This window comes from Camelus bactrianus, chromosome 11 (genome assembly GCF_048773025.1).
Source record: "Camelus bactrianus isolate YW-2024 breed Bactrian camel chromosome 11, ASM4877302v1, whole genome shotgun sequence".
NCBI lineage: Eukaryota > Metazoa > Chordata > Mammalia > Artiodactyla > Camelidae > Camelus > Camelus bactrianus.
In genome coordinates this window covers 19440943-19512527 of record NC_133549.1, presented here as the reverse complement: position 1 = coordinate 19512527, position 71585 = coordinate 19440943, and the positions used below count along the sequence as shown (strand labels likewise).

Genomic DNA, 71585 nt, shown 5'->3' with positions numbered 1-71585 from the left:
CAGATGGTGGTCCCATTTAGTGAGGAGGGAGCCGGGAAGAGGGCAGGGCAGGGGTGAGGCTCACTGACTTGCAGGTATCAATGCGAGCTCCAAACAGGCAGCTGGCTAGACAGATGTGGAGCTCGGAGGAGAAGTCTGGCTAAAGATGCACCTTTGTGATCCATCCAAGATGAGGTGGGAATCACAGCCAAGACTGTGGGTGAGATTGCTGAGGGGAAAAGGTAAGAGGGAATGACCATTCTGCTATTGGCGACGTAGGATAGATTTGGGAGAGCTGCCGGAGATGAGCTGAAAATGCCCTCAGAGACCAGCACGGCATGGCTTTGTTCCCTCTGGTAGGGTGTCCGGATTGAGCCATGCCTGGAAAACATCCTGTTTTCATTTGCTCATTCATTCAGCAAATATTTACTGATGTTTATAGCAAGAACTGATTTGGGCGATGAGGTACAAAAATGACTAAGTCACTGCCCCAAAGTGCCTGCCGCCCATCTGGGGAGACAGAGACATGAGAAAACCTCTGCACGTCAGCACAGCAGGTGACATGACTGAGACACGCAGGAACTCACAGGTCACATAGAGGGCCAGGCGGGTGTCAGGATGGCACGGCAGCTGCTGTTAAAAGTGATGACTAGGAGTTGGCCAACTGGCCAGGTGTGCATTAAAGACACACCAAGCCTACGAGTCTGCTAAGAAGGTGGCATGGTTTGTTCAGAGCCCTGTGAGCTGTTGGTGTCACTGAAGGCAGTGCATGGCAAGAGATGAGGATGGAGGAACAGAGCAGGTTGGGAAAGATTATGGATCATGCTGAGGAGCTGGGTGCAGGGAGCCCTGTTAAGGGGTCTGGCAGCGGTCCAGGCAGGAACTAGTGCCATTCTGGTTCAAGAAGTAGATTTTCTAGAACATGAGACAAGTGGGACGTAAGAAAGAGAAGAGATTATGGATGCTCTTAGATTTCTCCCTTGGAGGACAGGTGCATAGTTATGGAACCGAGCAGGACCCTGTGGGGCCTTCCCAGAACGGACCCTTCCTAGTGTCCTCTGTCCATCTCTTGTCTGTAGAAAAACTTTAGTCTCCTAGGCTTCCCCGAGTTCCAAAGAGTACATTTAATCAGAGTATTGAGAAAATGCAGAAAGAAAACAGTTAAGTGAGATAAAATAATAATAGTTAGCCATTAAACAAAGTCAAGGACATTTAGTTCCTCCGCAAGGGCTACAGATAATATTCCGAACCATGTCCTCTGAGCTGTTTTGCAGAGACAGAAACCCCTACCAGATGGAAGGAGTTAACTGTGTGCTGCCCACCAGCACGTGGGCCCCAGACCAGCTGGAACCAGAAAGTTGGTGATGTTGACCCCCGATGACCTCACCACCAGCCAAGCAGAACGATTTCCATGAGCTTATCATGCACCCCACCACTGCCCTCTGACATAAAGTCTTCAGGGAGTTCAGGTCTCTTCAGCACTAGCTGCCTGGACTCCTTGCTGGGTGCCTGCAGTGCACGCTGCACTTCCCTTCACCAAGGTAGACTGGCTTTACTGCAGGCGGGCAAGCGGACCCAGGTTTGGTTCAGTAACATTTTTCCATCAACCATGGGCAGCGTTACAAAGGAGAATGAGGAGGCCAACTCTGGGTAAATTACCTGCCTGCGGGATACCACCCAGTGGGTATTTGCAGGCTAATAGCACACGGGGAGTGAAAAGGAAAAAAAAAAAAAAAGAGTTCGGGCTGCCTCCCAGTTTTCTGGCGTGGGTGAGCAGATGGACAACGGGGCCAGCAACTGGGAAGGGGGGCATCAATGCATGTGGGGAAGCACAAATCAAGTTTGGGACACAGGCATGTGCAGACCTACAAGACCCTTGTCTGGAAGTGCCTGCCCGAGGGCCAGAGGGCAGGGTCTGGACCTTGAGGAGTAGACATTTTTGAAGCTCAAGCAACTGATCCTTGTTGCAGCCGAGGGGAGAGGTCAGCTCCCACCAGCAGGAGGGCTGAAGCATAAGCGGCCCTAAATCTGGGGGTGGGGGAGACTTTTGTTGGACTTCAGATGATATGAAGACAAGATGGAAATACAAGGAATTACATCATGACACTAAAGGACATTCAAAATAGTATCAGTCAATGTCAATCTAAAATTACATGTAAGCTAAAAATCATAAAAGGCTGTAATTATAAAAAACAATTAAATTTCACATATGCAACATTTACGTGTATATATTTTATATATTCTATGTTTTACTATTTCTGTATCCATATATTTATGTTTTAATATCCAGGGCCACCCAGATATAACAGAATGAAAAGTCAGAAACACACCAGAAATGCTGGCACCTGACTCACCCAGCAAGGCCTCCAGGATGTCTGATGGAAGAGAAGGAACACAGAGATGGACACCATCCTCTTAAAACTTCTTTCCCACAAATAGAGATTTTCCTCTAAAACCCCCAGAAAAAAAAGTATAAAATTATATCTATCTGCATTCTGTGTGTCTTTCCAAGAGGACAACCACAGTCTTTTCAATTGAACAAAAGTGATTTCCCTGAATTGCTTCAAAACCCACATTAACTCTGGAGCAGTAATAAAAAGTCTAGGCTTTGACCCTCAAAATGCACTTTAAGCGTGAACGTGGATGCCTCCTTTGGAGGGTGGGGGCCTCTTCCACACAAGGAGAAGGGCCCCCACGTGGACTGAGATGCCTTTTCCTCGAGGGCCACTCTTTGAGGTGGTGGGTTCTGGGGCTGGGGGCCTGAGTGTGGGCCGAGGCTCCTTCGCAGATGAGCTGGGGGCTCCTCACAAGCCGGCTAACCATTCTTCTAGCAATTTCTTTATCTAAAAAGATAAATAATGTGTCTAAGCGTCACACCTGCCCCCCGGTGTCCCACCGTGGTTCTGAATCTGTCAGACAAGAGGCCGGTGGACCAGAGCAGGAGCTCGGCAAACCCGAGGTCTCTTTCCCCCGGAAGCCCTAGGAGAAAGGGACCATGAAAAACCCAATCAAGGAAAGAGCATAACTGAATAGAAAACATAGGCTGCTCTTTACAAGAAAGTAAACTGGGCCCTTTCCCATTTGTCTGCCGCAAAGCGAGCGCCCGTGAGCGGTGACAGTCACCTCCCCCAGGCCTGAGTGTTCCACTTCCCTCTGGTCTCAGGTGACCCTGTAAATTTCCTGCCAAGGCTTCATATGAGGTCAGCCCGACAAAGGCCGGGCGCTCTCCCACGGGGGCACCCACCACCCTTCCCGCCAACTCGGTTCCAGTTGTTAATTATATTATATGGAGCCCAACAGATGTCTCTTCTTACAGCCAAAGTGCATTTTCTCTTCATTCATATATTTTATGCTTTTGATTTACAGTTTACATATATTTCTTGGCCAACTGTTCCCTGGGCTGGAGGAGCTCGGGGGAGCGTGTGGTCCAGAGCAGGGAGGCTCCACGGGATGGAGACCTCGTCCTGCTCCCGGGACACGGGTGAGCGGCAGAGTCATTTTTTCTCTGCCACTAATTTGTATTCCTTTGTATCCGTGTCCAGGCTTCCAACACAAGGGCACAAAGGGATGCTTTGCCCTGCCCTGCGGCTGCCATCCAGCCCTGGGGTGGCACCGGCTGCTGTGTGCCAGCTGGCCCTGCGCATGGCAATGGTCCCCTCTCGTTTGACCATGATTTACCTCCGAGAGGTGTGCCAGGCTCTCAAAGGGTGAGAGCTGCGATAACTCAGTTCTTTCTCTCATCTATGTAACGAGGAACAAACTAAATGGTGGTGATGTAATTACAATCTGTGTCGGTGAGCAGGATGGCTTAGAGCATTGGACAAACCCTGGTTTCCACCACCCCTGGACGCCCCTGTCGCCCCAGCCGCACACCCTCCCAGTCACTTCCCTCCTTCCAGGTGGATTAACATTGGCGGCTGCTGCGGGGTGGGGTGGGGGGAGCACTCAGCCTGCGGGTTGCGCGGGCCCAGGCGGCGGGGCAGGGCTCTGTCTGACCTCCCATTTCGCTCTCTGCAGATAAGTTCCTGCAGTTTTTTCTTTATTCCCTTTCTCCACTGTTTAATCAGCGTCTCTTCCACCCACTTTATCTGGCTTCCACTCTTCCAAGACTGGTTTTGGCTAAAGTCACTGATAGCCTCTAGGTCTCCAAGTGTGCGCGTACTTTTCTAGCCTGATGGTGCTGACTTTTCAGCGGAGTCTAATTCAGGGGAGCTGTCTCTCTGCCCTGCTTCTGGAACACCATGTCCCTCCTCACCAGGCAGCCCCTCCTGCTTCCCTCCCCTCCTGCAGGTCCAACCCCAGCCCTTCTCTCTCCCCAGCTCACAGCAATCCAAGGCATCTCAGGTCCGTGGCTTTAGAAGTCCCAGATGGCCCAACCCCAGGCTACTTTTCTGAATTTCAGACTCATGGAATTAAACGCTACTCAATATTTCCCTTCAATCTCAGAACTCATCATCCTTTACCAAAATCCATTTCTACCTCTTGTTATCTCTTCCTCTGTGTGACCCACCAGACACATCAGAAATCAGGACCTTCCGCCTCCTCTACTGACTTCATTCAAGCAATGAGTCCTGGGCGTTGAGTCTCCACAGGTGTCTGAATGCACTCCCTTCACTCCGCACACGGCCAGCCCTCTGGCCGCCACCTTCACCTTCACCAGCAGGGCTGGAAGTCTCCTAGATGGTCTCCGTGTTTCATCCCTCCCTCTTTTCAACGGACACCACTAGACATCCCAGCTTAGCTGTGAAAAATACAACATGTAACGTGTCGTGCTGCTACCTTAAATGGTACCCCTTTTTCCTCATGCAAAGCCCCCAATCCCTAGTCTAATCTGCAAAGTCCTGCAGTGTGACCCCTGTCTGTGCATCTGGCTGGCTTCCCATCAGTCTCCATCCTAGGCTATTTAGTCAATAAACAGTGAGTGCACTTTTCATGCCATGCACATTTCTTCCTGCAGATCCCGGTCATACAGGAGCTCTGTGGGTCACATTTTCTGCTTAGCATCTTCTCACCAGCAGTTTTCTCAGCCTGGAACACACACTCATGCACCCACCCACACATACACACAAACACACATCTCCATGCACACCCACACCTGGTATCTTTTGGAAGGAAAAAAATCCTGAGTATCAAAGTAGTTTTTTAAATGTTGATACCTGTTGACATGCTATTTCTCTCTCCTAAGAAATTTATCCTAGTGGTGGAGGATGGGAGGAATAAATTAGGAGTGTGGGATTTGCAGATACTAACTACTACGTATAAAACAGATAAGAAACAAGGACCTACTGCATAGCGCAAGGAACTATATTCAATATTTGTAACAACTTTAAGGGAAAAGAATCTGAAAAAGAATATGAGTATGTATAACTGAATCACTTTGCTGTGAATTCACCTGAAACACAACACTGTAAACCAACCATACTTCAAAAAATTTTTAAATAGTGACTTGAAGATCCAGAATAACCTTCAAAAAAAAAAAAAAGAAATTTATCCTAGACAAACTGTTAAAATGTAATCAATATAGAGTTATTTATAATTTTTAAAGTTATTTAATGAAATGAAAGTAATAGCGAAATAAATAAGGATTAAAATATAACAGAATATTTGCGACCATTAACATTGCGACTCTGCACACCAGCACTGCAAGTTCACAGTGTGAGCCCCCGGCTCCACTCTTTCCAAAGACATAACAATGACAGATAAAGTACAAGAGGGAAAAATGTAAAAAGACACAGGCACATAGGAATCCAGGGCTACAGCTCCGTGGGCCCCGTGAAACAGGAAGCCAGGTGGTGGGCACCCGTGTGGGCAGAGCAGGGGCTGCTGGAGGTCACCGCTCACTGTGCTCCGTGGGCCACAGAAGCCCCTGCTGGAAGCCGGGCCAGGAAGCAGGCCCCTGCTCCTGAAGGGCTGCAGCAAAGCTGCTGCTGGCAGTGCCGTCCACGGCAGCGCCCCCTGTGAAGCTGGGACCCGAGGGAGGAAGGACCACCCGGACACAGCCTCGTGCCCAGAACTGAGCCAGGCTCTGCACCCGGGTCCAGGGGAGCCGATTGGTGACAACGGACAAGCTCCTGGACTGGGCGGAAGGCAGGGAGAGGTCAGAGATCTATCTCCTTTCTTTCTCAAGACCCGTGGACACGAGATTCCAAGGAACATTTGCAGAGACGTAGCGCCAAGGGCAGTGAGCGTCACAGTTATTCATGTGAAGGTGTGTTTGCTCCAGGCGAAATTACAGAGTTAAAGGAAAAGACCTGAAAATGAGCATGTTTAGAGCCCTCAGTATGTAAAGAAAAAAATAGCACCTAGTTTTAGAAAACAAGAAAGTAGGAAACAAAAAGGAAAACTTCAAATGAGACTAAGTAGCCATGAAAAAAAGGAGCCGGATGGAAATCTTGGAAATGGGACGAGCAGAGAGCAGGCTTCCCAGCAGCCACCCAGGAAGCCCGAACGCAACAGAAGCCGATCCTCAAAGCCTGAGAAAGAACGTTTGTCAGCCCAGCATTCTGCACCCAGCTACGTCTTTTTCAAGAGCGAAGGAAAGACTATTTCTTCACATAAACAAAGGCTAAAAATTTGCTATTCAAAATTCTCAGTGAAAAAGCTACTAGAAGTCTGGCCTCAGCAAGAACACAAGCAGGCCCAGAGGGAGGAGGTGGGTGCAAGAAACAGCGGTAAGATACATTGGCAAGTTTAATTAATTATTGACAATGAGAAATAATAATTGTGTGCATTTTGTACAGGGAACTCAGCCTTAGATCGGCTTAATGAGGAGGTCGTGGGGGGCAGGAAGCTAGTCATCTGGTCCTTAAAATGTGCATTGTCTTGTTCGGGAGTGAGACGGACACGTGGAATAAGTTTAACACATATGTTTATACAATTTTTAAACAAAATTGAAACAGAAATACAACCTATAACTTTCAAACCAGCAGAAAAAATACAAAAGATACAGGGGAAGAAAAGAAATCCTTCAGAGAAAATAAAAAGAGAAAATAAACTCATAAGTGGTGATAAAGAGGGCCCAAGAAGTAAGGTAGCCATAATTCTAAATATGATCACTATCACAAACAAAATAATAGACTAACCTCACATATCACAATCAGAAAATCAGCCAGATTTAATATATATATACTTCTTATAAGATATGCAACTAAAACAAAATGAATCAAAAATGTTTTCAATAAAGAGATGGGAAAACATATCCCAGGGAAACATTAAGTGAAAGAAAATTGTTTTTTGTGATATTAATATAGAAAATACAAAAATTGAAAGTAAAAAGAGAGACCTTATGTTATAATGATGAGAATAACCAATACAGAAGACATTTCAATCAATTTAACTAGAAAACCATAGTGAAATACATTTTGAAAAATAAAAGATCTACTAAACAAACCATAGTTTAAAGAGGAAATCATAATGCACCAACGAAAATATATGAAATATTTGGAATGAGGGACCATGACACTGGTACGTTTAAATACTCCTGGGATGTATCTAAAGTGGTACTTGGAGGTAAATTTATAGCCTTAAACACATTTATTAAAAGAAAGAAGTATTAAAATAAATAAAAAGAAAGTAGAAGAAAGGAATAGTAATGTCAAGAGGAAAAGTGACTAAAAAAAGTAAACATAGAGATCTAAAGGTGGGTCTTTAGAAAGACTAACTAAATAGAAAAAACAAACAACAAAAACAAAACCCAATAAGAATGGACAAGAGAATAAAGAAAGAAAGAGTGTAAAAACTAAAGCTGTTAGGAATGGAAAAGAGGTTTAACTATAGACACAACGTATTCTGAACAACTTAATGTCAATAAATTTAAAAGGTTAGATGAAATGTACAACTTTCTAGAAAATATTTACTAATTCATTAATTAAATCTATTTTATTAATAAAATACAGAAAATGTGAATAAGCCTATAATCACTAAATAAATTGAATAGTTGGTAAAAAAAAAAAAAATTGAATGCCCAGAAAGACATTACCCGAGATGGTTTTAGAGGCATGGGTAGCCTTAAGATGAATTTTCCCAAACCTTCAAGAACAGATAATCCCAGCCTTACACTGCCATAAAGACTGGAAAACAACTGAACACCAACCCAACTCAGATTTTTTCCGAGAAAGTCTATACCACACTAACAAATTAACAGGAAAAATAGGAGTTAGCATAATTTGCAGTTGATTCAGAAAAGCACAGAAGAAAGCCGCTGCTCATGTTGAGCAAACAACTATCAACTAAAAGAAAAACAGTCTCAGCCTAATGAAAGAGCTCATCTGCAAACACGCAGCGAGCACCGTCCTCAGCGGCCGTTTGCTCGCGGTCAGTCACAGCGGAAGGGGACCCCAGATCCCGGACTCTGTGCTGGGGGCCGTAATCCATGCAGCATGAAGAAAACAGTTTTTACATGTAAGCCACAGTCAAAGGGCTGTTACTTGCAAGCAGCATTACGTACACGAAATGACAATTCGTAAGAGAAAATGGACAATGATCATAAAAAATAATTCATAGTCTAAGGAATGTGAATCAAAACAAACACCATCTGACAGATCAGATTGGCAGATATTTTACCAATAAAAATCGGTGCTGAGAAGCAAACTATAAGATGTCATTCTAGGACTCTCTTGGTAATAAGCACTTAGATTGGTGTGGCTTTTCTTTTCTTTTTACAGGTTAGTGGGCATGTAGATAGACTTCCTGAGACAAAGAGACAAAAACTTGGGTGCTGCTGTCCTGGCACATTCATAGAAACTTAGCAAACTCTTGTTAAATGAATAAAAGAAACATGTACAAACTATTCATACGATCAGGATACATTTGCTATTTTTGTTGAAAATATTTTCCCAACGTGTCATTGATCTTTTCCAGTGTGGATGATAGTTAATCCTTTTAAGGTCAGGCAACTGGAGAGTGGAGGAGGTGGGTTCCAGCCCAGGTGTGTCCTGGGCAAAGTCCATGCCCTCATTTATGACACTTCATTGGATATAAGAATGTGGGATTGATGGGGCTAGACAGGTAGGCAGGGACCAGGCAGAGCAGGAAGGGTTTTAATGCCCTCAACTAAGGTGCTTGGGCTTTATTCAATAATCCTTCCAGGTGAGGAGGGGTGGAGCAGTATGATAGGCTTATGCCTGGTAGGGGAGGGTGCTGGAACGGTTTTTAATTTAATCATTGTATAAAGAGGAATAACATGATCCCATGTCTGTTTTTAGGAGGAGGGAGGAATGACTAGGTAGAGCACAGAAGGTTTTTAGGGCAGGGAAACTTTCTGTATGATACTATCATGGTGGACGCACACCATTGTGCATTTGTTTAAACCCATATTATGTACAACACCATGAGGGAAGCCTGAGGTGAACCAGGGACTTCAGTTAATCACAACGTGTCAATATTGGTTCATCCATTCTAACAAATGTTTCACAAGAATACAAAATGTTACTCATGGGCAAATTGACAGGTGGGGGCCAGGCTGAGACAGTGTAGGGGAATTCTCTGTAATTTCCAATCATTTTTCTGTAAAACTAAAAATGTTCTTTAAAAATAAAATCTGCTTCTACAAATAAAAAAGGTCATTCTGGTGATAAAAGGGAGGCTGACAGGGGTGTAGTGGGGGAGGCAGTGGAGGCAGCTTCATCTCGTACACTGGGGTCACTTGGAGCTAACCTAGACCTCTTCCCAGGAGCAAGTCCACCCTGCTACTCTGGTGCCCTGGGGATGGGGCAGGGGTAGAAGCCAGCAGGTTCCTCCCAGCGCTTTGCCTGGAAGTGAGAGTGGGCTGGTGAGCTGTTTATTCTGACAGTCAAGGAAGGCCCTTGAGAGCAGCCAGCACACTGGATGGGACTCCTTGCCAAGACTTGCATCTCAGTTAAACCTCCTCACTGTGAGGGTTACCTAGGGAGGCCGGAGCATCTGTGCTCTGAGTGCAGATAGCAGAAGCACCGCTTTGTGCATGACCTACATTCTGGAGGGATGGAACCAAGATGATTTTGATAAGAACCTAATGTAGCTTTGTCAAGAGGGAGCAATCCACACAATACATTTGGAGCTGCTCCCTCAAAGTTTAAAGAAATGAACAGGACTCAAAGTCAACCTGAGAAATGCCTCCTTGCCAGATATAAAGACCTATTTTAGTGGGACTCTTCAGTCTTCTGAAAATTAGGAAGAACATAAATTCTGAATTTCAGAGCAATTCAATTTCTTTTTGAGTCTCCTTCTTGGCAAGCCCTGAGTCACAAGGCTTGGAACAGGCCATCTCATAGGACCCACTGGCCCTGGGTTTCTGCCTCCCCACCTCTGAGCCTCCCCAAAGAAAACCTTGGAAGACTTTCCATTACAGTTATTTATACTTTTTTTTTTAAGTGCAAGTGGGTGGGTATTTGTACATTACATGTCATTCATTATTCCAAATGTAATTTTAATCAGTTCGACATGAAAGCATCTTAATATTCTCAATAATGGCACTGGTAACTTTAAATATTAAAATCCACATTAGGAATTCCCCTGCCTATGTGAAAACAGCAGTATTTGCATTATGGATTGTGAGTTTGACCCAGTCTATACTTTCTGAGCTCAATTTTTGATTATCCTCTTGCTGGTTCCCAAGCCCACAGCAAATGCCAGAGAGATTAGTGGTAAACAAGACCCTAACACATCAAAATTAAATGTTCCTAATTATCAACTTTAAACAAATCCTCATTATGCAGCAGGGGTAATTCCGCACCACGTGTTGGTGACACTCAGAGAAGGCTTTTAGGACACACAGCATTACCATAATTTTTTCGACTGGGGTTCTCATAGGACATCAGATGAAGTCCCTACCCTCAATTTTAATTGCATAGGCTGCATTCTTAATTAAAAACTGTACAAATGGATTTTATGCCATGCCAAAAGAAATCCAAGTTCATTAGTTATAAAATCTTTTAAAAATTGATGCAAATATGTGAATTCCTTAAAAGTTTGAACTCAAAGTCCTCATTTTATGTTGAGTTGCTTTTAATCTAGAGAATAATGAAGTCAACATAAATTAAGGATTTTTTCCTTTTTTTTTTTTTTTTGGTTAGTTTCTGTCTTGATGGTTTTACATTTTTCCTTGTAGAATGAGATTCATTTCAAATTCAAATTCTTTAGAGATTTGTCGAGGGGAGCCCTTATCGACCTTTTCTCCCTGCGTTTCACAAATGAAAGCTCATAAACCCTTTAATAATTTTGCTTATTAAGGCACAATTACATCATCTTCAGTGACGATAAAAATCAAACCTGCCAACCTATAGAATTAAGAAGAGCTCTCCCTAAATGCACATCATTTACTTATTGCTGTAAACGCATAATTTTCTAATTTAAATAATTTTACTCCAAAATGTTATCAAAGCCACCCTCTGCAATTTTTTAAAGCTTTAAACAGCTGAGCTCAGTCAAAGGAACTGAATTTTCTTTATTTTAATTGTGTTTTGCCAGGCAGGTTACCTTGTGCACAGTGAGAATTCAGTAAAGATATATATTTGTTGAAGGTGTGGGTGCAAGGTCTCCCTAAACAGGAAGAAGTTTATCTCTTATAGACAGAAGAAACTCGGGCAGTTGGGTGTGCAGAAGTTAGTTATGACTAAATCACAGCCCAGTGTTTCTCTGGGGAAAGAATGCTCTGCAACACTTGTTACAGTAAAAAAAAAAAGTGCGCCTGTACCTTCCATAGGGCTGTGCTGCCCCATATGCTAGCCCCTGGTCCTATGTGGCGATTTAAGTTTAAATTTAAATTAGTTACAAGTAAATTTAAAATCTGATTCTACAGTCACAGCAGCCACATTTCTAACAGTCGACAGCTGGACCGTCAGTGCAGGAGGTCTGTGGGGCAGTGTGGATAGAAGACATTTTTGTTCAGATATGTATGTCTCACTCCTACCTGCCTCTGGGTCTTGGCACAGGTCATTCAGACCTCACTCCTCACAAAACATCAAAACTTAGAAGTCATTCGGCTCTTTAAAAGTGTGCCTTCCCCAAGAAGCAAGCTCTGGCCCTGCCCTTTCCTGGTTCCCACAGTCCTTCCCCGGAGCCTCTTCCCGCTCCTGCCAGGATACAGGCTCCTCCTCCACTTCCCCAGCCACCCTGGGGTACTTAACGGAGGAGGGGTTTTCATTGAACATCTCCTCTGTGAGGGTTATGAGCCCCTGACACTTATTCGAGCTGACCTCCTCCCAGTATCCAAGCGTGGGTTGTGTCCAGCACCGCAGAATACTGTGGGGGTGACCCGTGTGTGACACAGTGTGATGGAGCTGCCTGGCAGCCCCCCTCGCAGGCCGCTCCAGCCGGCCCTGCTCTTTCCTCTCCAGAGGGTCCTGAGGAGTTTGTGAAGTGCACGGGCCACTTGAGGGTGACTCCTAATGCCCTGCCCAAGGATGGGTTTCATCGCTAGATCAGGGAGATTTCACAGGGAAAATGAAAGCCCTGGTCAGAGCCTGAAAATCAGAGTGAAATTCTTGGCCTCGTGGGTAACAAGTGCAACCTCACGTGTCCTCCTTTCCTGTACTTCTAGAAGCTCGAAAAGCTGGCACATGTATCAGTCAGGCATTGCCGCAGAACAGACCACCCCAATGCTCTTCATAAAACAACAATATTTATGCCTCGTGAATCTCTGGCCGGATGAGTGGGTTCAGCTGCTCTGGGGGGCCTGCTACTCCTGGCTGGGCTCACTCTCGTATCTGCGGGCAGCTGGCAGGTAGGCTCGGATGGCCTTGGCTGGGATGACCAGCTCCGCTGCTCGGGTCTCTCACCTCCAGGAGGCTAGCCAGGGCGAGCTCTCACAGTGCTGACAGTGGGCTAAGAGTGAGCAGAGGCGTGCGGGGCCTCCAGGCATGCTGCCACCCCCGCCATATCCTACGGCCAACACGAGTCCTAAGGTAGCCCAGGGTCCCAGCTGGGAGGAGAGACCTCACCCCTTGACGGGATGAGTGACAGTCACATTGCAGAGGACGTGGGTCCAGGGAGAAGTGAAAGGCTGTGGTTAGTTTTTTCCAATATGGCAGCCGTATTGAGATATAATTCACATACCATTCAATTCACCTGCTTTCAAGGGTACAATTCAATGGGTTTTGATGTATTTATAGAGTTGGGCAATCATCACCACAATCAAATTTAGAATATTCTCTTAACCCCAGACAGAAATCCCACACGCATCCAAATCACTGCCCAGTTCTCCCGCCGCCCCCCACCCCTGTCCTGGGCAACACTGATCAGCTGGGAGGTTAGGCTAATGGGTGCTGAGGCCAGAGCCTGAGCTCTGCTGTCAGTGTCCTCAATGCGATGGTGTCCTCTAGCAGGACCGCAGGGGACGAGAGTCCCGTGCATGAGGGGTTTCCTAGCCAGAGGTGCTTGGCTTCAGCCAGGGGTGTTCTGGCTTGAAATTTCATGTAAAAGCTGTAATAACTTCTAGGTTAAGAAAAGTTCAACCATGTTTTTCTCCTGTTCCTTTTTTTCCCCCTTTGCTCTTCTCTGTCTGCAAATGGAACTAGTGGTGTTGAAATGTTGCAAGTGAAAAAAAAAAAAAAAGAAAGAAAAAGAAAGAAAGAAAGAAAAAAGATATTCTCATGGTATTTCTGATCCAAGCAGAAGCAGAAAGTGCCAAGGGATCTCATGGGAGGACCTCTTCTCCATGATTTTCAGTTGAATTTTTACAGGCCCGTGAGGTTAGGATAGTTAAACAAACTTTGGATAAATGCCGCTGGCTTCTTATTCATTTATGAACTAACCCTTCAATTCTTTGGAGGTTCAACCATCAGCACTTTCTGCGGAGCCTGAAAACAAAATGTTTCAATATGATTGGAGTACACAGTGTTCAGAAAATGTAATAAAATGGAAAAGAAAGGCCTGGAATTTCATTTAATAGAATTATTCAAAAACGCTTCATAAATTCTGTTTACACAGAAATTCATTTGGGTCAAGTTCTGTCCATCAGCAAATTAGCTAGGCTGGCCCCTGACAGCTCAGCAGCCTCTCAGAATTCCGGACTTCCTGCCCTCTTGGCTCAGTCTGCCCGTGGATTCCAAATGTCTCACCATAAGCAGCAGCCAGGAGAGAACTGTAAATTTGATCCTCCAGGCGAAGGAACCAGTTGAAGGTCTGCACGATCGTGGATCCGACAAAGCTGCTGGAACGAAACGTGTCCTTATGAGTAACGCCCAGATCATCTTCCCAAATGTACCCCTCGCACCCCGCTTTCTCTCTGCTTCAAGGGGAGGACGGCTGGGGCCAGACATTACATCAGGGATTGAGGGGGGGGAGCCCAGGGGAGAGTGGGGGCTGCCTAGGCCCCAAGCCCAGCACGGCGGGTTTGTAAGTGCTCCTTTTCCAGAACGATTCAGGGGACGGAGCAGACAGGCCAGGAGAGGGAAGAACAGGGAGATGAAGGCTCAGTTCCCTTCAGCTTTGTTTGTTCAAAAAGAGACAAGTGCCAGCCGCGCAGCCACGTGAGCTGAAGCGGGACGCCTGCCTCCCCTGCCAACCAGCCTTTTCTCTGTAAAGCTTTTGTGTCTGCAAAGGGGCCACAAAGCCTGAAAGGAAAAGAAATGAGGACTAGAATGTCATTCTTCTCAGATCCTTCTCCTGCCGCTGACTTGGACCGCCTGCCTTGGCGGCTCTTTGCCGTCCCCGCTCCACCCTGCTTTGTGCCCTGAATGAAGTGTACCCGCTGGTGACGGGCTTGTCGCAGGAACCCGGGTAATAGCCTACACGAGATCCGCTTGTACGGAGTCCTTTGCGCCTTGAAAAGCGACATCTTGTCTGGGCCGTCCCCCATTTCAAAGACTTGCTGGAGACTCTTTGGCAGAGTCTTGGAACCGCGAGAGTCCTTGAGGACGCGCGGACTGTCACTGACAAGCCACGTGGCGGAAAAGAAAATCCACGCGATGCCAAAAGCTCTTGATTTGTCCTAGAATCCTAAGCTTTACCCAGAAACTGTAGGCCCCTTCTAAATACACCTTGGCTCCTCCCCCAGGAAGAGGAACAATAGAAGAAGGTGACTAGCTAAGGTCCAAGTTTCTTTTTCATGCCTTCTCCCAAAGTTCTTTATCAAAAACAAATCAACAAATGCCTCAGCGCGGGTTCTGCCCTCATCTGTTCCCGCACCTTCTCTCCTAAACCGCCAGCCCCTTTCCTCCCGGCAGCCACCCCCCAGGCCTTTGATCTTTCTCATTCACACTCCAGGGCTGATATTTGAGTACCTGTGATTTCCAGGCATTGTGCAAGGCACCGAGAGGACTTAGGTGAGCAAGACACGGTCCGGTCCCCAGGCACCTCCGAGGCCGGCGAGAGAACGTGTGAGGCTGTGTGATCAGTTCTCACCGGAGGCACAGACTCAAGTTTCCTGGCACCGAGGGAAGGAAAGCCCTGGTTCTGATGGGGAAGTCAGGGATGATTTCAGAGGGGCGGGGTGATATTTTAACGGATATTAAATGTGAGGTCAGAGTTTTGGAGGCAGAGGAAGGAGAGGGGGCTGCTGCAGGGACAGGAACGCAGCACAGCAAGTGCTCAGGACAGAGCCCTGCAAGGTGGGAGCTCGGGGCCTGCCGCGCAGGGGAGTGGGGAACAAAGCCCAAACCCCACGTGGCCGCCGGTGACGGCCCTTGTGGGCCCCACGCGGAGTCTGGGCTGTGCGCACCTTGGATGGTCCTAGTGGATGCTTGGGAGGAGGCCTGAGAAGTGGGAGGACCAGGACCAAGATCACCTGCCAGGAAGCCATGCAATCCTCTAAGCAAGGGAAGGACAGATTCGTCTGAAGGAGGCTTCAGAGGTGGAGGGACAGGACTCAGTGACCAGTGGACAGCAGAGAAGGGCTCACAGGAAAGACGGAAAGCTGGTGTCCGAGAGATCTAAGTGACACCAGGAAGTTAGCAGTGATGGCATCAGGGCAGAGGCAAAGCCACAGGAAAATCTCCGGGGCCGGCGTGGGAAAGCGGCTTCACTGTGGGTGCCGACAGTCAAGGTGCCTGCGTGATCCCCCCAAGTGGAGCTGTCTGGGAAGCCTCCGGAAATACAGGAATGGCTCTGAGGAGGCGATCTGGAGAGAGAAATGTGGGATCCGTGAGCATGTCATGCACAGGTGAAAGTCTTGGAAAGACTGAAGTGACCCAGAAACATTCTGTATAGGAGGGGACAGGGCATGAAGGACCATGACCATGCGGCAAAACACAGGTCTCGTCCCTCACCTCACTCACCTGCAGCTGCACAGGGGCAAAGCATTTACACACATCAGGAAGCAAGACGGACATCAAACCAATTCATGCGGTGAGCTCTGTGGGCCGCCGGCAAAACGTGCACTTACTGGTCACCTCGGCAGCTCACAGGAAAGAAGGTGGAGGGTAGAGGATGAGAGAGAAACAGGAGAAGACAGGGGGAGCTTCTCCGAGGAAGTAAGGCTGGAGTTGGTCTCTGAAGGCAGCAGGGATTCCACAGCAGAAGAAAGAGAGAGTGCCGCCCAAGAGGGAGCAGGACCAGAGCCGCGAGCTGTGGAAGAGCCCGGGTCCCTTGAGCTGGACCTCAGCTGGGAGTAGAGGGCCAGGCTGGAGTTCGTGGTGAGGAGAGGCTGAGGATATGCCCAGAGGACAGTTTATGGGGAGGGGGGCATTTATGCCAGGAAAAGGAATTTGGACTTCATCTGGTAATCAAGGAGGAAATACCGAAGACTTAAGTAAAAGGGCAACGTGATCAGATTTGCTGTTTTAAAATATTGTGTTGGCAGAAGATGGAGGAAGGTGTGGAGAACTGAGATGTAAGGAAAGCGGGTCTATCAGATGAGGAAGAGCAATGGTTTGAACGGTGGCCAGAGAGGAGAGACCACAGACGCTAAGGAGGGAAAAGAGAATCAGTAAGGATGAGCCACGGTCCAGCTGCGGAGGAATCCTGTAACTAACAGACACCTCTCAGTCCCGGGAGGTTGACCTGGATGGGGAACCAGAGCAGAAGAGCTACCTAGCGAAGATGATGGCGTGAGGTCTGGGGAAAGGAGAGGGGCTGAAGGGAATTCCCCTCGAGCTCTGCTGTGGGCTGTGACACCCTCACCACCTCATCTACCAGACTGGACACTGCCGTCCATGTTGTCATCATTGGTGTGTCTACGCTGAGTCCTTAAATAATAGTTTTGCCATTAAAATCTTGAAACACAAAACTGCTACATTAAAAAAATACATATTCAGATTTTTATCTATAAACTTTAACCCATCCCAACTTCTCTCAAATTTTCAATAAGCTTATTACAACTAGGCACAGTTAAATTCACTTAACAAGAACAGTAATGATACTACGTGGGTGTTTGGTAGGACCACTTCACCAACCCTGAGGGAACCCAAATTCTTCTCCATCTACTCATGGGAGTTCAAATTCGAATTTCTATCATAGTGTATTTTCTGTCCCACTGTGTCAAAATAATGTAACAGGAAGAAAGCAAAAAATTTAAACGAATAGTGAGTACTACGTAGTCCAGAATTTTTCTGAGTAGAATAATGTCTTCCAGAGATGGAAACACAGATTATCTGCAAATAATTATTCAACAACTCTGGTGTAACGGCATTACTCATCTATTTTCTGGGATAATAGCATCATTGAAAACTACCATGTGTTTGATAAGCAAATCGATCACCGTGTTTAGTATATTCACAGAGCAAGCTTATGACAACTCTCTGATCTTCCCAAAGGCCAAGCCAGACATTTGTTCTCCTAAAGTAGCTAACAAAGCAGGTACCACGCCAAAATAAAAGATAATTGAAAAGAATTTATAATAGAGAACTTGAATTTTTCAGCATAGAAACCTATTAAAAATACACCCTTTATTAGTGCCTGTTTGCCTGGTGACCCCAATTCTACTAAAGTTCTCTCATTTTTAGAAAGACCCTGAGAAGAGAAAGCATAGTAATAGAACGATAAAGAAGGAGATGAGTTGGAGAAACAGAAAAGATGAGTTAGAAATGCTCTGAATGCACAGCTTCAAGTCTCCTGACCAGGTCATTACCATTCTTCCACATCAGAGCTTGAGAAAAGGCTTCAGAAGTCACTTCACCAGTTTCTTCTGCCTGGGAGCTCTGTGTCCATTGAGGATGTAGAAAGCCTCACCAGATCTTTGCTCCCTCCCCAACAATGAGAAAAGCATGGCATAATCTACAAATCCTACATTTCCTTGAGCTGATGTCACCAGGCAACTAGGTAAACTGAATTCTGAATAGTGACAAGTATCTCCTAGGAGACATAAGACATACTCATGGTTGCACTCTCTTCTGGCAGTGCACAGGGAAAAGAGGCAGACACCATGAAAGCAAGTAAGAATTAAAAAGCTGAAATGTTAACAGACTCTTAGAGACCAAGTGTGGGCTACGAGGAGAATTTTAAATCCCCAGACACAAAGGGAGACCGCAATCCCTCACAAGCTTTTTTGCAGGGACTACCACTAGGTACTTACAAGAAAGACTGGAGAAATTGAAAAGACCTACATGAGTCCCCTTCTCTGGCACATTTGCACTAGCCTTTCTTTCCAGAATATTAAGGAAAAATCTTAAACCATTAAGGAAGGAACAGGAAGCCCATACTCCAGTCCTGGGACACAGGCAAAGACCCTATTGCCTCCACAGAAGAGGTAGAGACAAAATATCTCTCTCTCTGCCCCAAACAGGAACCTTGAAGTCTACTTCTGGTAGGAAGCTCTCCCTCACCAAAGATACTTTTATAGCTCCACAGCAAAGTATAACGGCCCACGGTGAGGGATGGGGCATAGAAACACTAAGGAAACCCTACCCTTAAAATACAGAAATACAGAGTCTGTCTGAGACTGAGGCTAGGCCAGAAGAGTTGAGAATCACCCCCTCATTTCACCCTAAGCCTTGTACCAGGTATAAGCAAAAGCAGTCTACACTGTGGTGTGTAAATCAAGGAGAGACATCCCCAGTTAACAGACGTGTGTGTAGGGACAGTTGAAAGTTAAAGATACAACAGGAAAACTGAAAAGCCCTCAGGCAACAGCCAAGATTCAGACAAGAAAAAAGATTGCCGCAGCCAGTGGAGGACTTAACAAGACTGTGGAGCATTAAATATAACCAGAGCAGCAACAAACCCATATACAACTTAGCTGGTGACTAGATTGACTCAACACCCCAAGATAATGACTTGATAGAGGAAGAATCATGCCTGTTTTGAGCCTAAAGGTGTTTTACCTCAGGATCCACTGTTCTTCTACACTTACTGTCCTTCCTTCAACTAAAAATTACAACACACATACACATACACACACAAGATGGGAAGAACCGTTCAAAAGGTAGTACAGTCAACAGAAACAGACCCAGAGGTGAACTGAAGGTTGGAAATAACAGGGAGGAGCTTCAAAATAACTGTAATCAATATGTTAGGGATCTAGTGGGAAAATAAACAAATTTGCATGAACAAATGGGAGAAGTTCAGCTGTGTGATGGAGACTACAAAACAGAGTCGAATGGAAATGCTAGAAGTAGAAAACATGATATTGGAGGTAAAGAATTTCTCCAATTGACAAATTAACAGACTGGACAGAGAAGTAGGAATGAATAGTGAATTTGAAGCTAGATAAATAGGAATTATCCGAACTGAAAAACAAAGAAAAAAAGTGGTGGCAGGGGAGAGAAAGAGAACGGAACTCTCAAAACACATGGGATGATACCAGATGATCTAACACACTTGCAAATACAGTCGCAGGAGGTGAAAAAGGGAATGGGGCAGAAAAAATATTTCAAGAGATAATGACCAAGCATCTTCCAAATTTAAAGAAAGACAAGTCACAGACCAAGAAGCTTACGGAACTTTGAGAAAGACAAATTAAACACACACACACACACACACACACACACTTTCACACATCATGGTCAAACCACTAAAAAATCTAGATAAAATCTTGAAGGTTGCTGAAAAAAAAAAGGCACTTGTATTTACAGAGAAACAAAGGTGAGAAATATTAGAGACTTCATGTCTGAAACTTTGAATGCCAATAAATAATAAAGTGACATTTGTAAAGCACTGAGAGGAAAATAATTGCTAACCAAGAATTTTATAGCCAAAAGGAAAGCCAAACACAATTTTTATACAACAAAAACTTAAGAAATTCATAATCAGAACTACATCACACATAAAAAAAAAAGTTAAAGGGAGTTCTTCAGACAGAAGTGGTGTGACACCAGATGGAAAGGTAGTTCTGCCCACACATGCAGAGTTCCAGACGGCAAGAAATGGTGACTATAAAATCATTTTTGAAGATTTTTCATTTTGTTAATGGATATTTGACTGTCCAAAGCAAAGACAGTAAAAATATACTGTGGGTTATAACATACATAGAAAAAAATGTATAACAATATTAGCGCAAGGGATGGGAGAGGGGAAATGAAAGCTGAAGGTTATGAGATTATTAGTACACTCTACCTGAAGTGGTGTAACAGTGTTTGAAGGTGATAGGGTAAAGATGTGTATTACAAACCCTAGAGCAGCCTGTAAAAAAATACACAAGTGGTATAACAAATAAGCTAATTGTGAAGATAAAATGGAATAATTAAAGATATTCAATTAATCGAAAAGAAGACAGGAAATGATAAAAAGGAAAACAAAAAATAAGTGGGGCAAATAGAAAACTAATAGCCAAGTGGTATGTTTAAACTCAACAAGATCAGTAATTACATTAAATGTAAATGGTTTATGCACTCCAATTAAAAGGTAGAGATTGTCACATTGAACAAAAGAGTGATACCTAACTATATGCTATCTACAAGAAACCCTCTCTAAACATAAAGGTTAAAAGTAATAGAATGGAAAAAGAAATATCAAGAAACACTAATCAAAAAATAAAATAAAATAAGCATAGTGTGGCTATATTAATATTGGAAAAGTAAACTTTGGTAAAGAATGTTACACAGGACAAAGATGAGCATTAAGTAATAATAGAAGGCAACTTCATCAAGAAGATATAATTTTACTAACTGTACACTTAATAACAGAGCTTCAAAATAGGTAAACAAAAACTGATACAACTGAAAGGAGAAGTGAAAAAAAACCCACAATTATAGTTGGAGATTTCAATTCTATTATTAGAGCTCAACTCTATTACTATTATTATGAGAAATTATCCATCCATATTGCCCTATCAAGAGCTTACAGACCTGTGGGGTGGAAGGACCCCTTCCGGTTTTGTGTCTGATTCTTTGGGCATGTGTGTGCGGAATTCTAATGAATGTCAGAGCAGTGAGGCACAGAGTTTCATGTGGACAAGCGTCAGGACTCGTGCAGTCACACTGTGAGTGCCTCTGGTTCCTCCTGTGCTTTTCTGGGTAATAAGAACTTTGGAAGCCATTGACTCCAATTCAGCCACCGTGTACATTTTCGCATGTGTTAATCCACCGTTATCCGATTTTCCTCATGAAGCGTTGTATTTGTAGATTTCGCTCTTACATCAGAACTTCAGTAACGACTTATTGAATGGGGTGCTGTGAATGAACCAGACGTTAATCACTTCGGAATGACTAATAGTAACGCATAACAGTAACTCAGGCCAAATCGGAGCAGCACGCAGCCCTCACAGGTTAAGTTTCATTTTTGCCTTTATCTGAAACAGGTTGATTTGACTATAATTACACCAAGGCAGTTGGATGAGAGAGTAGGAAATTGGCAAGAAATCCTTCATTGTCTCATAATTAAAACATTAATAATAACAAGAGGAAGAAGCAGCACCACTAGACAGCGCCTCTCTGTCCCGGGAGCTCTGCTGATGACTCTGCACTGATTCCTGCAACCACCCCAACAGCCCTCAAAACAGCCACGTTTTCAGGATGAAGATCATGACGCTCGGGGAGGTTACACACAGCTGGCCTGGGTCACTCAGCTAGCAAAGGGTAGGGTGGGGGTTCAACCCTAAGTTTGCCTGAATGAACAAGCCTCACTTGAGCACAGTGGTTAAGAGCAATGTCTTTGAATGCAAATATTTACTGAATATTCACTTTGCTTAAGAAGCCAATTTGACTGTGAAATCACGTGGGCTAACAGTGGCCTTACGGGTGGTCTGGTGGCAAGACAACGGCCTCTGCCTCATAAAGCCAGCTCCCAGGACCACGGTCAGAGGGCACAGGTAGCTGGAAGGAGCCTGCAGATGGTCATTTCAAAGGGAAAACAGATTAAAATCTATTCTCTTGCCTTCCCCCAAACAGCACTTGTTCTTAGGGATAGGAAAAAAATAGCCTTTAAGCCGACTTCATCACGTTTTAAATAATTTTGCATAATGTGAATAAGCTTTCTAATTTATCATCTCAAGTTAATATCGGGGTTTTTAAAGGGAGATGCAAAGATTGAATTCAGTCGTTGCCTGTCTGTATCACACACATCATTTTTAGATGTAAGAAAAATTGAGGTGGGGAGATGTGATTTTCTACTATCATTTATTTAGGGGATAAATGGGGCAAAAACTCAGACCTCAAAAGGTCTGAGAGATTTTTATAGGTACTTTCTGAAGGATAGTAGTTTGCGGGCAATGGGCGCTCTAGGGTCCGAGCACACCGAATGTGCCCAGGAGGGGAGGGAGCTGTGCCGTCCACTCTAGACGTCCCAGCAAGGACCAGCCAGTCACCCTGGTCGTTCCAGAAGGGAGCTTGGCCGTGGCCCCGCGGGACACGCTGAATCCCTGGTGCACACCACGCGCTCCACATCTGCTGCTGGCTTCACACACAGCCTTGCCCGAGTCTGCTGTCCCAGGCGCACACCCGCCCCTGCACACTCAGAGACCTGGCCTCGGTACCAGGAATGATGTGAGCTTGTGAACATTCTGCACTGTCTCTGATATATGATGTGAGGGGAAGCAGACCGGACAGGGGGAAAGGCTGCCAGATTATAGAGCATTCCACTTCCAATTTCCTGACTCCCCCGTCTGGCAAAGGAGCCGGTCCCGGCTTCCGATGGGTGGAGGGGCGGGACCACGGATGTGAGATGGGGTGGCAGCACGTCCCCACCTCAACGGCTTATTTAGAACACCAACCTGAAAAACCCACTTAAAAACCTCAAAACTCTATTACATGTCTCTGTATTTTTCTTTCCTAATTAATACCTACGTCCATTTTGACAAAATGTGCGTTCCTGCTGCGGTGACACAAGCTAACACAATTAACAGGATTAAATTCCAGGTACAATAAATAATCGTTCGAGGATTTATGCCATCTGTGACCTAGGCACTTGACTAGAATGACGCTTTATTTATTTCCTTTCATCCTTCTGGTATTTTGATGAAGAATATATCATGGGAACAATGAACGTGGTGTCCAGAGGCCACGGAACCCTTGCCGGCTCAGGCAGCCACGAAAATGCCTGTATTTTGAGAAAGTCCATCAGCCGCCTAAAGAAAACCAGATTCTACTCAGTGCAGCCCAAGCCAGCTCAGGCAGAGTGAGTGAGCAAAAAAAAAAAAAAAAAAAAAAAAAACCTCTTTTCTCTTGTTTAGCATCCTTTTTTTTTTTTTTTTTTTTTGTCCTGGATCAAATTGGCAAGTGCTCAGAAAACGTGCTCACAGGAGAATTTTAATTTATTGATGCTCCTTGCCCTACTACGCGGCCCCGGCTCCTCCGTGAGTGTAATGGATGGAGCAGATGTTGGACACGGCCGCACCTCTTCATAACTCCACTCCTCAGAAACGGTTTTACAAGTGCTCACCCGCGTCGGTTCCCATTCCTCACAGGAAGCTGAGGTCATCGTGAAACATGAGGCAGGGGCAGGAGCCTGAACTCATGTGCTCTGCAGCTGGGCCTCCGTCTTCTGAGCACGTTAGCGATTTATGAAACAGCCATCATTTCCAGCTTATGGACAAAGAAATAAAAGTGTTGACACCATTATTGTAACATCTGTGAAGGCAAAAATATGAGCCGATGGCTAAGTGCACAAATGGGCCCGGAGTTATAAAGATTCTTTTATGCTTAATTGTATTCATTATCAGCCGTAATTATTTCTAACACGAGCAGTTTCTTCCAAGTGAATGTCAACCTAAAAGGTTATGACCTTACAATGGAAGCATTTTGACCTCTTGATTTGTTGGGTCTGCAAAGTTACGCTAATTGGTAAAGCAAGAATGATTTCTGAGGGCCCCGCCTGCCTGGGTTTCGGCTTGTCCACATCGCCTCTGACTGGTAACGACCCAGGAGGGCACTCCTGGGCGGGGCCTAAAGGGTTTCCAGGCCTACCCTGTGGGCCGGATCTGTGTCAGCAGCGGAGGGACCACAGAGGTTCCATCTCTCCACCACCACCCCGCGCATTCTCAGAGAGAAACTCTGTGATTTGGGTGCCGATGGTGAGTGATGCCCTGGGGGAGGGGCCCCAGAGCACTGTGGGTTGTCACTTACGGCTGAGAAGCTGGCCTCCTGGTGAGGGCGGTGAAGGCAGGTCCTCCCTGTGCCAGCAGATAAAAGCCCAGTGATCCAAGACCCTCTGGTCACCACGGGTGGAGGTGACCCTGGAACCCTGAGGCTTCATCCAACAGGCACCTGCTTCTACCTGGCAGCTTCCTCCAAAGGGCTGTTGCCATGAAGACAGCGAGTGGCGTGAGGGGCTGACCGAGCCACCATGCTGTGGGGGAAGAACATATCTTCAAGGATGTGTGTGTGTGAGTGCGTGTGTGTGTGCGCGCGCACGGCCACACACGTGTGCTGTTGGAGGACTTGGAGAAGAGGCAGGGAGACCACCACTGTCTCTCTAAATAACCTCTGACTTCGCTCAGACAGCCTGTGTTCAGGCCCACTGGGGGGAACTTGCCCTGGCGAAGCTGCCCTGGCCACACTGAGCCCGCAGTCTCCGCCCCCGGACTGGCTTCCTCTGCCTCGCCTGTCGCCTCACGACAGCACCCTACTCCTTGATGTTGAAAATCGGTTGTCAAAATACTAGACACCGACCCTCTTTCATCTCTTAATTTCTCTCCCGTCATTTAAAACCGGCCGCCCCTTTGCATCAGCTGCGATAAACCCTAGCTTGCGTCCACCCAAGAAAGCCTGTCGTTGGCTAAGATGCCAGCTTCCCAAGATCGCGGGCCTTCCTCCCATGCTGGCCTGTTCAGCCCACCTGTTACAGCGCCTGGCGCAGTGGGTCTGGTCTTAGCTTGGACGGCCCAGAAGAGGTGTAAGGCAGGGCCTGAGTGCCGTGTCTCACTAAAAGGTGACATTCCAGGCCCAGGGGCGAGAGAAGGAAGAGGACCTTGAACTAGAGTGGGAAACGAGTACAGGGTGCTGTGTTGTCTCCCTGGTCCTGCTTCGCAGGGGCCTCCCAGCTACCCAACCACGGCTTGGCAGGAGCATGCTTGCCGGCAGGTGAGGAGTCCCCTGACCGACGGTGCGGAAAAGCCACAACCAGAGTAGTGACAGCTGCAGGGAGCAACACGGAGGGACTTGTTCGCCTGCCTCGTCTCCCACTGGTCCAAGTGCTCCCAGAATGGTTCAAGCCCCTCCTCCCGCATCTGAGCTGCATCACAGGAGGCAGCCCTCTGTCCCATGACATAAAGTCCATCTGCCCAGCGGCCTTGAGACCGACGGCTCAGGACCGTGCCTAACACTAACGACTGTCTTACCAGGGCTACGCTGCCCCTCCCCCAGCACCACGGGGGTAGAGACCTCACCGCATCTGCCTGGCTGACCCAGACGCTGTCCCAGAAGACAACTCCACATCCTCCAAAGGCAGGAGGTCGCCTGCAAGACAGCCAACCCTCTGTCTGATACCTGGTGCCGCCTCCAACAGACAATTGTAATCCTCTGACAGTGACTCACTCCCAGGGAGGACCGTGGACCTGCGTCGAGGAGGTCTGCCTGCCGGGATCTCTCCTGCCCACCCCAGCAAACTCAGGTCAGGCAATTAGCATGCGCTTTTATGCCGACCGCTTTCTGAATTTCTGCCGCACGAGGAGTAGGAGGGGGAAGTTCTGACACCTTCCGCGAGGGTGTGGTTGCCATGGAAACCACTCCCGTGGACTTCCCCCACTTATTCCCAGTCGGTGAACAGAAGATGTTCCAAACCAAGTCCTGAAACAGCCCTAAAAGCCAGGCAGACGGCGGGCGGACACAGGAGGCCTGGGAAGCCCCAGGAGGTGAGAGTGGGCAAGGGAGTCGGGCAGGACGGGGGCTTAACCCTCACTCTGCCTCCTGACTGACGAAGGCGCCTGTGCCCCGCATGCCTGTCCTCGTACCGTGTCCATCAGGGTGCTGCCCGCGCAGCCTCGGCGCAGCAGTGTGACTGGGGTCTGTGTGATGCTCGGGAGGTGGCCGGCCTCTCATGGCCTCCTGCCCCTGAGCCAACCAGCTGCACGCTCTTGGGTGAGCCATGCCCGCCTGCTGGGCATCGGGGTCTGCCTCTCTCTGTAAGTGAAGGCTTCAGGCCGGCTACTACTTCAGGTCTCCTTCTGTGCTAGGCTGTATGAAGCAGCCGCTAAGTGGAACAGCGGACGTTCCATAACGGCTGGTTGGTTCGGGGTCTTCTCCTACAGCACGCAAACTGAGGTCTCCGAAGAGGTCGGGCTGGGGCTGCCCCACCTGTGAGAGCTCCCTGCGGGAGTGCTGGGTCTCTCCTCGGACCTCGGGGGGAGCCTGGTGGTGTGGTTGTCTTTAGCTGGTTTCATCAGACATCATGAGCAGTAAATTTCCCACTTAAGTCGTTTCCAACAATATTGTGAAGGATAGGAACGGTGAGCAGAGAAGAGGACATTTCAGTCCTTGAAACCAGCTCAGGAGGGAGTCTGACTCTCCGCTCCCTCAGATGAGGAGACGGAGGTTCAGAGAAGTCAAACAGCAGTGAGCCACCAAGACAGGACATCCCACCCCTAGGCTTTGGTTCTGCTCAGTGTCACCTCTGCTCAGCGTCCTCTCAGTTTGAGAGGAGAAGACACCTACTCAGGTCTCAGGCACCCAACTTCACTGCTAGGAGAAGCCCATGGATCTGAACCTGAACCCTGGCCCTTTCTGACTTGTGGGAAGCACTTTGCTAACAATGGATCGCTGTCCCTTCTGGAGGAAGTGTGAAAGTGTGTTAAATGTTTAGAAGGTGGTCCTACTGGATCAAACTTAAAGAGAACGTCTTCAAATCTGCCCTCCAGCCTGGGGAGAGAGGGCAGGGCAGATGGCTGTCTAGTGAAGGAACAAAGATGGAAGAGGATGCAGAACGTGACACCCTCTCCAAGGAGGTGATGGAGCCGCTCTTGGCCCGTCTGCACATCCTCCAGGAGGAGCAGGAGACTCAGGCGGGTGGATGCTGACTAAGAGACAATTCACACCGTGTGGGGAGTTCCGGGTCCTCCTTCCAAAGCTACATGGGCGTGTGGCTCCTGAGCAGCCTTTCTTTCCATCAAGTGCACCTGAAATTTCACAAGAGCCAAGCATGATGGTTTGTGCATGAAAAGTTCTCTCTCCTTGAACAGTTTTTAAAAGTCTAAATTGAAATTTCACTGTGAGCGTGGGGGAGGCCAGGGGAACGGGAGACTAGAGAGCAGCAAGGCGGCAGCATCGAGAGGAAAAAAGGTCCTAAAATGTGCAGATGCCCGATACTTATTTGAGCACTTTTCCCTCAAATGTAGGGTGAGATTATACTATGTCGTGCTGAGTCAGCAGCAAACAACTAGCTATTTGGTTTCTGTTTCTGATTTTTTTTTTTTTTTGAGTTTTAAGTAGTTCATTCATATCTGGGAGCAAAGCACCCACGTTTTACATCTGCTTTATAAATACATTCTGCTCCACACCAGTTTAGAATTCAGAGCCTTCCACCCGGTACTGAATGAAAATACCGAAGTCTGCCAGGAGCCCTCAGTTGAGATGAGTTAGAGGTTTTGGTTTGTTGTTTGTTTGTTTGTTTTTTAAATACGATATGAAATTATTGTAAGCAAAATTCCCAGGAAGACAGATCAGGGCAAAGACAATCGGATGCTTAACGAACCTGATTCCCCAGCCTGCTGTTTCAACGTCCTGGTGGCTTTGCTCGCTCTCATCCCCAGGCAGCCAGGGCAGTGGGCGGGGTCAGCTGGGAGGCGGAGCCTGGCCTGGACCCTCAGGGGCAGGGACAGAGCTCAGGTCTGGGGGGCGGTGGGCGACCTGGGATCTGGAGCTGGGTGCCACCATCCCCAGCACCCCCACCCCACCCGGAGTCACCTCTGGGCTGGCACAGGGACAGACGCCAAGACACCCCGAGCTGCTCTCGGAGAAACAGCTTCCAATTCCTTGGCAGGCTGCTAATAAATGTTCACGGCAGGAAGGAGGCCCTATCTGGAACTGGACGCGTGTTTATAAGAAATGTTCATGAAGTCATCAGGGTCAAAGTTGATCTTCCTGTTATTAAACTTGGCTGAGAATGTTCCTATGGACTTTGGCAGCAAGTCAACATTCTTCTTTTAAATGGGGTCTTAGGAAAAAAGGTAAGGGGCCACCTTCAGTAAGCCCCGAGCCATCAAGGATGCTGCCAAGGCAGGAAGAGACCCTGACCCCCGCGCCTGGGGAAGTGGCCTTTCTGGGGACACTTTCAGAGTCTCAGCTTTGACAGACCAGTGGGGCATCTGGTCCCTTTTGTCACCCAGCGGCCACACCACGTGTGCTGATCACATGTCACTGACCTCTGACCTGATGTCTTCGGAACAGCCTCGGCCTCCTCTTCCCGGTTTGCAGGCGTGGCTGTGGCAGGTGGGACCTTGTCTCTGTCCCAGGGCCGCGGCTGCGCTGCTGGCCAGCAGGGTTCTGACTCCACCAGGCGCGGGACGAAGGGGTCCTCTTGCGAACACACGTTCACTGAGTGTCCCGTGTTTCTTCCTTTCCTGGGAAGGTTTCCGGTGTGGCCGTCGGTTCACACCAGTGAGTCGGGAGGCCGGGCCGGAGGGCTCTTGCAGAAAGCACACACAGTCGCAAGGCTTCATTCTCTGGGTTAAGTAGGTTTTTACTGGCCCGAGCGAAGCCGACCCCCAGCTGTGAGACCCCAGAGGCATCTATCATCTCCCTGCAATGGCTGTTTCCACGTCAGGGTCTCCGTGGGAAGCGCCCCGGTGGTTTGTTTTTCCACTGAAGCTGCTGCCGGCCTTCTGTTGCGATGGGCCCAGCTTTTACCGCCACCGGGACCTGCTTATTTCCTTCACCATATTGAAAAGGCATTTCCTAAATTCGTAACGTTTCAGACACATTATGGTCTTAGGATTGGATTGTAACGTCTGCATGGAAGAGGGTCTGGCCTGCCCCTCAACTCTGGCCCCATTTCCTTAAGGAATTGGTGAAGGCAAATACTACAGTTTTATATTTTTACAGCTGCCTGTATTTTCTCATTTGCTTCTCATAACTCTGGGAAGGAAGGCAAGGGTTATTATTCCCATTTCTCAGACAAGGAAATGGAGGTTAAGGAGGCGTACATCACACACACACCATGAAATTTAGCGCCAAGGGCTGGAACCCAGAGGTTCTGACGCCCGCACTGCCGCCTCCTCTCTCCAGCGCCCTCTCCATCCTGTGGCCCTGCACCACCACGATAAACGGACCCTGAGCCTCTGTCAATCCTGGGACCCTAACCTTGCTTCTCCCCCACCCCCATCATCCACCCTCCAGGCAGGAGACGAGACAGAAAACAGCGTAGACGAAGGACAAGCCCTCGAGAACAGGAATCCCACACACCATGTTACGTCTTTCATTTTCCTTTCAGAATTGTCGCTCCTTTAGCTCTTCCCTGAGTCTTCACTCAGGCATGTTGAATCTGGGTCCTGATACTCAAGGGTGTGGAGGAGGTGGTGCACACACGACCGCGACCCGCCCCAGCAGGAAGCACAGTGCTAGGGGGCTGGGGCAGGAGTGAGGCATGAAGGATGCTGGGACACGGCAGCAGCACCCCTGAAAGCCCGCGGGAGGGGAGCAGGACTTCACGGAGCTTCAAGTCCAGATTGCTTTTGACTTAAAGCAAAGGGAGACTCAAGGAAGTTGGACATCTGGGGACCTGGGTGACCCTGGTCACACCTGGTGGTTTGAACATCGTCCCCTGGGCTCCCCCGCTGGTCAGTGGGGAGCCATCTAGGCTATTGGGATGGGCTGGCTGCACATGCAGATCTGTGTCTGGGGTCTCTCTCTCTGGGAGAGGGAAAAGGAGAAAGGAGGTGAGCAAGCAGGAGGGACACCTAAAAGGAAGGGAAAACCAAGGGAGACAACAGCACATGACTACAGGCCAGGCAGCAGGGCCGGACTCGAGAGTCTCGGAGGGTGAGTCCCTGGACCCGGGGATTCACGAGGACGGGATTTAGGGAGCAGGGATGTGAGGGTTCCTGGTGTTGGGGGGAGCTTGTGCTGGGTGCGTTCTTGACAGCCGGCAGAGGAGAGCTGCAGGAGGAGCAGGGTTTCCTGGGGCCCAAGGGGGCAGAGGGGCAGGGGCGCTGGTGAGTGGGAGGCACATCGGGGTCTCTGAGGCTGACATGTCCTCAGAACATCTGAGGCAGGCGGTGGCCGGCGTTCGGATCTGGAGGGCGGGCCCCACAGGAGATCTGGGCACTTCCGCCCCACTCAGCGTGAGGCAGCTCATGAGCCAACTGAGGGCAGGGCAGAGAGGGCAGGGGGCGGAGGGTCACGGGGCGATGCGGCCGGAGGCAGGGGAGCCCAGGGAGACGCCTTCCTTTCCCTTCCCACTGAAGTGCGGGAACCACGCTTTGCCGTGCAGGACCTGAAGGTGCTCGCCATCAGCAGGCACCTCGTCCTCTAGCTGAGGCACCCCGGCTGCCGCAGGCACAGCTCAGGCTCACAGAGGCACCTTGAGGAGACTGAGTCGGTCGGTCCATACCTCCTCTCACCTCCTTCTGTCTCAGGCAGCTCAGTTCACTGTGCAAATTAAAAACACAAAAGCAAGCAAAAAAGCTTCTTTGAGGGAGCTCTGGCCTTTGAAAACTCCCGGCTCTTCTGGCCAGGCTGGCAGAGATGATTTGATCACAGGTCAGCATCCGTGTCCCGGGGGAAATCCGCATGCCGCTGGCTGCATCCTTGTTCTGCAGGATGCCTCCTCTTCCTCGGCACTGGTCACCCTGGGAAAGGGCTCCTGCCCAGTGAAGACATGTCAGAAGAGCTCTCCTCTGCTGGCCCATCCAGGCCGCTCTGCTGCCAGTCACAGCGGCTCTGCCAGGGAAACGTCAATGGGTGATACCGCTCGTGGACAGAAACATCCTCTCCTGAATTAGGGCAAGAGGCACCACGAGTGCAGGGAAGCTCCCCGCTGTGCCTCCAGGGGCTTCTGAGGCCACCATCAGAGCTGACCTGCCTCTCAGAGGCAGGCCACTGGGACGGTGCCAGCGCGTGGTGACAGGATGCACCTGTGGCAAAGTGGAAGGCATGTGCGCGCCTCGCTGGGGATGCTGTGGGAGAGGAGGCTGGGAGTTGGAGGAGACAGTGACTGTGTAAGTGTGGGTGTCCCCATGTGGTCAAAGCAGCCCTCTTTGTGCCGGAGCCCAAGATTCCCTTCTCAGAAGAAGGCTCAGCTCCCCCCGACTCCTGCTGCTTCGCCACCCCTTCCAGCATCATCCCCACTGACCTAGAGACCAGCCCACCCTCACCTCGTCCTCCTTCCTGCACTGGGGCAGCACTCTTCCTCAGAGCTGGCTCCACACTCAGGCCTACGCAAACCCTATTTGGGAGAATTCTTTTTTCCTCAAGGATTAGCTAAGAAATAAACAGGAGAGACCAATACTTCACTTAATTCATAATGATGCTTAGGGAAGAAACAAATCAGCACAAAATAAAAGTGAGGGCGGCTAAAATGCAGATGGTAAAATCGTCAAAAGAACTGCAATTTCTTGGCAGGCCTAAATCAGTAAAAATGATCTAGAAAATAATGGATTTAAAAACTATGATGACTGCAATAAAAAGTATACACTGGCAAAAGCTAAAATTAATTTTTAAAATATGTGGACCAAAAATAAAACCCGATCCGTGAATCAAAGCTTGACTGCAGAATTTACCTGGGAGAGAATTGATCTTGATGAAAATAATTTTTCTAAAATAATTCCCTGACCACAATTCTATACAGCAGCTTAACACGTCAAGTGTTTCTGTTTTTATTTTAGATGGATTTAACAAGATTTGCTCCAGAAAATACTTTCTCCACAAAAACTAGGTACTGGTATATAATTCTGTTTCAAACATTTGCATTCGTAAAATGTTACCAAAGTGTTTCCAGGATGGAAAATATGGGGACGAAACAGCGGAATCAAAGTGCTACAAACCAACTTCTGGTTCCAGACAAAATGGAATAGACAAATTTCTTCCTCACCCCAGCACTCCGCTAAGTACAGCTAAAAACACACATACAGGTGGTACAACACAGGTGGTAAAGGTACAAATGACTCAATTAAAATGGGCAAAAGACAGACCCTTCCCCCAAGAGAATATATGGATGGCAAGCAAGCACATTAGAATACGTACAACACCATCGCAAGTTGGGGAAACGCAAAGTAGAACAACAATGAGAGGTTCCTGCACATCTATTAGAATAACTAAAAGTAAAACTTGTGACAAGTTACACTTTGGGGGGAAATGCAAAAGGTACAAATTCTCTGGAAAACAGTTTGGCAGTTTCTTAAAAATCTAAGCAGGCCATTATCCCATGACCCAGCAATCACACTCCTGACCATATATCCCAGGGAAATGAGAACTTCCATCCACCCAAAAATCTGGACTTGAGTGTCCATGGCAGCTTCATTTATAACAGCCAAATCCCGGAAATCAGCCACGTGCCCTCCATTGGATGAAAGGCTCAGTACACCGCCATGCGTCATATCGTGGGACACCACTCAGCAAAAAAGGGTGTGAACTGCCGTGTGCAGAATGCCTTGGATGGACCTCAGGGGCATTCTGATGAATGAAAGAAGCCAGTCTCAAAAGACTGTACGCAGTAGGATTCCATTTTCTTAACGCTCTTCTGCTAAGCTTATTACAGAGATGGAGAAGCGATTAGGGCCGCAGACGCTCAGGGATGGGGGAAGGAAGGAAATGCTTCTGACCATAAAGCAATAGCACAAAGGCCGTCTTCCCGGTGGTGGGGTAGCTCTGCACCTTGACGGCGGTGATTACACCAATACACACACGTGATAAAAATTCACAGAACTAAATGCGCACACGTGAGTGCGTGCAAACCGGGCAAAATCTGAATAAGGCCTGTGAATGGTCCCGCTAATCTTCTGGTTTCGGTGTTGTATAATTACATAAGCTGTTACCGTTGGCTAAAAGCTGGCTGAAGCCTTCATGGCACCTCTCCGTATCACCTTTGCAACATCCTGAGAACTGGTAATTCTTTCAAAATAAACAGTCAAATGCAACGCTACGTACCCATATGCCCAGGCTTTAAGGAAGCCGTGCCTTACTCCTAGCTCAAAACTTCTCTGACCTGACCCATCTTGACCCACACCCAAATCCAAACTTGATCATTAGTAAGAATTGTTTTTACATTGATAATATTTGCCATTTTCCAAACCTAGCAAATTCCTCTGCATCCGTATGGTTTTACATACGGCATTTTCTTCCTTTAAAGAATGTGAATGCCCCTTCTCAGACACAATGTCAACTCTTCTTGGAAATTCAGTTCTAAATTTATTCCTCTGGTGCCTGTATTTTAATGAGATTAAACTATATTAATTGTCTATTAGTAACATATAAGAGAGAACTGTGTACATATGTATTTGTGTGTATAAGTTACAAATCACAGCAATCAAGTGTCATATAGCAAATATCATATGACACCTGAATCACAGCTCCTAGTGTGGAAACATATCTTTTATGGTAAACGGTAACAGAACACGTCATTCCAGAATACGCCTCTTTGACTTAAGGATTGATTATTTCGAGAAACTGCAGATGTGGAAGCTCTGAAGACAGTGTTGAAGTTACCGCTTCGTGAGGGAAACGTACATTCACCAAGGAGCTCTCTATTGGTGAGTGCCTTCTCAGTGGAGAAGGTACCCACTTAAATCTTCGTCACAGTCTCACCCTTGTTCACCCGCTTTTCCTGGTAACTTCCTAAGCCTGGACTCCTCACTCCCAGCCTCTTTCTTTTGTCTTCAGGTATCCACGTTAAAAACCTCCCGTTTGTGTTTCTCTTGTTAATGTGCCTTTTATTGTGGAGGATCTCAGCCAGGAACTCAGAAGGGCTTGGGGGATACCATTATTCCTCATCTACAGTCGGAACACAAGGTGATTCCGTCGCCAAAAGAGAGATGAGTGCCTGAGAATCTGAATACTTCTGACCTTCCTGACTGACCTGAAAGCCTATGTGTGTGTCCATATTTGTGTGTGTGTGTACATATATGTGTACTCACACACACACATATACATGCGTATTGACTGTGTGTCAAGATATAGCAAGACACACATATCTGTACCTGCATATCTACAATATGTATAAAATATATATGTATTTTCTATGTGTAGATATGAAATATGTCATGATGTGACAGACACACACTGCACCTCTCTCTATATCACGTACCTATAGACATCACCCATGCGTGCTACGTTGGCTGTCTGTCTTTCTAGAGAATATGGCATGCTGTGACAGCTATATTTGATAAACATCTGTATATTGCACACACACATGCACGCACACACACACACAGGCTCTCATCTGGACATGACATTTGATATCTGATGGACAGTCCCCTGACAGCACAGCACCTATCCGTCTTTGGTGACTGTCATATCCTGGCTTTCTTGGAACGACTCCCCGGACCCAGTGCCTTGAGGTGAGGGTGAGCTTACTGGGCCCTCTCAGCTTGTGACTTTCCGCCAGTCCACCCCAGGCCACCTCCTGCTGCCTGTTAGGGCAGAGTTCTTGGCAAGGGACCCTTAAACCCCAAGCCAAAGTTTCTTCTTCCCAAGGATTCTGCGTCTGGTACCCAGAGTCCCAGCCCTTGAATGCAGTGGGGAGAGCGAGGCAGAAGCAGCTACTGCCCTTTGCCCACCCCTCCCCGGGCCGCTGCTCTCCCAGGCGGCCGCCCACCTCACAGCTCCAGGGTCTGGAGGTCGCGTCGAGCAGAGGGGAGAGGTCTCACAGAGTGACCGTGACAGCTCCTTCCAGAGAAACTGTATTCCCAGTGCTGTGTCTCTGATTTACAAGCCCTGTATCCTTCATCTGGCTGGAATGTCCAAGGCAGGCAAAATCTGCTCTTAGCCACCTCCTCCGTGAGTTCTGCACAGGACAACCTGTCACACACTCACTTCAGAGTTTGACATCTATCAAATTGAAACTGAGGGGAGAAGTTACTATCCTTTACCAAAAATCAATTACATTTTGAGCTAAAGAGGAGAAAACAAATCAGTCTTCCCCAAATGGCCTTTGCAGGTAAACGTTCAGGCTTCTGAGGCCTCACAGTCACTTCCACATTGAGCATCCAGAACTTTCTGCGCCAAGCGCTGGCCACGTCGTCCCTTAAGCCGGGTACCAGAGCAGTGGCTGTTAGCCCGGCACCAGCTCACACACCCTGTGCCTCGGCCACGTGTACCGGCCTGGACGCCCGGGCCTGCAGAGACCTTGCTGGGAAAACAGCCCCCGGGCCCTTCGGCACCGTGAAAGGAGGTAGAGGTGTGCGCAGGGGGAGGTCGGCAGCTCTCCTGATGGAACTCAGACAAGCGCTGGGACGGGGGCGCCTCCCGCCGTCGCCTGCTCCGGAGTAAATACGGTTAGTAGGTCACAGCGGGGCGGCCTGTTCCCGGACGCCCTCGCCTCCCAGGTGCAGTTTACACACACATGTGGCCTCTGTGCTTCTGTCCCCTTGACCTGGCGCCTCCTCTCCAACACCTTCAATAGCTCAGGCCGCCGGGTCATAGAGTCAGAACTTTCTAAGACAGGGCAGCACAGTTTCAGAAAACTGCAACGTCTAACGCGTCAAGTGTGACGGGAGGAATTCTGCGCTTGGATTCCCCCCGCAGGCCGCAGGGAAAGGCCAGACTGCTCCCAGTGACTGGGGGCTCTCGGCGTGATTCTCTGTGTTGATCTGCCTCTCCTGTGAAAGGCGTCACGGGGGCTTTGCGGGAGGGTATGAGCCGGCCCCTGCCAGGCCACTGAGGGGTCTCCTGGATTCCTGGGGGGGGGGGGTGACACTGGGTGGCAGCAGCACAGAAACATTCTTCAAGGGCGAGACCCGCACCATGACATGCTTCAGACTCACTGGCAGGGAGTCTGCGTGCTTGGGCGGTTTCAGCAGTTTGATAACTGACTTGCTCTAAACCAGTGAGAGACTCAAGAAGCCTGGACCTGAGCACTTTGCCGGACCTGGCGGAGCAGGCCCTCCAGCGGCCCTGAGCGGAAACTAGAATCCCCGCCTCTTCGGCGCGCGGCGATGGAGGGGCTCCCAAAGCTGCGCTCTGAGGAGCTAACCGTCCAGAGGGCTCGAGAAGCCCCAGCAGGAAGCATCACCTGAACCCACTTTTAAGACAGCATGGTTTTCAATCCCACGGACAAGTGTAAGCCCACGGACCTGCGGGTGGAGAGAGGGAGACGGGGGTCCATCCGGGCAGGCTGGGGGGAGGCTGCCCTCAGGCAGGGGCCGCCGGGTGCCGGCCAAGTGGCCGTGGGCAAATGGCCTAACCACTCCCACTGAAGCTGTTTCCTCGTCTGTAAAACAGGAATGGTGACATTAGGGGTGAGGTGTTGCTACACGAGGAAACTGAAACACTGGGCTCTAGGAAGTGAAGGTGTTTGGGTTTTATTGTATTTGGAGACTGGCTTTTTTGTATTGAAATATAGTCGGTTTACAATGTTGTGTTAATTTCTGGTGTACAGCATAGTGATTCAGCTACACACACACACACATATATATATTCTTTTCCACATTTTTTTCATTACAGGCCATTACAAGGTGTTGAATGTAGTTCCCTGTGCTGTGCAGTAGGACCGTGTTGCTTACATCTTTTATACGTAGAAGTTTGTGTCTGCTAACCCTGAGCTCCCAGTGTGCCCCTCCTCCCTCCCCTTTCCCCTTTGGGAACCACAAGTTTGTTTTCTCTGTCTGTGAATCTGTCTCTGTTCTGTAAATAAGTTCATTTGTGTCTTTTTTTTTTTTTTTTTTTCTTTTGAGATTGGCTTTTCTGTGTCAGTCGGGAGACAGAGGTGCTCGGGCCTCGGAAGTCGGAGCCGTCATCTGGTGGCAGTTTCTGTTCTGGCTGTTGGGTGGCAGTTCCGACCATGTGACAACAGGACACATCCCCATCCATGGGTACGACCTGACGCCCAGGCATCCGGGCCCTCGGCCCAGCCTGCAGCAGGTCCTGTGTGCTTCTTACGCGAGGGGACTCCGGACTCACTTCCTCAGTAAGTTCCTGGGACACCACCAGCCAGCACTTCCCTGGTGATCTTAAGCAAGAGTTTTAAATGCTCCCATAGGGGTGCACGCTTGCATCTTAGATGGGGCCCCGGGCTGCTGCCCTCCTGGGGGCACCAGGCCTGGGGCATGTGGCTTCACGTCGCGGCCGGGGCCCTGCTGACCAGGGGACCCTTGGACCTGGGTCCTGACCCTGAGTTTAATACATTAATAAACACGCATTCAGTGATCCCCACTCTCTGATATCTGGCGTGTTAACAAGGAAGTGCTGCCAGGAGACTAGAAACCAGAACTACACAGTCAGAAATCACATTTGGGGGCAAAACCCTTTCTTTCTTGTGACTGCAAGCTGGCTGTTTTTGTTTTAATAAGAAACTGAAGGGATGGATGGCTCCACCTTCCTCGGCACTTAAGAAAAAGGCGTTTCAGACTGGGGTGGGGGGGCCTCACCTCTGACGTCAAACCCTGACCGCCCGGGAAGCTGTTGTGTGTTTTAGTTTGGGAAGCAGACTACAACTGGATTTTCCAATGAGGAGGAAGAAAGAACAGACAGCAGGACGGCTGAAAGGTAACTTATATTCGAGGCACAGATTAAAAAAAAACACAGAATTACATCTTGTACAAAGAAGAAATCTATCATGTCTATTACTTAAAAGAGAATGTAAGTGTCTTGCCTCGTCTGAGAGTCCTCTCTCCTCACGGGGCAGTGGCATTTTTATGCCTGCGTCATGGTGCGGATTTTAGGGAAATCACCCAGCTCTTAGAGACACGGGATCTAGTGATTCAGTTGCGCTCACTGCAAAACACACGGGAGATGGTTCAACCTGGCAAGGGTTACACCATCTATCTTGAACAAAGGCCAATTTTTCAGCCACCAGAGCCACCAGAGGCCAGATTTCTTTGGGGATGGAGGTTTAAACTCCTGTTTATTTGGAGACGGCACCAAATGAAGCCTTTTCTTTCTGTTCCAGCAGTTTCTGGAAAGCCAGCTGTTCTAAATTTGGTTTCAAACATTTGTGAAAGTCACCAATAAATGAAAGAGAGAAAGAACCGAGCTGGCCTTGCAAGAGGAAAAAGCTCTCAAGTTTCCTTAAACAAGACAGGCCTTCCTTCCAGATCAGTTTTCTATTTGAGGTTGTCTGTCAGGGATGGTTTCCATCCAGGCCTGGAGGAGAAGGGTTTTCTACCCTGCCTCCTCCTCCAGGAAGCCCCGGCTGCCCTGAAGCCGGGGAGCTGAGGGCCATGCACAGCAGGCCGAGAAGGCTAGGTGGGCTGAGCCCCACAGCGAGCTCAGCAGGAGTCCAGAGACCCTGGCCAGCTGTCGGGAACCCCTGCCCCCAGTCCCAGGTTCAAGACCATTTTCATGGTGAACGTGATTGAGTGGGTCACCAATGAGCAGTGGTGGGAAAGGAAATCCTTGAAGGAAGAACGCTTCCAACGCTGCGGTGAAACCATCTGTCTGGAGAAAAAGGCTGGCCTCGTCCTGGACTCGGCAGGACCTGGAGACGCAGGACCCTCCCCTCTGTGGCCCCCAAGTCCACTGCTGGCCTCCAGAGAGCTCAGGGCTCCCTCCACCCAGAGACAGGCTCCGAAATGCTCCTCTCCAGAAACGTAATGGCCGCAAATGAGTATGTCATGCACACCAGTCCTTGGATCGCTGGATCTCTCTGTCACAGAATGTTGAAGAGACTTGCACCGTTTCTGAAAATTGTAGAGAATCTGGGCAAAACATGTCTCTGGAAGCAAAGGTTCTAAGTGATGCCTGCCTAGTTCTCCTTCAAACAGAGTCACTCCATGAAGACCCAGAACTTCCTTTGGAAAACCACGTTTGAGTTTTTAACCAAGGTGCCGAACAGAACACCCCCTCCTACCCTGGGGCTCTTGTTCAGGGCAAATCCGTCCTCACAGGGAGGCCCGCCCTCCCAGCGCCCACCGCCCCCTCCGCCGTCAGCCTGCCTCATATCCCTGCTGGATTTCCCAAATCTGCTTGGATCCCAGAGCCCTATCTTGCAGTTGGCCCTACATTAACTGTCCCAGGTACAAACCTCATCTCTCCACCTGGCCCGTGAGCCTCTGGGGAGCTGGGCCCCTGTGGGACCCATGGCACCCCGGACAGGCCTGAAGCCCATGGAAAAGGAGTCCCCGTGAGTGGGCGTGGATTAGTTGACAGTACCAGAAAATGCCTCGCCCAGTCCCGTGAACATCAGAGGTCCCGTGAGAGGAAACGCTTCTTCCCACGGCATCACAGTATGTCGCGTGCGAAAACGTCTTCCAAGATCCAGGGAGGTGTCTAAAGTGAAGCCTGAGTGCAACCCAGGACCATATTTTAGCCCTCCTGACGTTTCCAAAATAGTGACCAATAAAACCTGCTATTTATGTGTGCCCTACTGGTGACACTATTAAATCTTTTGGCTGCACTGTTCCAGGAAGGTTACAGGCTGAAAGCAGTGTGAATTGGAACCGTGTCTAAATTGGAATTTTATCTGGCACCATTTGGCTTAAACTTGGATCGCTAACCTCCAGGTTTTCCTCCGACTGGAATTAGTCAATAGAGGGGCTCACTGCTGTGTGGCATTCTGTAAAAGAGTATCTGAAAAAAAGAAAAAGAAAAAGAAAAACTCGGGCATGCTGCCCACACATGTATTTTGTTTGGAAAGGACCATTTTCCGAACTCCGGGGATGAAAAGGAGATCTAATTTATTAGCATTTCAAAAATCGTCATGGCTACAGAATGGGTAAACAGGGCAATTGTGATTAATCTAAATTGAAAAGGCACATTTTGTTTATTAGACCCCTAAACTATCCAAGCTAGATGTTTTGTAATAGTTCAGATTTTTTCTTCCCTCCCTACCCTTCAGAAGTGACAAAGAAAAATCTATGTCTTGGCTGAAGTCATCTCAGATAAATTAATATCATTTTTCATATAAATTTGTTTGGGGACACTTGAAACTGGAGCATAACCTATTGGTTTCATTATCTGAATGAAGTTTGAGAAATCCTACAGCTGTTTGCTGTCAAAATTTAAACCTACTGTCCATTTCAACTGGTTTTCACTTAATGTACATTTCACCCGGTGGCTCAATAATGTTTTAATATAAAAGTACAGGCTCGTGAAACATACGCTCAGGGCTCCTCTTAAGCTTAATGGCGACAGAAGGGGTAACAATTAGCAGTTTTGTTTTCCCGGGCTTGAAAGTTTTTCCTGGGCTGCTTCCAAAAATTTAGTTCCTCATTTCTTGACCTTTTTGGAGTTTGGAATCAATGAACCACGTTGCCTTCCATGAGAGCGTCAAGCATAGAATAAAACATTGCATCACATCATTTTTCATCATGGCCAGATGAGGTCTGAGTGGGGGAACAAGAAACAGGAAAGAGCAAACATCTGAGAAATTGGCTCTGTAAGCTGGAATGTGATTCTGCTCGAAGGGGCCACTTTTCTTCCCCCTTTCTCTCCAGAACAGGCAGGTTGTAGACAGATCTGGGTCTTAGCCTGCCACCCCAAGGGCCCCAATGTCAAGAAACGGTGATAGAACACCGTTCGTTTGTGCAACATCTGTAACACATATAGCAAATTATTAATAGCCCAATATGCCAATCTGCCACTGTGCATTTTTGACATAGTGGGGCCGGGAGCACGGAAGTTTTGCAGCTCAGAAATGAAAACGGTGCTCCCGAAGAAAATTAAACACAGGTGCTTTGAGGTTGCGCGTTGGAGCGTGAGCAGTGCCGGCTGTTTTGGGCAGACCGAAAGTGGCAGCTCTTCCAGCCCAGCTGAGAAGGTGAAGGGCGCTCATCTCCTGCGGCCACGGGCATCGGGGCTATTTACATGGTGCTGTGTCGCTGGGCGCTGGCGTCTGTGATGCCGGCGGTCCCGTGAAGAGCCCATTATGCACGGAGGGTACTGCAGAGGGCCAGGGAAGGGAAAGCCCTTTGCTTACAAAGAAAACACAGCCGAAGCCACAGCACAGATCAAAGTCCACGGCAAGCGGGAGCTGCTTTAGATTCACCGCGTGTCGTCCCCCCAGTTATCGGCCACCACTCAGGATCTCTGAGGCAGGACCTCCCTCATTCCACTGCCAACCTCCCCCCTTGTTTTCCGTTCCCCTCCTTTTCTTCAGTCGATAAAATGTCCTGTTCGCTGCTTGCAAATGAACACACCGCAAGCATCCTTTTGGTTTTTTTCCCTGGAATGTCATCATTTGAATTTCTTAACTACCTACATCCGTATCCCTGCAAAGGTGCGTGTGCGGCCTTCCTTTAGAAGCCGCGTTGCTTAGCATCTGCAGATTTAAAGACTGTGCTTGAACTTTCCGCCCTCATTTAGCGGTTTCCCCTTGACTTTGTGTTAAATCTTAAAGACGCGGCTCCAAGGAACTCAGGGAGCCCCAGGTGAACCCACATGAGCCTCGTGTCTCCTGGTTCTCACCCTGCCAGCCCTGTGTCAGGAGTGGGTGCTTCAGGGATGAAACCACCACCTGTCCACACACCATCCTGCTGCGGGGCGGAAGGCGGTGAGAGAGAGAGGGGGGGGGGGGACGCGTCCCCAAGGCCAGCTGAAGCAGGGCAGCATCCTGAACCCTGTTAGCGTGGGATTCCTTGGTCTTTGCCAGAGCTGCCTCAAGCACCCAGCGGCCTGATGGGTCACTGGGAGTTGTCCCCCAGAAAAGGACGGTTGAGCTAGAGAGTATTTAGCTCTGTGCATGCAAACAGGAGACGACGAGGCTGCCAGGAAGGAGCTTTGCCAGGAGGACAGCTGTGGCGAGAGGGAGCTGGCCAGGCTTTCCATCACCTCCCTTTAGCCTGTTCAGCCGAGCCTGAGGGACTCAGCCCACCTGCCCGTGACAGGGCTGGACCACCTCCAGGGCAGGAGAGGACGCAACGCGGGGAAGGCAGAGAGCAAAGCTGCCCCACCCCCAGATCCAGGGGAGACGGGGAGACGGTAGGAGAGCGGGGTGGGCAGGGCTCATCGGGGACCTTAAAGGAGGCGTCTTAGTTGGTTTGGACTCCTGTAAGAAATGTACCAGAGGCTGGAGGGCTTCTAAATGACAGAATGTTTTTCTCTCAATTCTGGAGGCCAGAAAGTCCAAGATCAAGTTGCTGGCAGAGCGTGTGTGAGGTGAGACCCTCTTCGTGGGTCATAGATGGCCATCTTCTCTCTGGGTCTCCTCATGGTGGAAGGGACGAAGGAGTCCTCTGGGCCTTTTTCATAGGATGCTAATCCCATTTGTGAGGGCTCCACCCTCATGACACGCTTACCTCCGAAAGGTTCCGTCCGCCAATACCATCCCATTGGGCGTTGGGTTTCAACATATGAATTTGGGGGAGGAATTAATACTCAGTTCATTGCAGGAGGGGCTCTTGTACTCTGTCCTGTCTTGACCCCAGGAGGCAGCTGCCAGTGACAGCCTGGCACACGTACGGACTCCAAGCACCCACAGAAGAGAGTGAGGCCAAAACACGAAACTCCGCCCCAGCCGACAGGAGTGGTCATGGCAGAGAAGGCAGGATGCCCTGGAGATGGCTGGACAGCCGGGGCACCCTCGCCACACCCCTCTCTGCAGACCCTTGGGTAGGAGGGAGGGGAGGCGAGGGCAGCCTCGGAGCAGCTGACCACTTCTCTCTGAGAGAAAACTGAGAGCTGCCTGAAAGGCTGCTTTCAATCATCGGGTCCAAATGAGGTGAACACCAGGCTGGTTGCTTAGCTCCTCTTTTCCCTCCTAATCAATAGGTGCGTGGTGAGCAACGCTGGATTAGGTACAAATAAAAGGATGTTGCATTTCTCCTCGCATGAATTGCAATGTGTCAGATTCTGGGAGAGCTCCCCGATCCAGCAGACTCTGGACCTGTTCATCGCGTTTCCTCCCTGACAACGTAGAAAGGCTCTTAGGAAAACTGCTGGGACAAGTGGAGCCCCTGGGACGTGAGTGTCTTCTGTGGTTACAGCCGAAGGATCCGCTGGGTGACCGGAGCTACTGGGATGGGGACAGTTGGGTCAGACGTGCCCTGAAACCCCTGTGTGCTAGGCCCTGTACTAGGCACGGAGGGAAAACGAGGCAACCTTGGGAGGCCCATAGGTTAGGGGCTGAGAAAGTCACCAAAGAGGAGCTGCGATCAGGCTGACCCTAAACGACAGGGGTGTCCTTCCATTTCACAGGAGAGTGCAGTCCATTGGCATGTTACTGACACGATGTACCTGGATTTACCACTTTTTATCTTTTTCACCTCCTTGTTTCTTCTTCTTCCTTTGCTTTTGCTGGTGGGACCCAGGTGCTAGTCATTCCGTCTCTCCTTGTCGACGCGCACACTTGGCTCCGCATTTTCCTCCCCTCTTGGTCACTGTCTGCGTCAGGCCTCTTCCACTCACCCCCAGCCCGCCTCCTCCCCCGTCCTCCGCCCCGTGCCAGGGGGCTGAGCAGGACGCAGCATCAGGCTTCTTTGCCCTGGGCTGCCAGGTCTGGGCTCGGGCAGCGGGAGCACCTACTGGAAACTAGGGGTGGGGGTGCTTGTGCTCAGCCTGTGGGTCTATCCCATTTCACCTCCAGCTCCCAAAGATGGTTGCAGTCCTTGGAGGAAAGACCTCAGCTCCTGCCGCGAAGCCCCTCCGCATCCCGTCTGTGTCCAGGCTCCGCATCCTGCTGGCCCTGCTCCGGGCTCTTCCCTCCAGCTTAGGAAGCAGTGGGACTCACTGGTCCTCGGGGCCCTGCAAAGATACCCCTGCTCATCCCAGTTTGAGTGTGCCCACTGCTTCCTGCTGGGACTGCCTGAGAAAAGGCCCCTTCCTTGGAAAACGTCAGGTGAACAGTTCTCTAAAATGATGTAAAAACAGATTCTGAATCTTTCCCCCCAAGATACTCTACTCCTCCACTTCTGCCGTGACCCTCGGTTGCCTTCCCTCCCTCTGGTCCTGCAACAAGGCCTGGGAACGACTTATTTCCCCTTTTCATAGCCCTCCACTCACTCCTGGGTTTGCCGGGTAATTTATTACTAGATTTCAAGATTTTTATTAGAATTTCCTCCGCACTGGGTCTCTTCTGTGTCAGGAAGCTCAGGCCTCTGCAGACAATCTCAGATTTAATCTCACAACGCAAGACACGGCTGGCAACCATTTCTTCTCTTTACTGTCCTCTGTCCCCGTTCTGATAGGTTCATTCGAACTTAACATTTTTAGATTAACCGTTCTAATAAGTGTTCTGGACCAGCGAGGGGGGCCCTGCTGCTCAGGCGCTTACGGAGACACTCGAGCTGCCCGCATGGGGCAGTTGAGCCCAAGGCCACTCGAGCCCAAGGCCACTCGCCTCTTACCTTCGCTTTCAACGACCCAGTCAGAAAGCCCGCGCTCTACCTGTCTGCTCCTGGCATTACCCGATCTGGGGTCTGGACGCTCGGTTTGAACGCGGCCCAGAAATCATGACGAGCTTTCTCTCTGAAGACCAGAGCCATTGATGTGCCGAGTTTCCTCAACAGCTGAAAAGTGGGATTATCTTTCAGTTTGGGGGATAATAGTGAATGGATTCTTAATCCATTGTTTGGGAGTATTCGGCTCCAGAAAAAAAAAAAAAAAAAAACTTTTATACTGTTTCAGCCTTTGGATGCAGTTTCGGAGAATTCTCCCCAATACTACGATGTAGTCAATTTCTTTTTTTCAAAGTGCAATAAAACCATCAAGTATTAGATAGACTCTGGGTGTTCAGTGTGTCTGAGCCACAGTCTGATCTTAAAAAAAAAAAAAAAAAAAAAAGCCGCTTGAGTGTGAATTTTAAAAGTCGTATTTCAAGCCTAAAATGCCAGATTCAGGCAGTTCAAGAAACCAGGACTTCGCTGAGCCGTGCCTCTGGAGTGAGCTACTCAAAGTGGCTGGCAGGCGCCACCGAGGCCAAGCAGGGGTAATCTAACGCCGTCCCACGTCCCGGAAGTTCAAGGCTTTTCCTCTCATCCTTCGGAGCATTTCCGTGGGGAGAAGCTGTGCGGTGCGTGCTCTTTGCTCAGAGGGAAAGCGTGCGGCCCCTCACTCTCCCTGCTTGGGTGGGGGGCCCCGGCCCAGACTGCCGCTGCCTCCCGTGAACCCAGCAGGTCTGCGTCGCATCAGGTGCAGTGACCCGTGTTCGGGTGCAGTGTGATCCAAAGTCCTGTCGCAAAACAAGCTTTTCAAACGGATCACGGTTTACAAAATAAACATTAACTAAATTAAACATCTCCTCTCCAGTAGCATCCACGGGCTGCGACGCGAAGTGTCGACTAGCTGGAAGGCGGTGAGCACCTCCTCTGCCCAGAGGCCGCGCCCTCCTGTCCTCAGCGGTCCCTCCCGCCTGCCCAGCCCAGCAGCGCTCCCCTGCTCGCAGGCCGGAAGTGTCCCTAACTTGGGCTGCAACCCCAGCGACACCGCGGTGGCCAGCGGAGCCAGGGCTGCTTCTGCGTCCTTCTCTGGCACCTCTGCGGTCGAGGGGAGACGTGCTCCAGCAGAACTGCGGCTGAAATCCTTTCTCGTGTTTTCCAGCTCTAAGGGTGTGATTCTGAAGGGCGGTTTCTTACATCATCAGCTTCAGACTTCAGTGGGACACTTGAGCTACTTACTCACTTTTAAAGAATTATTTGACTACAACAGAACATTATGCAAGAATGACCATCATACACAATCTCAGGTGGCATAAAATTACGTGGGGGCAGGGGAATCCCACGGAACGAGTGTTACCGGGACAGACTCTCCGCAGCACCGTGCAAACGCCAAGAACGCAAGGTCACGGTCAAATCCTGATTATTTTCACAGTTCACGCTCATGGAAAGGACACAGGCGGAACTCCACCTTGGCTCTTTTTCCTCTGAAACTATGATTTTTTAGCTGCTGGGAACCACCTGGGAGCCTAAGGACCACACAGTGTAAGCTGCAAAATCACTGCGTTACCCCCAGCGTCCCCTTCGGTCACCGGCCTCCCAGTCTTGCCTCTGCGGCTGGGGCCGTGGCAGGTCAGCCTGCTGACCCTGGGATTCCTAAGGCTCCCTCTGCCCTGTGAACCAGCGAGGCCAGCTCCACTCTGCACACCAGGACTCCAGCTATGGGTGCTTGTCTCTTCCCAGACATCAAATGTGACTCATCCCCGAATGCTTCCTCTTGTGCCAGATTCTGCCTCTAACTACGACTCTCAGGGAGAGTTTATGACGCCCACTCCGGATTCCCACAGACAACATCTCAGGCTCTCGTTCTACTTAATCCACTTGCCCTTGTCAAGTCCAAACCAAAAGCTGCAGAAGATTTGGTACTTTAATAAATACTGACTACATTTCATTATCACTGTCCTTCCGTGGATAGAAAAAAATTTAATATGTTTATCCTAAAAATTGTATTTGCCTGAATCCTTTGGAAGCGTCTTGCATGGCACATTGAATATTAGGTTTTTCCTTCTGAATTACAGATAACGTTGGAAACCAGTTTCTTATATTAAAATGTTTCCAGAAAAAAAAAAAAGAAATTGTGTTCCCTTATAAATCTTAAACCATGGTGGCATGGCCAAAAGCATTAGAATAATCTAGAAAAGGGCAGAAATACTTTCCCAACACCCTTCTTCTCTTGCTGCTTCTATTCTCTGGAACCCTAAGCAAGCTCTGTTCCTCCCCAGTCCTTGACCTTGATGCACGGGTGGCCAAGGCCACACAGAGATGGATCTCTCAGTGACGCTGCCACCCAGGCACCAAGCAGGAAGAGATGCGGCCGCAGAGGGAGTTGGAAAGCCCCTTCTGGATGAGGTCCTGGGACAACCTTGACATCAGCCAGAGAAGAGGAAGAGGAGGGAGAGGGGAGGAGGTGGAGGGGGGGAACTGAAGGAGGCGGAGATGCTGCAGTGAGGAAGGCGGTGAGTGAGGGAAGCCAAGGACGGTTCCCAGCCTGGCCGGCTCTCCCTGTGGACCCCGCATCCTGGAAACCCAGCGAGGCGTCCAAAAGGGAACATCAGGAGTGAGAGAAGCCTCAAGGTCCGTGCTTTCTGGACCAGGCCTGAGCCTTCAATGATGCATTATCTGGTTTGTCAAAAAAAAAAAAAAAGTTTTATTCCATAGGAAAGAAAAACTTCGGCTGAACTGCTTGAATTATTAAGGCTCAGTCCAGCAGTTTCCAAGGGCTTTTGAACTTAGATTCTTTTACGGTTTTATAATTTCGTTCTTCTGGAAACCTCTCTGAATTTTCTCCCAGTATAGAAGAATAATGCATCACCATTCCAAGATGTTTTTATGACAAGGTGATTTCCTCCCGGAGTGCGAGGTAAATTATGAGGTTGAAAATCTTGCTGTGTCTTGAAAGCACTAATACTTCATATTCATGTGGAGCGTTTTACAGTTCTCAGACTCCATTCGTACTTGTTCTCGTTTCATCCTCCCAAACACACGAGGGGAGGGGGAAGCCTCGTCTTTCTTGGCTCCGCAGATGAGAAACTGAGAGTCAAGGCGGCGAGAGCTTTGCTGGGATCCAGCAGGGAGAGGGCGTCTGCCTCGGGGTCACTGCCCTGCCCCTGCCCACCGGACCCGCACTCCCCAGCAGGGATCGCTGCAACAGGAAGCGGGGATGTGAGTTTAACGATTTTCATCCTTAAGTCACCGAGGAGGGTGCTGAGGGTGGGCGACACCCCAGGGCCCCCTACCCCAAGGGGAGCAGATTCACAGGGGAGTCCAGACCCCCAGCTCGGGGCCCATGTGCTCTCTCGAGTCTCCGCTCACTGCTGCGCCCCCTGCTCTGACAGCCCCTTCCCCTGAGAACGGTGGTGTGCCTGGAAAACAGCAATTTGTTTTATTGCGGTTGGGGATCAATATCGAACCTGGAAATCATCTTTGTTCTCCTCCTGTCTTCGTTCCAGTGCCTTAAAATAGAAGCACGTCTATGTCGTGCTCAGTGGTGCAAATTCCCACCTCTCCTCGGGCAGCGAGTAGTTGCTAAGTTAAAAACACTTTCACGCGTTTCCAAGGCAACCTGGAAACAAACGTGGTCCCCTTCAGAGCCCGGCTGAGCGGTGCTCAGCCCCAGATTTCCATCCAGCTCTGCGGGCTTCAGGTGCCAGAGGGGAATGGGGAGGGGAATCCTGGTGAGCGGAGCTGGCCCTCGGGGCTGTCCTGAAGGCGGGGGCCTGCTGCTGTCCCCGTTCCCGTATGCTCGCTTCCTTTTGTCACAGGACACAGGATCAGTAGGCGCCTCCACCTTCTTTTTGTTTCTAAAATAAAATGAATTAGATCTTGGCAAAATCAGTAGAAATGTTTGCAGAAGCAACATTTTTTTGAACAGTGCAGAGAAAACCGGAGAACAGCCGTGAAGAACATTAAGGTCTCCCATTACTTTAGGCTATGAGGAAAATGAGGGGATATAAGACTACGTTAGAGAAAAAGATGTAATGTTCTATTGCTGGGTTTATAGCCACGTATAAAATCCAAGTACACTGCTCCCAGACACTCGCCCTCATCCGTTCAAGCCACTAATAAACAGGGAATTTCTTTAGTTTAAAGATTGTGACTCTCACGTTTAAGCTTTCATAACTGTCGGGAGGAAGAAAATTAAAGCTGCATAACCTCATCTCTTATTTTCCAAAAAGGCAAAACAGAGAGAAATGCATGCCATCTGAATCCTTTGCAGAGAAGAGGGACACGTCTTCCACGGGCGTGGCACACAGAAGTGTCCGTCCTCTCTCACACAGAGAGGGCCTTATTTTGGAAAGAACAAGGGAGAGCTCGGAGGGACTGGCGCGTCGAGGGGCAGAGTGCGGAGAGGAGCCCCGCAGGGCGGGCTCCATCCTAGGAGGCAGCGGTCTGGGCCAAGGAGACCAGAGCCACTTGCTTGTTGCCAATGAGGCCCTTCAGCAAAACCAAACAAAGGAGACCGCCAAGAAATTTTTTTCTTCTTCCTAACTTTCCCATAAAAAGATTCAGGTAAATGGAGCATGACGGGCCCATTTAAGCCAATTTCAAAGTTATTTGAGTAATTGGTTATTAAGATAACAGTCTCAAATTTCAATTCAGCAATTATTGTCTTAAAGACACAGACTCAGGCATCAGGAGAAAAGCGGGCGTTTTAAAGGGAAAGAGCCCAGTTTTCAGGGAAACAAGGCGTCTCCGTGAGCCGGGGCTTTTCCCTTTGCCCCAAAAGGGGCCTCGTGTGCTCGCGGGGGAAGAGTCCGGAACGCAGCAGAATTGCGCTTCTAGGACCAAGACCGCTCTCCTGGCCTGGTCGTTATGGAGACCCAAGGGCCTGACATGTCTCTCTCACACACACACACACACATGCACGCGCACACGCACACATGTGCACACGTCCTCACCCGAAGTTGAGACCCACAAAGGGACGTCTCCCCGTCCCCTAGGAGACAGAAGCACAGCCTCGCACGGTCTCCTGACAGGACAGACGGCGTTGGCAGGGGTTCCTGGTGGAAGGCCAAGTTTGCCTTTCTAATGATGGGTGGGATTACCTCCAAAAAGCCTCACAGTAAAGAAACACAGAACGCTCAGCTGACTCCCAGCTCATCAACCCCCTAGGACGAATGCCTATGGCCAACCATTATGAGATACCAGATAATCACTGAGCCCAGGCTGCGGGGACTTACTTTTAGACACTGGTTGCTCAAATGTTTTCAAAACAGACAGAAATCCTTGATCCTGAGTAGACAAGGGAAGCCGTTCATCAAAGCAGCCAAGCGATCCGTTAGGGAAAGCGAGCGGTCATAAGAGGTACCACTGCCCGCCAGTGGGCCCCAAGGGTCTCCCGGGCGCCAGACACGGTGTTTTATACGAATCAAACTCCTCTCCTTCTGCAGCGGTCCCAGAGGGGAGGGCGCTATCAGCTGGGGAATCTAGGCTTCGAGAGCTTACGTGGCCTGCCCGAGGCCCTGGGGTGGCAGGGCACCTGCAGGTCAGAAGACAGTCACCGAAGCCAGGCTCACAGTCACCAGACTAGGTCATCACTGGAGTGTCGTATCTGATGCTCCTTTTCTAGGGGACGCAAACCTTAAGAGACTATTCCCGGAGCCAAGCAGCTGATTGTCCACACACTCATCACTCATGCATTCACTCAGGCACAGACATTCATTGAGGTCTTACACTGAGCACACAGGATCCTTGAAAATAAAATAAATGCCCACAGAAAGGAGACGTGTTTCCATACTAAACCATGGCAATTAGTCCATTCAATTTTGAAAGTCACTGCTGAGCTCGGACAACAGGGGATTCGAGCTCCCTGATCACAGCAGGGTCCATGAAGGATGCAGGGCTCACGTCCAGGTACGTGACACATCACTGCCACCGCACCGCGCCCTTCCAAGCTCTCCCAGCTGTGGTTCCGCTCTCCAGCTACAAGGAATGGGAGGGTCTCTGTGCAGCAGCACACAGAGCTGCCCCAAATGGGTCCGCCAACAAAGGAGTCTTTGCAGTCGCCGCTGAGCAGAGCAGCTCAGCCTACAGAGACCGGAGGGAGGTAAAGGCAGGGAAAGGGCCGGTGTAACACCTCCCTGCCCCACCCCGCATCTGCCCCCCCACCTCCCCCCACCTGTCCCCCCCGCACCTGCCCCCTTGCACCTGCCCTCCCTGCACCTGCTCTCCCTGCACCTGCCCCCACCCCAAACCTGCCCCCCAAACCTGCCCCGGGAGCCCACATGTACTACATTTTTCATCAGAGAAAATTCTTTTCAGGTAAGCAGTTTAAAAAGTGGAGGTTTCCAGCAATTCCTGAACCTTGCAAACAGATGTATCCATGGATTAGACTCACGGTTCATTCTCCTTACTTTACCTCCTTTGGAGCTTCTTCCCAGACGTAAGCTGTCCCCAGCAGGGATCCGACAGTGTGAACTTAAAGACAGGTATTTCTTGAAGAAGGGACTTGAATATACAGGAGAGGTGACCGAGTGCCAGCACTTCTGGTCGGCTGGTCAGAGGTAGAAAAGATTTCAGTGATTTAGGGAAACTATTTGGTCTTACAACTTAAACCTGCTTCTTAAAAATGTCTTTCCAAAGATTTATGGTACAGCACAGGAAACCAACTGTATTCAATATCTTGTAATAACCTATAATGGAAAAGAATCTGAGAAAGAGTATGTATGTACATGTACAACTGCATCACCTTGCTGTGCACCTGAAACTAACACAACACTGTAAATTAACTATACTTTGGGGGAAAAAAGTGGTTAAAAATGTCTTTCTAAGATATTAGAATCATAATGCCCCATAAATATGTTTACTCTAAATTTTCAAACTTTTGTACAACCCTTTTGTTCAAACCAAGTGTTATGGAGAGGAAGGCTGATCCAATGTAGCGCGCGCACGCGCGCGCGCGCACACACACACACACACACGCTCACAGTGAATGAATGGGCCACATCCCTCCCACCGCCTGTGGCCCATGGAAGGGGTCTATGGAACTTCTAGGACCCGGGACCAGGTAGAAAAACACTGCTCCGGTCCATCATTGATCTAATAAAGAGGAAACCACGAAGCAGACCCTCCCGACACAGAGCAAGTGGCAGGACTGGCTTTGGAACTCGGAGGCTGGTTCCCCAGCCTGGGCCGTGGACCGCCCCTTCTGCAGCATGGCTCTCCCCAGTCCTTTCCCATGTCACCTCCTCCAGGGAGCAGCAGGCCAGCCAGCCATCCCCACGCCTCCAGCCCTGGAGACGTATGTCCCCTCTGCACCCACTCCTGTGTGAGCCCACCCAGGCCCGTGGTTCCAGGAGCACCTGCCTCCCCAGTGGCATACTCAGCCCACCCCTCCTCCCGGACCCCGGGCGGGAACCCGCACCCACGCATGGTCATCTTCTCCCTGCGTATCTCCCGGATGCGGGCGTCCTCCTCCGCCCCCAGAGGACGCGGGCTTTAAACGTCCACGCCTCACCCCCAGCACCCGGCCAGGGCAGCCTCACCTTTGCAGGTCCTGGCTGTGCCAGGGGCCTCTGGGGACACAGGGAGTCACACTTACAGGAATGTGTTAAAGGACACCAGCCGATGGTACCTTGTAGGAGTCCGACGTCCCTGAGTTCGGTCTGTTTTTATGTGGCATTGGGGTTTTGGGGGGGGCAGGGAGAGGTAATTAGGTTTATTTGTTTGTTTGTTTTAATGGCGGTTCTGGGGATTGAACCCGGGACCTCATGCATGCTAAGCACATGCTCTACCGCTGAGCTATACCCTCCTGCAGAGCTCAGTTTATTTTTATTCTTATTTCCAAATGAGGAAAGTTTTGGCCCCAAGCAGAGACATCCTGGGGCAGGCTGGGGGTCCCCCAGGTAGTGTGGGGCAGGCCAGGCTCCCTGGAACCTTCGGTCGGGCTCCATCTGCTGCAACACCAGGGCTCCTTGTGGAGCGGGGTCAGCCCCTCACTCACTGCGGTGGCACCCAGGGCTCCGGCTGTGCCCTGTCCAGGGCAGGAGGGAGCCCTCAGGCCTATACTCTCCAAGGTCTCCTGCTGGACTTTCCGGAACTCTCCCTGCTGCTCAGACCGGCCCAGCGGGTGCCCTCTGCCCAGCTCAGGGCCCCCTCCAGGCCTCCAGGAGAATGCGAGGACCTCACCCACAGACTTGAACACCTGCACTGAGATCAGAACTGGCTCTGACACAGGCCATCCTTGGAAAGCACGAACAAACCCATCAGACAGCAGCCAATTATAACACTGTGTTATGGGCACGTGTTTCCCTTAATTCCGAGACAAGTTGGACTTCTATTTTAATTATTATTATTATTATTTTTTTTTTTTACATTTTGAGATAATTGAAGATCCGCATGCATTTTTTAAGAAATAACACTGAAAGATCCTCTGTGTCCATTCCCAGCTCCCCACCCGGCACCATCTGGCAAAAGTGTGCAGTGTCACAAGCAGCAAAGTGACCTGGGAACAACCCACCAGCCTTACTCGTAGTTCCCGGCTATGCTTGCACACATTTCTTATGTGTGTGTGTGTGTGTGTTTAGGTCTAGGAAACTTTGTCACATTTGTCGGCTTTGTATCCATCACCATGGCCAAGACACAGAGCATGTCCAAGACACAGAGCACGTCCATCACGACATCCTCCCAGCCCCCTTTTATAACCTTCCTCTTGGACCGCTCTCCCAACCCCACCTCCCACCCATGGCCAACCAGTAATCTGTTCTTCGTTTCTGGACTTCGGTCACTTAAGAAGGTTACATGGCAAACTACAAATAATGGTGTAAATATCACAAATAGCAACACATCTCTCCACTTACGGAACAACAAGAATGTTACATAAATGGAATGAAAACATCTAACTTTTTTTTAGTTGAAGTAGAGTCGGTTTACAATGTTATGTTGATTTCTGGTGCACAGCACAGTGATTCAGTTATACACCCACATATAGGTTTATTCCCTTTCAAATTCTTTTTCATTACAGGCTATTGCAAGGTATTGAACATAATCCCCTGTGCTGTACAGTAGGACTTGGTTGTTGATCTATTTTATGTATAGTAGTGTGTATCTGCAAAGCTACAGTAATCAAAACATCGTGGTATTGGTACAAAAACAGACACGTGGCTCAACGGATCAGAATAAAGAGCCAGAAATGAACCCACACACCTACGTCAATCGCTCTTCAACAAAGGGGGCAAGAACATACAATGGAGAAAAGACAGTCTCCTCAGCAAGTTGTGTTGGGAAAACTGGATAGCAGCATGTAAACCAATGAAGTCAGAACACTCCCTCCCACCATACATAAAAATAAACTCAAAATGGCTTAAAGACCTAAACATAAGACAAAGCACTATAACCCTCCTAGAAGAAAACACAGGCAAAACATTCTCCAACATAAATCTTAGCAGTGTTCTCCTAGGGCAGTCTACCAACATCTAACCTTTTGAGACTGGCTTTTTTTCACTCAGCATAATTCTCTGGCAATACATCCAAGCATTGGCATAGATCAATAACTTATTTGCTTTTTTATTTATGAGTAATATTCCCTGGGATGGATGTACCGCAGTTGGTTTTACCATTTACTTTTTGAAGGACATAAAAATGCACATGGTTTACACAGAAACTGCCATTTTTAAGAAGAGTGGAGCCCGGGCAGTGGCTCTGCACCCTCCATGCCTGGACACCAGCCCTCGATCCAGGGTCCAGCCTAATTAGCACCGTGGACAGCAGCATCCACAGATGACGGGGTGTCTGTTCAAACAGGCCGGCATGATGTCATTCCCTCTATTTCATAAATTGTCTTCACTTCCCTGGCTCCGGCTGCAGGAAAGGAAAAACCCCAAATGGAACACATCAAGTAATATGATCATAAGGCTTAACCCTGCTTACTTTTAAAGTACGGAGAAAGTGGATTATCAACTTTTTATTAAAAACATTTACTGTCTCCATGGAGAAATTAAATAAAAAAAAAACTAGGGCAAAAGAAGGACGAACGATGTAAGGTTTGGTAAAAAGGAGTTAACATCCTGTAAATTAGAACTCCTGGAATATTCTAATTATGAAATGAGTGGGTAATCCAGTCAGCCTATATTCCAGGAGAGCAAACCGGGCCTTTAAATTATTAAGTCCTAAAAACCATCCTCTCTTTCCCAGTCTCTCATGTGCCTTGAAACTAATTCTCGGCATTAGTGTATTTGGCTCTAAGTTGGGTATGTGCTCGGCCTGACAACGCTTGAAAGTGCCAAGGCATAAAATTTGTCGCTCACCAGAGAACGCACTGTGGGTTTGCCATTTGTTTAAAGTTAGACAGTCTCCTTCTAATTGGATTCAATTACGAGCAGTTGACAGTCTTTATGGGATGACAACAGGCTTCCAGTGGGCATCCACGGGGTGGCACAAGTCTTGTTGGGTCCCCAGGATCCGAGGTGTCCCTCCACATGGGATCAAGGATGCCCTGGTCTCCTGTTCCAGGCTCCAGGCCTCTGGCCTGCTGTCCACTGACTTCCTCTCTGCCTTAGAGCATCACCAGCAGAAGACAAGGCTGTCTTCCCCTCCAGAGAGCAGGTGACAAGATGCAAAGATGAGAAGGCGGATGTTAAAAAGGGAAAGAGTGTGGCCCATTAAGGAAACCAGGAAATCGAGCCTCTAAGACACATAAACTCGTGCCAAGGCCAAAATGGTCTCTGGGCCCTTCTGTTGCCATCACTTATTTCTGACTTCATGGGACCAGACCCTGGCTGGGGCCCACGCCGGCCAGCGACAGAAGTGGGGACTCGCACAAGCCAATCAAGGGCATTTTGAGAATTAAAGTCAACCTGCCCTTTTGAAGGCCACTGGAAAAGGGACACAGAGTGAGTAAGAGAACACGGCTACACCCCTCCCAGCAAGACCCTGGGGTGCGGGGTGGACTGCCTGTGGGGTCTGGAATCCTCTCTGGGAGGGAGGCCAGGAGAGACACTGACCTGCTGGCACTGTCCGCCCTGTGGCTTGGCTACCTGCCCGCAGAGAGGCAGGTGCCAGCCATTCCTTGGCAGAGGGGACAGTCCCCTGACTGTGGCTGTGGGAAGGTCCCAGACTCCACCAGCCTCCAGGCAAAGTGACAGGCTTGCAAGAACTTGGGGCCGGTAAGAGAAGGGCACTCAAAGCCCTGACACCTGACCTGTGCCCCCGGGGCCCAGGCATCTGACACCACCTCGCAGATGACCGACGGGGGCTCTGAGGGGGAGATGGCCTCTAAAAAGCCTTGTGTTCCGGAGGTGGGGCAGACGCCTGCCCGCACTAATAACTGGGCAGTTCTGCCAGGGCTGTGCCAGGCAGCGAACGCCTCCTTCCTGCAAAAACCCTCACACCTGCAGGAGGCCTGGGAGGGCCCCGGGTGGCCAGAGCTTGAGCCAAGTTCCCTCAGTTTAAGACCCACAGCATCCAGCTGAGGGATCCTCTGCCTCGGCCTGTCAGATGCTCTTTACCCGTCACCTTGGCTGCAGGGATGTGGGTACCTGGGAAATGCAAGCGGGGTCATCGTGATAATGAAGCCGACTCCAAGGGCCCTGGGGAGAGCGTGCCTGGCAGGACTTGAGGCAGGTGTCCCAGTGGGTTGGTCTACAGATAAAAGGACCCAGCTTGGCCCATGACCAATCCCATGGGGCCACCAGGTGGAGGGAAAGGATGATGCAACAGGACTTCTCTGCTGAGTGGCATCTTCTGGAGGCTGCAGGTACAGCCAGAGCAGAAAAGTAGCCGTCTGCCCTCCCTCTCTGCCCAGAGGCCATCGGGAGAGGCCGCGCTGGAGGGACACAGCGCAGTTGGAGGGATGGAGTACAGTGAAAGGCACTCGGTCCCACGAGAGGGACACCCTGCATGGCCTCTGCAGGGGACACCCAGAAGCCGCAACTCGGGCAGCTGGAGAACGGGACCATGTGCTTTCACTTGCTTAGTGCCCTCCACGGTCAGAGGGGTCCTCACCTGATCAAGGCGGTCACCCCCAGGAGGGAACAGGGCCCCTGCCGTCATAGCAGATTCTGGACTGGTTAACCAGTGTAGCTCCAGGCTCAGACACAGCTTCCTGTGCCACCGGGGGTAGGCGGAAGTACCCAGGTGAGCTGTCCCCACAGGGGCCACGTGGCGCCTGGCTGAACCTAGAGAGTTCGCGGGCCGGCGCCCTCCCTGATGCGCAGCACAGGCGTGTCTGGCCAGGACAACTTTTTAAGGAGTGGAAAGCCCTGGAGGACCCGTCAGTTGCCCACAGAGGCTTCCCAAGACTGAGGAGGGACCACGGCTAGCAGCGGCTGGGCGGGAGGGGCTACCTTTTACCGCTGGTGGCTTCTGAGGACACAGGTGGGCCCAGCTGAACCGCACCTGGCTCAGGAGCCCTGGGACCCCGGGGGCCTTGAGTGGAATCCCCAGAGAGGGAATGGCTGATGGAGGCTAGAGGCTACTTGTGCAGTGAGTCTTAGAGTGACTGTGGGGCTGGGGTCACCAGTAACCCCAGTACTGGTTACTGTCCCTCCGTCAGCTCCTGGGGAGAAGCTGCAGCACCCCACGTGGGCATGTGGCCCCGATCCCAAGGATGTGCAGCCAGACCCTCCCCTCCCTGCAGCAAAGATGGCGCCTCCTTCCCAGCTCATTCCAGAAGCAGCGTCCGCAGACCACGGCCACAGCCCCGAGGCCCGGGTCCTCCGTTCTCACTGAGTAGCCCTTTCTTCAGAAGTAAAATAAATGTTAAAACATTTGACATTTAAAGTGGCAAGATGTCCAGCGTCTCCAGCAGCAGACCACCGGCAAGTGCTCCCTGCTTTGAATTTTGTCCAACAAGGATGCAGTGACCCTGAGCACTACCTGTGGGACAGATGGCCGGAGGAGCCCTGTCCCCGCACCCCCTTTCATGACCGTGGATGGTTCACACTGGCCGTGTCACTGGAGAGGGAGCACCTGACATCCTGGGACGTGAGCTCCTCCAGTCTCCCCATCATGGTGCTCAGGGCCCGGCTGCTGCCGGGGGCTAATTGGTCCCCAGGTGGTCCGAGGAGCTGGCGCCTTGCCTGGAGCTGGCTCGGCCCGGGGGACGGGGCAGACCCCACAGCCTGCCATGTCTCCCAGGTGTGCGGGGGCCCAGGTGACAGCCCCAGGGAAAAAGGAAAATAGCAAAATTGTTGCTGCTAAATCAATCCCATTAAAGGTGGCAATTACCCGCACTCCCAGTGTGGGCGACAACTCCCAGGGCCGTTAATGAGAAAACCTCTGTTCTTGGCCCCTTCTTACCCCAGCAGCTCTTGGCTGAGTCCTGGCGCTCCACGAGTCACCCGTGGGCCCGGGTGGAGGAGAGCTCCATGGGAGAGGCCACGCCTCAGTCACACGTGACACGGGTTTACAGACACCCTCTGGCAGAACTTTCTTGTGGGTACCAGGGCGTTTCCGGGGGGTCATTCCTGCTCAATGATTAAAGGTCAGTTCCTGTGCCCTGAGAAGCACCAGCAGAGCAACGAAGGAACCAGTTCTGGGATCTATCGTGGGCCAGCTCTGTGTCTAGGACCTCAGTCTCCTCACCTGTGAAATGGGGTCATGGTAGAGCTGACCCCAAGGAGCTGAGAGGCAAGCCCCCTTCCAGTGCCAGCACTGGGTGAGAGCCCAACAAATACCCTTTACTTCTGCATCTGGGCACCCCACGGGGTCCAGTCCCGTTTTGCACACTGTAACCGCTGTGCCTGCTCCGAACTGATGGGGGTCAGTGCCAACACTCATTCCTTTATTTTTAATCTGTCATTGATTTAGTCAACAAACATTTATGGCGGCCAAAAAAGACATCTTCCTCCTCCTGAAGTTTACGGTCCAGTGCAAAGGCCTGGAATCAAGAAATAAGGTAAAAGCTGAACACTGTGGTCTTAGGGTTCTTTTTTTCTTTTTAATTAACAAAAAATGACCACCTTGGATGCTGGTTGATGATGGTGGTAAAATGGATTCACTTCTCAACGGTACCCAACGTGGTAACCTGGGAAAACACTTCACTGGAATATTCCATGGGAATGTCTGAAGTCATACAGACAGGGCAGTCCTTTGATGCAGGAGGAAGTCCAACCTCATACGTTTACCCCACTTCAGGTGACAGGGCAGAGAGCGCCTAATCGCGCTAAAATGGGAATTTGGATCCTCGGGAGATACAGCCAAGAGGCTGGAGGGGACAAGGAGTGAGAGAAGTGGTTTCTGACCCTGAACCACGACCACTGTGGTCACGAGCAGGATGTGCACGCCTCTGTTACGGGCTGGACAACGTTCCCCAAAAAGATATGTCGAAGTCCTAAGCCTCAGTACTGCCTAATGAGACCTTATTTGGAAACAGGGTATTTTGGGTCACAATCAAAGTTAAGATGAGGTTGTTAGGGTGAGCCTTAATCCTGTGTGACCAGTGTCCTTATAGAGGAGGAGAAGTAGACCCGCCTACGGAGGATTGTTCTACATGAAGACACGGAGAGAAAACGGCCATGTGGTGGCGGGGGGGGGGGTGCACCTCCAAGCCAAGGGCTGTCGGCAAACACCAAGCTGGGAGAGGCGGGAAGGAGCCTCCCCTCCAGGCTCCAGGGGGAGCGAGGCCCTGCTGACACCTCGGTTCAGACTTCCGCCCTCCAGAACTGTGAGAGCGTGAACGTCTGTTTTTTCAGCCACCGGTCTGTGGCACCTATTTGTTATCGCAGCTTTAGGAAACTAACACCTACTCTGAATTTCAGATTCTGTATCTTTAAAAGAGGAAAATATTTTTCTTTATAGTAGAGACTCCTTAGGCTTTTAGTCCCTGAACTAAACTGCTTTGTCCTGGAGAGAGAACGTCAGACTGCTAGCAAGATTCTGAGCAGACCTGGAGAGAACAGAGGTTCTCGGGTGTAAGGAACCCAAGGCTGAGTTTCACTTACCTGTTCCCTTAGGACAGCTCACTTTTCTAGCCGCACAGAGACCTTGCTTCCACGCTGGTTTCTAAAATCAAAGTTCATCAGAAATGAGTGAGATAAAATTAAGGTACAAATAAATAGTTTCTTTACACCTCCCAGTGAACCCAGGACCTTGTGCATGCCAAGCCCATGCTCTACCACTGAGCTATACCCTCCCCGCCTTGAGCTACACCTTCCCCTAACTTTAAAGTGTGTACTGCAGTATTGTTGACTGTGTTTTCTTTAATCATTTATTTTTAATTTATGTTTTTACATCTGTTTTATGAAGGATAACTTATAATAATTAGTATATTATATATATGTATACATATCGGGTACATTAATATATAATGGGGGTGTGTGTGTGTGTAGCATAAGCAGGTCTGAAGGTGACCATTTTAATAGTGCTGCTGGACAATGAAAGGTTTGGAGGCGACTGACTTAAGGGATCGCAAACGGTCACCTGGAGTCATCATCTTAAAATGTCAGATTTTTGAAATTCATTTCCCATCTTCTCTGTGTAATCACAGTGCATTTGGGATACCCAGCCAGGTTTCCCAAAAGCCATGCCCTGATTCACTGGGAAATGCTGAGCTTTTGCAAGTGCTGGAGGGCGCTCTGTTCTAGCACCCCAACCACAGGTTAGCAGATACAGGCATTATCTCTTCCAACTGATTCCTTTTAAAGGTGGGAAACTGAGAGCTAGGAAGCAGGAGAGGCAGATACAGAAAGAGAGGAAGGAAGTCCGTACCACAAAGTGAAGGTTGCCTCTGGACCTGACTGCGGTCGCACCTGGGGAACCCTGGGAAGGATGCCTGGGTCCTGCTCGGGGCCAGCATTGTGCTGGGGGCAGCACCTTGTGCATCAGGATGCACGATGCTCAACTCCTTTGAGTCTCAGCGTCTTTGAGTGTAAAACTGCAGAGAAGCCTCTATCCCGCTTACAGCGTCATCAGGAGAGCGTTCTCCATCAATTACACGGCGCTGCCCACACATGAAGGATTATCATCATTACAATCGATACAGGGCTCTTGCGAGCATGATGTCATCCTGCGTGTGTGCGTTTGCCCAGGAACTTCTGGCGGTCCATGAAAAACCCATGCTGTTATCTCGGGGGGGGGGGGCTTTCGGGGGCTAGAAGTGGGAAGGGGCCTATGTTCATTGTACACTCTTTCACATTGTTTAAACGTTTTTTTTACCAGATTTCTTTTATTTTTATAATAATAAAAAGAATGGATAACATTGTACAGGGTAACTAGATCACGGCTCACTTGAAAGCACCACCTGGACTCTAGCTCGGTCCTGTGCACTGCGCCAAGACCCCAACACCAGGGCGAGTGGCAGACAGAGCCCCATCCTTAGGGAGCTCTGCTCTGCATGGTGCTGACAGCCCTGCTCTGAGCAATCGCACTGATGCTGGCGACCACATCCCAGGTGGGGACCTCCATCCGTCCGTTTACCCACCTGTCTTCATCTGACCCTCAGGTGAGTGTAACGGAGCTCGCCATGGCTCTCGGTGCGCGGTACCACACCATACTGAGCAAACTAAGGCAGACAGAGAAAGACAAACACCAAACGGTAGCAGCTATATCAGGAATCTGAAAAAACAACGCTGCAAATTCGATTTACGAGCCCAAAACAGACTCAGGGACATAGAAAACAAACTATGGTTATTACCAAAGGGGAAAGGGCGGGGCTGGATAAATTAGGGGTTGGGGATTAACAGACACATTACTAAATATAAGATAGATAAATAACAAGGACTTCTATTCAATTTTTTGTATTAACTTAAAATGGAAAAGAATCTGAAAAAAAAATACATGTGTGTGTATGCATGACTGAATCACGTTGCTGTACACCTAAAACTAACACTGTAAATCAACTACGCTTCAATAAAAAATTTTTTTTAAAAAGATTCCATGATGATAAAATGGGAGGTAAAAAAAGAGCTGGCCTGGCCGGCCTTTCCTCCCTCATTCCTGATAAGCATCTTTGTCTGTCCCCATCCCACGCCCGGTCTGAGCTCCGGGAGGTGGCTCCGGGCCTGGTCCTCCCGCGGCTTCTCCGTTCCTATAGAGAGGGGCGCCTCTGTTTTCATGGAGTACAAGGAAACAGAACCACACCTGATATTACAGAACAAATCAGAACTGCCCCGTGGCCCCTGGTTTGCCCTTGGGCAGTGAAGGGGCAAACTGGCGGAATCCGGCTCAGTCAGGCTCCCCTGGTGTCCAGGTGTGTGGGGGGCCTGCAGCAAATCCTGTGGGACAAACCTGGCTCAGAGCGCCGGCCCTTGGGAACAAGGTCGATGACCCAAATGTGTGGCTTGAGGAGGAAATGACCCCCAGGGTGGCCCCACGTGGACCTCGAGCTTCCAGGCCCACACTAGCCTGCTCCTCCTCACAAACACAGACCCAAACACACATCACACACCCGCTGTGTGTCCCCATCTTCCTCGGAGGCCGAGGGCCCCGCAGACACCCACAGAGGGCACTGGAGGGAAGTGGTGCTGGACATGCAGATCGCATGTCCCTTCATTAAAACACTCGGTCCTGACAAGGCATTTTGAAATATTCATTGAACCAATTTTTATTGAACCTACGTGGCCCCATCAAATGCCATCCACCCGGGCTCCCGGACGCTTGTCAGGAGAAGTAAATTGAACTCCTGATGGACCGGAGCCGGAGGTCAGCAGGCGGGCTCCTCTGCCTTCACCCGCTTTTCTCGAAGCGCAGGACGGGAGGGCAGCCGTCACCCGGGCGCTGCGGCAATCATTACAGGTCTGCAGTGAAGCAGAAAAACGCTGTAATAAACAGGCCCCGCCGCCTTCCATCACTCCATCCATCCTCCCTGCTAGTGTTCGGCCCTTCTGGCCTTGCTGAGCGTTAAATCCCCGTCCAGCTGTTTGACCCTATTACACGAACATGATGGGCACCCCTGTCACTCGAAATGCCTGTAACAGTCGGATGCACCGAATCTATCTTCCCGACAGGTAAACCTATGGATAATTTATTTTTATGTGCTTTCAGAGGATGTTGACAGCAGTCAGGAAGGTCCACCGCGCTCTCGCGGGTTGCAGGGGAGAGAGTCCGGAGGTCCGGCGGTCACTGTTAATGAGCACAACGGTGGATGCCAGAAGAGCACCCTCTCCACGTGTCTCCGGATGTGGGGCCCCGGCCCCTCCAAGGTCCAATTCTGTGCACGATTATGGTTGTGACCCAGAATCAGGCAGGGACACCCTGAGTTCCCTTCAGCAAAGGCATCTAACAGAAACATCCGATGAGGACGGGGGGTGGCGACACTGCACACGGCGGGAAAAGCCTGTTTTCACACCGCGGCTGTGCTACCCTAGTGTGGGCGGGGCTCCGTTAAAATGTCTCCTGGGCTTGACATCTCCCACTTCACTGCTCCGAACTGGCAGGACACTGTTTCCAAGAATGTTCCCAAAATGTGAGAGAGAAGGCGCATCAGGCTGCAGGAGCAACTTCAAGTTCGCTATTGCAAATGTCACAGGAGGTAACCGCACACTTCACACATCATCCTTTGCAAGTCAGTTCCATGCAATCTTTGCGACCCGGGAGCAGGGGGGCCTGGAAAGGGAATGACTTCTAAGTCGCCCTCCGGACTGCTGTTTGACCGTGGACCTTCACAATGGGTGCCATTTAAGCCTCCGGAATCCAATCAATGTGTCAGTTAAATTGCTACTCATCTGTCGAGATTAAGCGTCCGACTATTACCTCAGATTTAGTAGAAGACTTAGATACTGGCACATTTCACTGAAGCCATTAGTAACACCTGGAATCATTCACATTAGTTTAAGATCTGGCCCCATAAATTCCCAGCCATTAATGATTATTCTGACTCCTCAGGATAAATGGCTTAACGTTTTTGATAATGAAAATATACATTCTGCAGTAGTTCCTTCTTAAACCCACATTACCTTTGTAATGCACTTCATGGCTGATGGTAACGGACGGGGCCATAACTCTCACAAGGGTTTTTTAGTGGGCTGTAAAGTGTTGAGGATCTGTTGTACTATTCATTTAAAAAAAAAAAATTAACGAGATATTTATTTAGCTGTTTGCGTTCGGAAAGGTAATTAAGTATCTTAATTGGCAAGCTTGTCACACAGAGGGACACGGGATCTCGATTTGGGTTATTTCTGCCTCTTTCCTTGTCAGTGCCAACGCGCAGGGCAGGGTCTGTACAAAGGCAGGGGAAACCATAAACTTCTGTTGGATGTTATCAAAAATAACAGAAAAATACCATTGTGAGAGCCGAGGGTGTCCGCTTAGTGATAGCTGAGAGAGATTATTTAAATATCGCAAATAAATCTTTTCATTCCCGGCACATTCATCTCTTTTAAGTGCTCATTAAGGTGGGGTGTGACAGTCTTAGAAAATGAAACACTAATTCTTTTCCTCTGAAGCCTGAGTGCGCCGCTCCCAAGGGCAGCTGCAGTTAGGGGATTACAGGGCTGGTGCAGAGAGGGGCGCCTCGCCGGCATTTCATCCCAAAAAGTGATGGGGGGTGCTTGTTTGATGCCCCGTTCTTCTCGCTCATATTCTGTGATCTATTAGATCTGAAGAAAACGGATGTCAGTTTGTGGTGTTTGATAAACGCTCCCCGGAACAGGGCTGCGCCGACCTCACCTCACTGCCGTTCAGCATAATTTGCAGTCAGCTTGTCTTTGCTTGATTTAGACTAAGTTTTCCAAAGACAGAAACTGAAGGATGGGGCTAGAGCTTCATGCTCTGTCTTTCCAACGGCAGGATTTTTTTCTTTCTTTCTCTTTTTTTTTTCAGTGATAAAGAAACTGTGTCTAAAATTGTATCCCAGCATCAGTCTGCCGTTAAATGCAAACAAACACATGCATTCATACCGCACTGTTGAAGGCATTCATATTTCTGGATCACTCTCAGAGAGGCCCTCAGGATTCTCTTAAACAATAAAGGTTCATTAAATAGTGCCCGCCAACTCCTTAATGAGCTCAGAGATGGTGATTGATTCACATTAGGCCTGAGTTGCTTAAATTCAACTCAAAATTTCACAGGCCATATCAGAAAGCAGTGCCCAGGCACCAAAGGGGCCAGCTGGAGTCCCTCGGCGGGCAGAAACCCTGTCCGTGTAGACGGCACCGCCCGGCGTGGCTCCTCCCAAGCTCTCTTCTTCCACCCCAGCCTCTGAAGCCTTCCCCCAACCCGGGCTCATCACAGCCCCAAAACACACTGTGGAGTACAGACAGGGAGCTCCAGAAGATTCTGTACCAGGATGGAACACACAGCACCCAGCCCGTGTGTTCAGCACAGAAGGCAGAAAGACGGAATGGAGACCCGTCCTCAGCCAAGAGGTCTACCTAGGGCAGGAGGGTGACCTCGGAGTTGTAACTGCCAGCAGGGGAAACTGAAAGGACAAAAGGGAAAAAGAAAAAAAATAGCCAGAAAAATGTGAACCTTACAGGAAAAGCTAGAAAGGTAATTGCAGGGCTCGCAGGGGAAGTGTCAAGGCACAGGAAAACGAGAGATGCGAACGGTTTAATCCCAGAACCTAAAAATCATCAGAGCTTCACCTGGAAGGTGATCAGGATGAGGACTGAAGTTCAGGACCCTGGTGGGAACTGCACACATAAGGTCTTACTGAAACATTAAACCTGGAGCGTGCTAGGGCCACCGAGGGGCACGCGATAAATAGTAATTGATAATGATGACGACACTCAAGTTTAATTCCACGTTCCCGGGAAGTTCCCCAGGGCTCCGCCGCAAACATCCTCAGGACCCCGCTCCAGCTCCTTTTAGCCGGGTGGCAGTGTGCACGCTTGTCCCCCACTTCCCCCCGCCCTGCAAGCCACCCCTGCCCTGCTGGGGCCTGAGGAAGGGGACCCCCGGGACCAAGGCTCCGCAGAGCAGCCCCTGCCCACCGCACTGGTGAGTGGACAGAGGGCAGGAGGGGCAGCAGCCACCTGCCCTGCATTGCGTGGAGAGGAGGCTGCACTGAGCCACGGGACAGCCGGACCAGGCCTGCACACAGGTGTGGGGAGAGGGCTGCAGGTGGCAGGGCCCCGACCAGGCCCATCTCGAAGGGGAAAATCTCTAGGCTTCACCCTTCTTCCTGAGCCTCAACAGGACAAGAGCCACTCCTAGCCGGGCCAGCACGGGGGCCCTCGCGAAGACAAAAGAAACCTGCCGGGGCGAGCTCCAAGACAGCCAGTGTCCACACGGGAGGAGCTGAAGCAGGAGGGAAAGGACGCGAGAAGCGGGGAAGCTGAATAAGCCAGGAGAAGGAAGGAAATAAGGAGGCGCTAGAAGGGGGGGGGCGGCCGATGGCTAAGCTGCGGTGTGTGTTGCCCCGTCCCCCGTCCCCCGTCCCCCGTCCCCCGTCCCGGGAACACGCAGAGAGTCTGATGGGCCAGCTGACACAGAGCTATTTTTAAGCAGCATGAAACTGACTAATTATGAAAGGGAGGGCTTAATGCAGAGACACCGAGAACATTCCAAACCCTGCACGCTCTCTGCTACCACCAGCGAGCTGTTTTTAGAAATCATTTTTGTATAATTTTCTTTAGAAGGCAAATTTAAACGCATACGAAGTGGCAGGCCTTCCCCCGGGCTCAGTGCCGGAAATACACACATGTACGTAGACACACGTGTACACGAACACACACAAACACAGATAAACACACCCAGGCACACATAGACACATAGACACACACGTAGGATGCATGTTGTGTGAGTGCACCACGCACACACGCTTTTCCTGTTTTTTTCTGTGTGTGCACCACGCACATCTACGCACGTACATTTTTCTTATATTGTGTGTATGCATCACACACCCCCAATTTCTTGCGTTTTACATCTGCGCCACATGCACGCAGACCCACACACCTCTGCGGGTCTGTATTTCAGCGATGCAGAGAGTGACCTTCCCTCTAGGTGTTCCTTCCATGATCCCTGGAAAGTGTTAAGGAAGAAACCATTAGAATTGGAGCTATATTAACCCGAATGAATAATGCTTTCAGCGGCAGGCGATCTTTTTAGACAGCGTGCCCCAGAATTTGGGGAAGGTGCAGCGAATTTGTAGAAATAATGATTCTGAGGAAGGAAATGCTGTGGGGGGATGGTTCAGTTTCTACTAATGAGTCCTTCATAATAGCTCAAAAAAACCTCTGTCAGGCCTCTGCCTCTTTCGCAATGCAAATGGGTAAGGACCCGCTGCAAAGCTTACTGCGCGCCGCCGCGGAACACAGACAAGGGTAATATCTACTCTGTGTCATTCCAAATGATATGGAAACAACCGAAAGCGTCCCGGCTGCGGATAATTATGGAAGAATGACAGGTTGATAATAAGTTCTCATTTAGGAATCTCTCAAACGCAGGATGTGCGGGGTTGGCTGATGCGCCAAGATTCTGGAATTCGAGTGCCATCCGCACGAGCGAGCAGGCCTCGGAAAGGGATCTGGGGCTGCGGCCGGTACATGGGAAGGGGGACCTGCACGTGGAGATTTCGACTCAAAACCCCCTCATTTTATTAACCTGGAAAACTAATCAGTGTCTTAGCGGGGGGTGGGGGCGGGGGGGCTGTCCTTACACACTCCGGCCACACCACCAGCCCCAGGCACCAGCCCAGTGGCTACTCCGATGCCCGCCACCCAGCCGAAGCCGTGCCTCTCGGGCGATCACTTTCCTGGGAGTGGTTACTCACCAGGGTACCCGATGTTTTTTAGGGTAAAAACAAACTCCGCAGAGAGACTGTAGGAGGCTGTCAAGTTTATAGTAGATTCAGGTTGAAGCCTGGCATCACTGATACAGATGATTAATTACCAAAAACGAGGAGGAGGACTGTTTGAAAGCGGCAGTCACGTGTGGCTGGCTGCCTGGCTGGGCTGAGGCAGGTTGGATCCGGCGCGCAGGGGACCGGCAGTGTCGGGCTTCGTACACCACCCTGGCTTTGGAGGGGAGTCCCCAGTCCCGGGCACCCCTCTCCACAGGGACAGCTGTTCTCCCAAAGCTTCCGCCTCAGCACAGGGTGCCCCCGACTGCAGGCCTCACTGACAGCAGGTGGCCCCCACGGCGGCAGGTGGGGCTGCGTGAGAGCTTCCTCCACTCTGGAACCTTCCACTCACGCTGGGCTCTGCACGCTCCTGCCCTGGATGCCAGCCACCCAGGTGTGCCTGGCAAGGGAGCCCGGTGCTCCTTCAGTTTCTGCCTCCCCTCCGGGGCCGGGCTCCTGGAGGCCAGGCACGTCTTGACATCTTTCTAGGGCGGGGACTGCATCAGGGGATTTGTTGATTTCATGCAACCTGGCTCTTCAGATGGCTGTTTTCCATCTGTCTGCCTTGTTTTATGTTTTAGAGAGAAGAGGTGTCTGCACCCTCTTCTCCCCTCACCCCCTCCCCCATGCTACTAACAACAGAGCCACCCACACCTTCCAGGTACGGCAGGAAGGAGACAGGACCAGGGCCCTGAGAACTCACCATGGACAGGAGCAGGCATGGGACCAGGGTCCTCGCCCGGCTGCAGCACGTGGTGTCCTTTTCCAATTTCTTTCTGTTTTGTTTAGTTGTTATGATGCGCGGCAATGGACTCAAAACCGTGAGTCTGCCCTTTGTTGCAGGTCAAGTGCTCCGGTAAAAACATTCACTGCAGCCCAGCAGCCCTGCCTGAGGCAGCTGGGGTTGTCTCCATTTTCACGAAGAAGAAACCGGAGTCAGCAGGTACCAGACCTAACGAGCCCCAAGCAGGGGCTGGAGCCCTGATCCCCACCGCAGCCCGGCACCCGGCTGGGCGGGGCCCGGCGAGAGGGAGGGCAGGCTGGGGCCGCACCCCAGGGGCCGCAAGGGCGAGCAGAAGCCGGAGTCGTGAAGCCCTGCGTGTGCAGGGCGGCATCCGGGATGGCTGCCCCGGCCAGGAGCACCTGGGCCCAAGCCGGGCTCAGGGCTGCCACGGTGCCTGTGTCCCCACGCACCTGTGGCCCACCCGGCACCAGTATGGACACGCAGCTCAGGGGGGCCCTCCGTCTGGACGTGAGCTGTTCTTGCCTCACCCCTGTGAGAACAACACGTGAAGGATAAAAAGAATGGCCAGCGTCCCTGCGCCCTCGTAAGCCGCTCAGGTGACCTGGATTAATTTGAATTCCGTCTTCCAGGTTACCCAGCAGAAGCCTGACTCGGGGGGAAAAGAGCCCAAAACCAGCATGAAAGTTTCATCCGTACTTGAGCCTAATGATTATCATTTTGCCTGGCTGCCCACGATGCAGAGCAATGATTCTATTTTACACAAAATAAATACTCTAGATGCAAACTAGCCACGTTTGGCTAATGTAAAACATTCTAAAAAATAAAGCGAAACAAATAGTTAAAAGAAGATCCTGGGCTGTCTGACCCGACCTTCTCCTGTGATTATTCTAATTATTCTTCTGTTATTTAGGCCGTGAGCCAAAGGTTCCCGAGTGCATAGAGAGTTAATAGCGGACTTGAAGTGGGAGGGGAGGGCAGACCCGCGTATGTTCATTAAAGCCTGCTTTCACTTAAGGGTTTTGCATCAAGGCGGCTGTGGACACCAATAATTCATCTTGAAGTCTATTTACTCAGTGCTACAGGGAAATAAAAATTTGTCCTAATTTCCCTCCCCGACCCCAGAAGTGGCTGCCTTTTGCCTTCCTTCCCCGCAGCCCCTTTGGGGGCCAGTCTGTTGCCCGGGAACCATGACGGAGATGCCCGGATCCCACTTGGAGGGGAACATCTCCAGGGCACCCTGTGGCTTCCGGCCAGCGTGGGTCAATGTTCATGAGAAGCGCGTCCCCGCGATGGTGCCGCTCGTGGTGGGCAGGCAGGTGGGAAGGGCAGGAGAAAGGGACTCAGGAAGCAGCAAAGCCGGCGGGCTCACACGCGCGCTGCGCAGCCCGGAGCCCGGCCTCTCCCCCACTGTGCCAGGACCCACGTCAGCCACAACCCACAGCCCTTGGGAAAGTCACCCCAAGAAAAATCCTATAGCAACAAGGTCCACGCCTGCTCTAAACATGAACCTGGGATCTAAGGTGTACGAGACGAGGCCCATCAGGCACAGGGCTGAGAGAGTTGGGGACAGAAATGAACCAAGATCGTCCTTACTGCTTCCTCCAAGTTCAACATTTTCAGAGCCTTGGCCAACCCTAGCAGCGCCGTTTTGCGGTCACTCAGAGCTGCCTCCAGACACATCTTAAAAATTCCTACAGTCCCTGCCCCCGTTGGGTGACTGTCCCTGAGATTCTGGGCGAAAGGCAACGTCCTCCTTGGAGGGATCAGCACAGGGACTGGTGCCGAGAGCACGACCCACATTCTCTGCCAACAAGACCCAGAGAGAGTGGAGCGCAGGGGAGGCAGGGTGTCAGGAGCTGTGGAGAGAAAAGAAGGGCGGAGACTGGCCTGGGGTGAGGCAGGACGTGGCTCGAGTCAGGGACCATGAAAGGGCGGAGCTCCCCACCCTGACGCAACACAGCCGTGCCCGCGCCCTCAGCCACAAGCCTTCCAGCTCCCCGTGGCCATGCCCCGCAGGTCAGTCCCTCCACCGACCACAGCACAGCAGACGCGCTGTACCTTGTGACCACCGTGGGCAGCCCCTGCTGCATCGAGAAGCCAGCAAACCCTTCCCAGGGAAGCTGGGGCAGTGGTTCGTAATGAAGCCACAGATCAAGCCCCAGACCCACGTGTGGCGACAGCAAGTTGGCCAGGCAGGTACGGATCAAATCTTGAGATCTCTCTGCGTGTCACTTTAGAAGATCCTTGAAGTAGTCACTTCCCTGGATAAGATGACACGGAGCAAGGGACACACCTGGGGTGGGAGCATCCAGAGTGGCTGGGAGGGCGACACAATCCTGCTCACAGGTAGCCCCTCCTCGGTGACACCTGTGTCTGATCCTACACTGATGCAGCTTCCATTTTCCAGGGTCCGGGGGGCCAGAGGGAGCGGAATCCACTCCAAAGCTATTCTTTCCTGAGCGTGACTGCAGAAGGTGTTTTTTCAAGAGGTTTCCAATGGTGTTAACTCAAACATTTATCAAAATTTCTTCCATTGAATTTCTTTAGTTGCCTGTGTTTGGGGGTGGGCGGGCAACGGGAGGGGTCTGCGGAGGACAGGTGCCAGCCCCTGGGGTGCAGAGCTCGGGAGGCGCCGGGAGGACTGTGGCCATCAGCCCACGATCCCAGGAGGCTCCTTGTCCCCAGTCTTGCCCACCACACCATGCGATTGGTCAAAAGCTTTCTGCTTTTGTCTCAGAATCATGGGCTCCCTGGGTGACTTCTGGTGCGTTCATCCAGACAGACCCTGAGCTGGGCCGACAGGAGGCAGTCTCCCCCCCGCAGAAGCTCCTCTCTATCCGGCCTCAAACACGCAGGTTTACGTTTATTCATTTTGAGCAATTCTTGCTTAGACGGTTTGTCCGAACCAGCCCTGCCCGGGATGTCTTCTTCAATCAAAATTCTGCTCAGAAGAGCCCAGCTGATCGAGTGAAGTGGCCTTTCCACAAGCTATTGACAATCTGTCTTGAGCATTATCTCAGGAGTTTCGCTTTATTTTCTCTCCCAGCACAGATAGCCTCTGCTTTGAACCATTGCTTCTGGACGTATCTGGGTTTGAGGCAACCTGCATGTTACACCCACCACCCGGCCCTTGCTGAATTTTGCAAAAGCAACATGAAAACTTAAAACCCAGGAAGAAGAAAAAGTGCTTAAATGACTCACCTCTTCCCTCGGTGTGACTTCTGTGTGGAAGTGAGGTCCACAGGGAAACGTGATGTGATTTCTCGAGGCAGCTGGCCTTGGAGATTAAGGCCGTCAGGAGTAGATCCACAAACAGAAAGAACGGGAGAACGTATCACTTCAGGGGCTGGGCAGCCCCGGACGCGTGTGTGGACACAGATACTGCCTCTGAAAATAAAGGAAGGTAAACTCACTCGTGCAAAAGTAGGTGTTTGTGAAACAGGCACTTGGATTGACCTCAGTGAATAGATCTAACCCCCAGCTCCCATCCCATGAATTGTTTTATTTACTTCATCCAGATAGATTTT

At 50.1% G+C, this 71585-nt stretch overlaps 1 long non-coding RNA gene across 3 annotated transcripts; it reads right to left on the bottom strand.

Moving 5' to 3' along the window:
- Positions 1-13769: 13769 nt before the first annotated feature.
- LOC141579247 (uncharacterized) lies at positions 13770-18243 on the bottom strand. 3 transcript variants are annotated; one of them, XR_012510401.1, is made up of 3 exons: positions 17963-18243; positions 15180-16015; positions 13770-14107 (listed from the first exon to the last, which is right to left on the bottom strand). It is a non-coding gene; the product is annotated as an uncharacterized LOC141579247 (long non-coding RNA). The 3 variants fall into 3 exon arrangements; XR_012510399.1 differs by having other exon boundaries at positions 13772-14104; XR_012510400.1 differs by having other exon boundaries at positions 13786-14104; positions 15180-15322; positions 17963-18230.
- Positions 18244-71585: the final 53342 nt, after the last annotated feature.